Source organism: Arachis hypogaea, chromosome 14 (genome assembly GCF_003086295.3).
Source record: "Arachis hypogaea cultivar Tifrunner chromosome 14, arahy.Tifrunner.gnm2.J5K5, whole genome shotgun sequence".
Classification (NCBI taxonomy): Eukaryota; Viridiplantae; Streptophyta; class Magnoliopsida; order Fabales; family Fabaceae; genus Arachis; species Arachis hypogaea.
The window spans coordinates 119144102-119216190 of NC_092049.1; the positions used below are offsets into that span (position 1 = coordinate 119144102).

General features: G+C 37.8%; 2 protein-coding genes and 3 long non-coding RNA genes across 5 annotated transcripts; 2 read left to right on the plus strand and 3 right to left on the minus strand.

The window, feature by feature from the left end:
- The first annotated feature begins 2275 nt into the window (after positions 1–2275).
- LOC112743836 (RING-H2 finger protein ATL74) lies at positions 2276–3859 on the plus strand. The gene has a single exon (XM_025793196.3). It carries the CDS (start codon positions 2969–2971, stop codon positions 3533–3535), a length of 567 nt encoding a protein of 188 aa, XP_025648981.1. The 5' UTR covers positions 2276–2968; the 3' UTR covers positions 3536–3859.
- Positions 3860–16372: 12513 nt separating this feature from the next.
- On the minus strand, positions 16373–16790 carry LOC140178879 (uncharacterized). Its single transcript, XR_011871860.1, has 2 exons — positions 16695–16790; positions 16373–16608 (listed from the first exon to the last, which is right to left on the minus strand). It is a non-coding gene; the product is annotated as an uncharacterized lncRNA (long non-coding RNA).
- Positions 16791–18086: 1296 nt separating this feature from the next.
- On the minus strand, positions 18087–18545 carry LOC140178880 (uncharacterized). The gene is made up of 3 exons (XR_011871861.1): positions 18513–18545; positions 18323–18388; positions 18087–18238 (listed from the first exon to the last, which is right to left on the minus strand). It is a non-coding gene; the product is annotated as an uncharacterized lncRNA (long non-coding RNA).
- An 813-nt stretch (positions 18546–19358) lies between these two features.
- Positions 19359–19788, minus strand: LOC140178881 (uncharacterized). The gene is made up of 3 exons (XR_011871862.1): positions 19731–19788; positions 19584–19652; positions 19359–19508 (listed from the first exon to the last, which is right to left on the minus strand). It is a non-coding gene; the product is annotated as an uncharacterized lncRNA (long non-coding RNA).
- A 20255-nt stretch (positions 19789–40043) lies between these two features.
- LOC112743017 (uncharacterized) lies at positions 40044–40613 on the plus strand. Its single transcript, XM_025792251.1, has one exon. The coding sequence runs from the start codon at positions 40044–40046 to the stop codon at positions 40611–40613; it is 570 nt and encodes a 189-aa protein (XP_025648036.1).
- The last annotated feature ends 31476 nt before the right edge of the window (positions 40614–72089 follow it).

A 72089-nucleotide genomic window follows, 5' to 3' on the forward strand; every position in this document is an offset into this window, starting at 1 on the left:
CTTCGGCCGCCACCTTTCCACAAGAGCAGATAGCATCACGAAATGCTCTCTGATCACTTCAACTTTCGAGAGCTGGTAGAATCCGGTGGTTCGTAAGGCTTGGTCAATCGCCGGATGCCACGTCTCTGGCTGGTCAAGCTTAAGGGACAGAAGATTCCTATTAGCCTGATAAAGTTCAACCACAAGAAATTAATTTAATAAATAACAAAAAGAATAAATTAATAACATCTTTTAACAAAAATTAAAATAAATAATAATAACAAAAATCCGAATTTCTTATTATTCACATTTATATTCTTTATTAGTTTCACTATATACATCATTTTATTAATTAAAACAGAAAATAAAATAAAAATAATATTAAAACACAAAACAACATATAATTATATATTATTCACTAGCAAAATATATGTTTATAATCATATTGATTATTAATTTTAATAAATACCAATTACAATAAAATACTGATGTTAAAATAAAAAATAAAATAAAAAACAACATAAAATTCGAATTTTATGTATATTAATTTAATCATTAAAATTTACACTACATAACAACAACCACAATATTATAACAGAAAATTTTAAAAAAATATGTATCTTATTTATTAATTTAAAAATTAACAAAAATATCATATTCTAATAAATAATAAAAAGAATCATATTCATTAAATTTATTAATTATTAAAATATAAAATATCATATTTTAATAAATAATAAAAAATATATACATACTAACAACACAAGAATAGTAAAAAAACAGCATAAGATTAATTTAAAAAAAATTATTATTAATTATATTATTTATTTATATTAATATTTAATAGTATATTTAGAGTAATATTATTCAAATAAATAATAACAAACTATTAAACTAATGTTAATCAAGTAAATACTAATAAATTAATCAAAATAACAAACTTATATAATTAAGATGTCCCAAATAATTGATAATATAATTTTTAGGAGACGTATAATTACGTATCATTTTAAATGTTCTAATCTCACTCTCAACCCTAAAACTAATTTATCACTCTCAATCCAATGAATGGAACCAACTGAATATGAAATGAAATGAAATACCCTATCTAAGCTTTCCCTCTCAACTATGGAATGAAATGAACATGAAGCCCGAAGTTCCACCACTCTTTTATACACTTGCGGCACCAACCCTCACCATAAATGACGCCTGTTTTTGGAGTGGGGCTTGTCTCTTGCATGGAGACACTGGACACGCATATTGCGTGCTGCTGCATGGACGACACGTGGCGGAGCCACATTAACACGCAACTTGCGTTCTGCTTGGATGAAGACATGTGGTTTTAGTGTGTTTGGAGTCACTAATCAATGCACCTTGAGAACCTGCGAAGAATCTCTACCACAAGAATTACGCACCCTGCGTGTTGCAATTCAGCTGACACGTGGCGAATCTCTGCTAAGAATTTTTCATAAAGTTGTCTCGAAAAATTGCGCGGAATTCCTGCTAAAGCAACACAGAACCTATGTGTTGCACGACACGTGGCGAATCTCTACTGAGTTCATTTTTTAAAAAACCAACATAGTATCTGTGTATTGAACAGTATTTCTGATACCTCCACATTTCTGTAAAGTATCTCAAACATCAATATTTAACAAAAATACCACATATTTTTTTATATCTAAAATAATTTCTGTTAAAATCAAATGATCTTTAATAATTTTTTTTAAATTATTTTTTTTCCATCTTTAACGTCATTATCAGTTTATCACCATCGTAAGTAATTGTCACTTCCACTATGACACTTACCTAGCAATTATTTAGAAAACAATATTTAGGGACTAATTTAAAATAGTTAAAGACAATTTAAAAAAATTTTAAAAATGATCATTTTAATTTTCAATTCAAATGTTACTAACCAAAACTAAATTAATAACTCTAGCAAAAATATAAAAAGTCTTGAACTGCTTGCCACTTGATCCACTAATTTGGTGCCCTTAAACAAATCATAAATTATTTTGTATCTTCTCATCTGCTGAGCATAAAGCCTTGAACCCCTTAAGACCAACATATAAATTGCATTTCAAACTTATATAGGAACCAAACACATCATCAACCCCCCCCCCTCCTCCTTTGAATCTCGTGAGTGTGTGTGTGTGTTGCATTACTTTGTTAAGGTTAATTAGTTTCTTCCATTAACAAGAAAGGAACATATTATTTCTGAGAGAAACTGGGAGAATCAAACCTGAATTGTAGCAGCACAAGAACGGTCCCCAATTAGGATAACAACAACTTTTCTTTTCAATACCCTCAATTTTCGAGTTTTTTAATTTTGATATGGGGAAGGTGCTGGTGTTTCGCAGAGTTATGGGGTTTTGGGGTGTTTGACGGAACTGTGACGGCATTGATGAAGAAATCGGTGGCACCGATGGGTGGGACGGAAATCGGTGGGACCGATTACTGCACTCTTAGCTAACGTCTTCCAGCACCCACAAATCGGTGGCACCGATTTAATACCCCTTAGCCTCTCCCTCGCACAAATCGGTGGCACCGATTTCTTCCTCCTCGAATCGGTGCCTCCGATTTCTTCCCCCAAAATTTCAAAAAAGCAACGCCGTCATAACAGTGTAAATCACCCGTAATCATCATATTCCAGCATAACTCACACCCCCAAATCATATCTAAAAAAATCAGCCTCAATTTTCACCCTTCATTTTCCTTATCCTATTCTAATTCTAAATTCTCAAAAACAAAAGACAGAAACAGATGCTTTTCCTATTGTTCATTGTCTTTTTCTAATCAGAATCTCTTCTCGTCACACACTTCAGAGTAGTAGTACCCAAAAACCAAAAACTCTGAACCCAAAAAACAAAAAGAGACTCCATTGAAATTTCTTCTTATCACTTCACTAAAAGAGGAAACACCCCATTAAAATTCTCAGCAAAAAGCTTCAAACTTTAATAAGAAAGAAGACAAATTCCCACTACAAACTATGCAATTGCAACGGCGTGTTCTCGAAACAGGGTTAAGCATTTCACCATCTTCTTCATCATCTTCTTCTTCTTCGATCATCAATGAAGCGAACTTCGACACCAACATGGTGATAATCCTGGCGGCGCTAATGTGCGCACTGGTGTGCGCCTTGGGTCTGAACTCCATAGCACGGTGTGCGCTCCGGTGCGGACGGAGGCTGACGGCGGAGCAAGAGGCGGAGAGGCTGGCGACGACGGGGCTCAAGAAGAGCCACCTGAGGAGGATTCCCGTGGCGGTGTACGGCTCCGGCGAGAATATTCCGGCGACGGAGTGCCCAATATGTTTGGGTGAGTTCGAGAGAGGGGATAAAGTTAGAATGCTTCCTCAGTGTAACCACGGGTTTCACGTGAAGTGTATTGACACGTGGCTCGTTTCGCATTCGTCTTGCCCTAATTGCCGACACTCCTTGCTTGAGAAGCCTAAGGTAAATAATAGTGGTTCTGCTTCTTCAGGTGGTGGTGACGGCGGCGGTGGTGGGGGAGGCGGGGGAGGAAACATGGTGATCGTCCTCGACCGGGCAAGTTAATACTTATTACAAACATTTGACAATCAGACTCGGCTCGGATCGGCTCGGCTCAACTCGCCTCCATTCTGCATTTGTGGTTGGCTCTTTGAACGTGATGGTGTTTTTAAGGAACGCAGGCAAGTTAGTTATTGCCAGAGGAAAATGTGATATAATTTCAGAGACATGATATTAAATTCAGTAGACTTTTTATACATCTCTCTTATATCATTTGTTTTTATGATATAACTTCATACAGATTATGATAGCTTTAGATAATATGAGTAGTTTTTGTAATTTGATGAGTTAATAATTGGTTGTGAATATGAAGGAAAATTCAAAACACAATGAGGATACAAAGAGCAAAGGATAGTGTTTGCTGTTTGGTGAAGGGAGTTGGGATTACAGGGGCAAGCTAGGTTGAAGTTGAGAGAAGGGTTAGAAATTAATTTTATAATAAAAAAGAGTAAATTAAAAATTTTAAGAAGGCTAAAATAAAATTTATACATAATTTATAAAAAAAAATTTTAAATTTGGGACGGCCATTACTCTCCTTTTGTTATATGTGGCTCCACCCGACCACCCGTGGTTGAGAAAGTTAAGAATAGTTGTTAGTTATTAAATAAGTAAAAATAGTATATGCACACTAAAGTTAATTTTTTTTTAAGGTAGAAAAATATTTATTAAAATAATAAGATGGATACAATAAGTTGTTCGTCCTATCTAGACACTAAAAACTAGATTCAGAATGGTGGGTTTTCTAAAATATTCTTATGAATTATGATTAAGAAAAGAAGTTAACTAAAAAACTCAGAAGAAAGGAAGAAAATTGAAAAGAAAAAAGAAAGAAAAAGGAAAGTCACGCTACAAGTTCTCGTTCTTGTCTAAAACTCCTGTAATAATGTTATGGTTTGTTCAAAGGCATGTTGAGAAGCAATGATTTTATTCTCAAAGATCTTTATTAAATTTCTGGCTTCCCAGTTCATTCAGCACAACACTGCGAGCACCAAGTTCTTCATCTCATAAGGCATTTGGTTCGACTAATTTATTACTTGCGACCACCACTTTTAGAATGGTAGAGTTTTCAATACTTGGCCTTAATGTCTAACCGGTGAAAACTACCATGTTTGATTTACGAGATAGTACTGGATCAAGTAGTGAATGACTGATTCTCTATTTTTTTTTACATCTAGGGCAGATATTGGAGATGCTCTAGAATTTTTTATTCAATCTTCTCCTCACAGCGAGTCCATTATAACAAACTTTTCAAACGAAGACATATTTTTGGAGCGCATCATAGATTTCAAAGGGCTCCGTATCTTTCTTTTTTCTATTTGCTTCCGGTAATTATTCTATGGGTTGGTGAAAAAATTGATACGCAATTTGGTAACCCGTGTATACTAAGTATCTTCCCAATTTTTTTCTGGACCAAGTTAGTCTATCTTTTCCTTCTCCAATTTATGTTTGTAATATTCTTGTTACAAGTTGCAATATCTAAAATAAAATTTGTTGTTATTGTGTGTTCATCCCATTATCTATTGTTGTTAATAAATTGGTTAACCTGTTCTAGTTTAGCATTAGGATCTGATTTTGCGTTGTAGCAATAGGCAATAAGTTTCTAATCCAAGAGTCTTCAAAAATGCACACTGAGTTTTCCCGGCCAATTTTTCATAGCAGTCGTTTCTCCAAAATCTTCATCTTTTTAAGTAGGCTCCTCTATGCCTAAGATGGATTGTAACATATCTCAACTTTCAAGAAAGTAGAATACCTAAAATATCTTCCTTTGTAAAGCTTACTAACTAGTGAATATGATTTACTGGATATTCTCCATCCTTGTTTGGCTAGCATGGCCAAGTTGAAAGCTTTTAGATTTTTGATTCTCAGGCCTCCTTGACTCTTCTCTCTACTGATAACACCCCATTTAATCCACCATGGTTTTCTTTTCGAAACCTTTTGGTCCCACCAAAAGTTCATTATCTTCCTTTGTATTTCCTCTAATAAAGAGTCAGGTAATCTAAAACAACTCAAAGTATAGAGTGAAACAGTTATTGCTATTGTCTTGACAAGTACTTTTTTTTCACTTACCGAGAGCAATGATCTTTTGCAATTTTGCAATCTTTTTCTATTTTATCTTTGATATAGTTGACGATGCTCTTCTTAAACCGTTGTATAACCACCGGTAATCCTAAATATTTATCTTGAACTCCAATATGAAGAATATTCATTCTTTGTGCTAGATCATCTCTGACTTGCGAGGGGTGTTTTTTACTGGAAAAAAAAAAGGAGGATTTATTAAGATTTGTTTGTTGTCCACTTAGTTCATTATAGGTTTGTAGTACTTGAATCAATTTTTGGCATGCATTCTCGCTTGTTTTACAAAAGAGAATCGAGTCATCCGCAAATAACAGGTGGTTGATTGACAGGCACCTATTGTTAATCCTCAATCCTGAGATTTTTAGTTTTTGTTCTCCCTGTAGAGCAGATAGGAGAGTCTTTCTGCGCAGATGGTCACCTTGTCGCAACCCCTGCATGGTTTGAAAAAACTATGAGGTTGACCATCCATAGTAACAGAATATGATACAGTAGTTACATATTCCTTCATCTCCCCCAATCCACTGACTGCAGAAATCCAGTTTCTTTATTTCTTTCCAAACAAAGCACAATTCAACCTGTTGTATGCTTTGTTTGTATCAAGCTTCAAAGCTACTTCATAATCACCTTCACTTTTATTTTTTAGAAAATGCATCAACCTATGAGAAATTAGAGTATTATCGCTAATTAGTCGGCCTTTAACAAAAGCACTTTAATTTTCACTAATCACTCTGTTTAAAACACCCTGTATACGATGAACCAGCACTTTCGAAATAATTTTATAAACAACATTGCTCAAACTGATTGGTCTAATAGTGTTAGCATGTGGGACCTTAGGAATTAAATAGATATGAGTATGATTGAAACTCCTTAACCTTTTTCCACCACAAAAGAAGCTTGGAACCGCATGTATAACATCATTTTTTATGACAATCCAGAAAAATTGAAAGAATTTACATGTGAAACCATCATCATCGGGGCTGAGAAAGGATTGATTGAGAATGTAGCTTTCTTGATTTTCTCCTCTGTGACCTCTTTGTAAGTCTCCTATTAGCCTCCTCATTCACTTGCCTTCCCATCTCCTCTAATTCCTCTGTAGCCCTTCTTAGATTAGAAGTAGAGAAAAGATAACTGAAGTATTCTTAAGTAATGTGTGTCATGCCTTTCAAATCAGCTTTGTAGGAACCCGAGTTGTCTTGGAGTCTGTGTATCTTGTTCTTTTGGTTTCTATTCTAAAATTTTGCATAAAAAAATTTTGTATTCTGGTCCCCTCATTATAGCCATTGCACCCTAGATTTCTCTTTCCAATATCTCTCCTTTAATTCCTAGGCATTTGTTTATTCGGCTTCTAAAACTTGAATTCTCCTTTGCTCTGCCAACTTCCCTTTAGCCTTCTCTACTTCTAGCTTTTTTCTGATCACAGCGATTCTTTTTTGTGAATTGTGATTGTTACTCTGCTGCCAATCAACAAGAATATGTCTGCATTTTTTTAATTTGCAAAATAGCTTGTACATTGGCGAGCCATCCATATTTCAGCTGCCATGCTTCCTTTACAATCCTTATAACCTCTTCATTTTCGCACTACCTTTCTTGAAAACGAAACCTCCTTTTCATTCTTCTCTCTTCACTATCTGACTGAAGTAAAAGAGGGTAATGGTCTGATCCCGTATCTTCTAGATAGATGATTTGTACATTTGGATAGTCTACTCTCAACTGAGTTGAAGTTAAGCATCTATCCAGTCTTTCCCGAATAAATTTTGAATCCTATTGCTTATTGCTCCAAGTAAATTTTCTTCCCACGTATCCTAAATCCACTAAATTTTCTGCACTAATGAAGTTGTTAAATGCCTCAATAGAAGATGCTGATTTCATTCTCCCACCCTCTTTCTCATGATAAGATGTTACTGCATTAAAATCACCTATGATCATGAAATAAGGGTTGTCTCTTCTGACCATCTCCAAAACCACTTTGTACTAATCTTTCCTACGATTATCATCATCGTGATGATGAACCGTAACCACTTTCCATTACTTCTAAAGAGAGCGGTCAATCCACTAAAAATGAATTAGGAAATCTTCACTGTGTTAAATCGTGATGTCCGCTTCCTCTTTCCAAGCCAACGCTAATCCCTCTGTCATGCCTTTATGATTGACACAAAAAATTCTTAAAACTCGCCATCTTGCACTTCTCCATCACCGTCGAGACAATGTTTTTAGTATTTCACTGTTCTAATTTATATTTGTGCAATACACTAATATAGCATTCATTTAAAACATAAATCTTACTGTATCATGATTTTCCATAGGTTTCAATGCTATCGTTCTGGCACTTAGATTTATCCAATCTCTTGAGTTAAGGCCGAGTTAAGACCAAGTCAATCCAACTCTTAATATTTAGCAAGAAAAGTAAGAATACAAGACAATTCAAGAAAAATAAAGTTTTTGTGAAAATAATACTTTACTCTATAAGGTAGTGTTTGTTTTCAGAGATTGGAACTAAGACTGAAAAATTGAGACTTAGTATTGTATTTGGTGGCCAGAAACTGGAATTAAAATTTTAATCCTGAAATACAAAATTTCAGTACCTTTAGGTAGTGTTTGGTGGAGAGACAGAGACGAAAAGACTGAGACTGAGAGACAGAGACTAAGAGACAGAGATTAAAATCAATCTCAGTATTCTGTTTGGTACAAAATGAGAGACAGAAATTGAAACAAGAATAAAACTCTAATTTAATTTGCACAAAGGGTAAAATTAGAATTAATTAATTAAAATGAGGGTATTTTAGGTATAAAATGTTATTAAAGTTTCAGTCTCCATCTCTAAAAATTTTAGTCCCATGTGTCCTCACTTTTTGGAGGTATTGAAATACTGAAATTTTTGAGACAGAGACAGAAATTTTAATACGAGTCTCTGAACCAACAAACATGATACTGAGTCTCAGTCTCTTAGTCTCTGTCTCAGTACCTCAAAACAAACGCTACCTTAGTACCTCCAGAAAGTAGAAACACAAGGGACTAGAATTTCTGGGGACGGGGGACTAAAAACTTTAACATTATTTTTTAATAACTAAGGATATTTTAATAAATATTCTCATTTTATATCCATATTTAATCTTAGTCTCTGTCTCTCTTTCAAATATTATTTTTTAGTTTTAGTCTGTCTTTTAAATGCAGCTTAAATATTTGTTACAAATGATTTACACACTCAAACTAAAGTTGTCACTCTATCTATAAGCATCTATCTCCTAAATAAAAAATAAAGATTATAATAAACTATCTAGATTAAATATCTAAAACTTTTATTATAAATATCTTACTTATCATATTTTTTTAAATACTTCAAAATATTTTGTATTACTATTCTTCCTACTTTAATACGTATTTATATTATGTGAAAATGCTTTATAACATTTTAGAACCTTTGAATGCTTTCTAGAATCTTTTAGAATATTTTGTCATATTTTAGAACGTTCCAAAATTATTCAAAAAAAAATTTAAATATTCTCAATTTTATCTAATTTTTATATGATACCATTAAACGTAACATTTTAAAATTTACAATTAAATTTGACAAAAGACGATATATTATTACACAATATAAAGTACCAAAAAAAATAGTTGTAAGTTGAGATATTAGAAGAAAAAAGTTTAAAGAGCAAGATAGTAGACTTGCTTTATTCCTCGATCATGCTTTCTGTTTTTTTTTTTTTTTTTGAAATTTTAAATCTACGACTAAATCTGTAAAGGCAGTCCTTCAGATTTACAGCTTTTACTATTTTAGTTTTTTAGATATAAAATTCACTATATTGGTCCTTGAGATCCAATTTTTGATATTATATTAGTCCCTAGACCCTTTTAAATGCCGAATCAGCAAACAAAATACTGAGCATGTTCTGATTTGCCACGCTAGACACGTTGTTAAATAGTGTTGTTTCATTTTTTATGCTTAAATAAGGTAAAAACGAGAAGATGAAAAAGAGCTTATATAATGTGCAAACCATTTTGTCCCCCTTCATTCTCCAAATTAACTTTTATTTTATCTTGTTTAAGTGTCAAAATAAAACAACGGCATTTAGCCATATATCCAACATGGCAAGACAGAGTCAGTTTAGTACTTTGTTCACTGACTTGACATCGTAAAAAATTTAGGGACTAATATAGTGTTTAGAGCTAGATCTCAAGGACTAGTATATCAAATTTTGGATCTACACAATGAATTGTCCTCTAATATCTATTGATAACTAGACTTGTCAACTCTAATTACAAGGAGATTTGTAACTTCGTTTAAATCCTTATTTTATAGGTAGATAAAGCATAAATTCCGCAAAAAGATTTAGCAGAGTAAAATATATTTTTTATTTTTAATATGTATCAAAATTTTTAAAAGTATTTTTAAAATTTTAATTTACATTAGTTTTATTCATAATAGGTCAAAGAAGAATATTAGGGAATCAATATTTTTTATTAATATTAACTAACATTTAGTCAACACTTTATTTTTATATCTTTATTATTTAGGGTTTAGAATTTATAATTTAAAAATTAATAAATATTAACAAAAAATAATAAATTTTATTGATTATATTTTTTTTTTCTAAAGTTAAGAACGAGACTCGAACTCGTGACCTCTAAGTGAGTATGAAGAGACTATATCATCGCTTAACTTTAAAAAAAAATTATTGGTTATATAATATTGCATAAATAATTAATTTTATCTTTTTATATAAGTTCATATTTTTTTATTTATATTATAACTTTTTTTATAGCATCTTCTCTCAAACTTGGTTCTTTTCTAATTATTACCACCATGCCCTCTCATCTGCTGCCACAACCATTTAATGGAAAATAAATGAATTAATAGAAAATAAAAGTCATCGCCTCTTGTTTCATTTTCACTTCTGTCGCAACCTCGCACTAGGAGAACTCAGTATCACCTCCATTGACACTCATCCAGCATTTTGGAAGATAATGGTTTATCAACCTTCTCAATTTTCTTCAACAGTAACAAGGTCGTAGGAGAAGAAGAACATTCTTTTGTGGTGAAAGACCAGTTTTACACACATCATCAACGCATAAAACCCATGACGTTGAGGAAGTGTTGCAAGTAGCTTTTGCTAAAATTTTTCTAATAACACGCAGGAATAAAAAATAGTTCTCTTAACTAGTAACAGGTTTAATGTACATGTCAATCTCTCCGTTAATTGTTATCTAAAAAATTTAATTATAGAATTAAAATAAAATATTAAAAATATTAAAAGATAAATTAAAATTTCGATCAAATATTACATACCAAAATAATAGTAACAAAAAAAAACACACGTTTGAACTCATATAATGAAATGTGATTTTAATTTTATAGGCTCCTGCTTCAAATTTGTAATATGAATTCATATGTAGCTCTACCGGATCAAATAAATAATGATGCATTTGCTGAAAACACATACTTGCAAAAGAGATTACCCATAAAAGGAAATGAGAACCCTGAAAATCTATTGTTTTTGGTTATTATTTAGTTATTAATTTAATTTTTTTAATTGAGCAATTTAATAATATATTTTATTTTATATTTTTAAATATTAATAATTGATTAAAAATAATAAATTTTAATACTTTTTTAGTATTTATTTATCCATAAATATTATTACACTTATCATATGTTCAAATTATCTTGTAACATTCCAAATTTTTTAACATGTTCATTATTTAATAATTAATTAATTAAAATCATAATCATTTAAAATTCAAATTTATAATTAAAAAAATTAGAAGATAATATACTTAAAAAACTAACATATTTAATTTAAAATTTAAAAATATAAAAATATTCTTAACCAATAAGAAGTAATCTTTTAAGATATAGTCATAACTAATTTTATATTTATCGAATTTTAATAATCTTTGCTTATATGAAAAGATCGCATTGTAATCAACCAACCTAACATAATAATAGTATTTCGTAAATATCTCAAGTTACAGTTACTCGATTGACTTATTTCAAAGCTCGTTTTAAACTTAACTCAATTATCTGTAAATTTATATCTAATAGGTATTTTCAAATTTCAAACGTAGAAAATTTTATAAAGCTTTTAAAGTGACCATTCAGATTGAAAATTTCAATCTTTCGGTAATGAAAAGTAACCCCAAAGATAAAATAATCAAAGTGGTCTTTTTAGTAAGAGAAGGTGATTAATAAGCTTTTGGGATAAGAACTTTTGATAAAGAAAGAGGACTTCTATCAATTTTATATCTGGTTTGAACTCTCAATACCTTCCAAAGACAAAGTAATGTTAAAACTGAAAAGAATGCTTAAGAAAAGTTAAATTCAATTTCATGCATTGTATTAGAGTCCAAATCAACAATGGATCATTTTCAGTTCAAGTATGGAGATGCTAGGAGAAGGTCAAGAGAAACTAAGTCAAGGTTCTTGTGTTTACGTTCCGTATAATTTAATATTATAGGCATTTCAGTCATGAGCCACATGATTCATAACATAAATAAGTGAGAAGCATCTAAAAGTCATACCACTCCAACTAACAAAGACTTTTGAAAATAATAATTGAATAACATTGCATTATCATTTTTTTTATTTTAAAATTCAAAGTGGTCAGAAATAGATACGATGACACCATATAGATAAACTAATAATAAATCTTGGTTTCTCCCTCCTCTTCCTGTACCATCTTCAGGAACAACGCAGTACGAAGCAATTCGCTAATCGATTGAGCTGAAAAGACCAGTGTACTATAAGATGATTAGAAATTGAATACCAAGACATGAAAGGTTATGCACTTGCTCAAATTCATATTAAAGATGGAGAATAGGCAATTACGAAGTGAGAGAATTAAGATTCTCAATATGTCTTATTTTATCTTTATTGAGTGGCTATAATACTTGTTTTTTTATATGATTATTTGATATGAGTAAAGTTTGTCATTGTTTTTGTCTTTATAGTTTTGTACGTCTATTTTCGTATTAGTATCACTAAGTACACTTATATTTCTCAATTAATAACAATTCTAATGATCAAGACTCACTATTTTCAAATAGCTTTAAAAAATAAATACTAGTTATCCACTATTTTTTTATAAATTATTTTATATAAAGATTTTATTTCAAAAATTTTATACAATTTAAATATCAACAACCAATATAATTCAAATAATACTTAAGCCTACACTATTTATGCCTTACCCGAGCCAATTTCAGCAATGAAGGAAGACCATGGGAGAATGAAAATTGTCTTAAATGCTGAATTCACAATGGGTAGTACAAATAATGTGAAAGGAGAAAGCAGAAAAATGCTACAACTAAAACATCTTACAAAAAACGAGGAAGCAAGAGAGAGACTATTTGTTAGAATCAGAGGTAAAAGAAGTCCATAGCAGAAAGATGATGATTTGGAAGAGGAAAGCATGAGCAATTCAAAAAAAAAAAATTCTTGCTAAAAGGGAGCAGGGTGCCATCTGAAAATGGACACCCTAACAGTTATGAAGATGCTCCAGTAGAACTGCTGGGATTTCGAGAAGCTTCTAACAGTTCACAATTAATATCAAAGGGATTCAGATTTTTCATTCCCCTGAGGTGCTGTTTCTAAGTGAAACAAAGCAACATCCCTCATTTGTCGAGAGGCAATTAAAGGAATGTGATTTCTCATAATTTTACAATGTAGCGCCCAATGAAATAGCAGGAGGACTAACCTTAGCATGGAAGGAAGGACACAACATAGTGGTGCGAAATAGTGGGGAGTTTTTCATAGTATTTTCTATTAAAGATCCAAAAACTCATATCATATGGAAAGTAATCACTAATCAGGGTACACCTTAACAACATGAATAACGTTAGAATAAAATTGGTGAAAGGTCGGAATAATCCAATTTTTGTTGATGACGAGCTTGTTCCAAAGGTCGGAATGACCTTTACCACCCTTAAAGATGCTGAAAAATTTTACAGAAACTACGCCAAGGCTGCAGGTTTTTCTACAAGAGTTTGGTGCACAAATAGGAAGGGAAACGAGATTAAGAATCAACTGATTACATGTAGCAGAGAGGGAAAATGGAAATCTAAAATATCTCCGACCGAGAAGACCAATCCGACAGCCGGTTTAAACTGTCCTGCAAGAATTTATATACACACATTGAAGGATGTCGGTGCTTGGATCATTTCAAAGGTTGTGCTGGATCATTCACACCCCTGCTGTCCAAGTAAAGCAGAGATGCTCAAACAGCACAGGGAACTAAGCATGTCCATTCGTCGTACGATAGAGAATAACGAGGAGGCCGGTATCAGACCAAGCAAAACCTACCAATCATTTGTTGCGGCTGCCGGGGGTCACCGCGAGTTAAATTTTATCGAAAAGGACGTGAGAAATTACATTACGAGGGAAGTGCGGAATGTTTTCGAACAAGAAGATGCAAAGGAATTCGGAAAATATTTCTTAAGAATGAAAGAGAAGAATCCGAATTTCTTTTTTGAGCTCGAACTGGAGGAGGATCAATCGATTAAGCTGGCTTTTTGGGCCGATGCAAGAAGCAGAGCCGCCTTTGAGTATTTCGGAGACGTCATTTCATTCGACACTACCTACAATACAAACAGATAACAAACTGCCCCTGTTTATGATGCTAAATTAATGTATTTTTACGAAACCGCAGCAGAGGTGTATATTGGCTGTTTCATTGGGTGTATACGAAGCATTTGTTAGGGTGTACCTAATGATTTTGCATTCTGGACTATGGTAATTTGTTTCAGGTATAATTTGGTCTGTGGTTCTTTTGTCGGGGTGAATCACCACGGTCAGTCAACACTTCTCGGATGCTCTTTGATGAAGAACGAAGAAATTGAATCATTCAAATGGTTATTTCAATGCTGGCTTCGTTGCATGGGAGGAAATACTCCGAAAGGGTTTCTAACCGATCAGTGCGCATCAATGAAAAGGGCTTTAGAGGCCTGTATGCCAACAACAGTTCACCGTTGGTGTATTTGGCACATCATGAAGAAGATTCCAAGCAAATTAAATGGGTACAAGGGACATGCCGATATTGAACAAGAAATGAGCCAAGTTGTTTGGAACTCTCATAGCAAAGACTCATTTGATAGGAATTGGAATGATTTTCTGCTAAATTTTGGTCTTGCGGACAACAAGTGGCTTTCAGGTAATGTCTTTTTAAAATCTTCAGCAGAGGTATAAATTGCATGTTTCCTCGGGTGTATTTATAGTCTGTGTTTGGGTGTATTATGCAGATCTGTACGAAGACCGTCACATATGGGTTCCTATCTATCTGGATCACCACTTCTAGGCAGGGATGAGAAGCACATAAAGGAGCGAGAGCATGCATTCATTTTTTAACAAGTATATCACCTGGAACAGCTCGCTTATTCAGTTCGTCAAACAATACGATAATTGCCTCGGAAGCAGGGAGCAAGCAGAGAGAGAATCAGATGCTGCAGCTTTTCATACGGTCATACCGTGTGCAACCAAATCCTCCATTGAAGCTCAGTTTCAAGATGCGTACACTCATGCAAAGTTTAGGGAAGTCTAAGCGCAACTCAGAGGAAAGGCGAATTGCATCACCAGATTAAAGAATTCCGCTCTAGGCTATTCAGTATACGAAGTCGGAGAACAAGTTTCCAGCTCAATATTCAACAAGTTCGTGGTTACTTACGACTCAGTTGCAGCCGAGGTAAAATGCCAATGCTTATTATTCGAGTCGAGAGGGATACTGTGCCGTCACGCACTAAGCGTGTTAAGCTTCGAACAAGTAAGCCAAGTGTCACCTAGATATATACTGGAACGATGGAGCAAGAAGGTAAAGAGGCGACACATACACATTAAGAGCAGCCACGACGAGGCACTGATGGAGCCAAGAAGCAAGAGGTTCGACCAATTGGTTTTTTGTTCACAAAATATTTGCGAATTTGCCTCCGAATAGGATGAGCTGACTGTAATTCTGCACCGTGCGTACGATAACGTCATGGCCGAGATGGAATCATTAAAAGCCAAAAGGAAGGGGACATCTTCTTTATCCCACGAAGACGCCAACTTGGAATCCGTTAACGAGCTTCAAAGCCCGCCAAGGATTCGAACAAGAGGACGTCCAAAAAATAGGCTAGGTTCAAAGCTGGACAAACAGATTGCAAATGCCACAAAGAAGAAGAAGACGAAAGTTTTAAGCGAGGTAAAAGTAATGTTCTTTAAATTTGTGGTGATTGAGTTTATTTTTCTCGTTAATAGTTTAGCTAATGTGTGAGTGTTATATTCAGATAAACCTGTTTGATGCTGCATCAGCGGTGCATTCAAATTCCAGCCAATATCAAGGACACGTTATGAATTATCAGTTCAGGATACCAGCAGCAGGGGATAACTCTTTGGGTGTATAGTTTTATAGAATATGGGTGTAAAAGCACTGTTCTTTTGGGTGTATTTTTGTTAATTCACAATTTACATATAGACACATATATAGATACATATAGAACAAAAGCTGTAAAAATTCGCAGGTTATGGGTGTATATTTGATTTGATGTTTTTCTTCATATTTTAGTACATGTAATTCATACATTTTGAATACAGCACATACAGTTTTGGTGTATATTTTATGCAATCTTGGGTGTATTATTAGACTTGCGTTGGGTGTAACAGTTTATAATTTGCGTTTATATATACCTTGATTTTTTCCTTCATATTTTACCACCTGTAATACAGCTTTTGAATACAGCACAGACAGTTTAACAGCACAGATAGTTTAACTATGGAAAAAAATATACATGGAATAGAAGTTGTTGATAAATGGCAAATATTTACATCATTTGTTCAATTTACAAACTACCCAGCAGTTGGATTACGCAGTTTCTATATCAGCAGAATTTATCTGACAAAACGGACTCAATAATACAGAGGATGGCTTCGACAGCCTTATAGCACTACTCTCTCTAATTGCCCGATCTCTTTGTTTATTCATCTCACTGAATAGTATCCGGGAAGCATACTCCACTCTATAGTGGTCCACCTCCTCCTACAATTAAAAAGTATATTCTGTTTAAACAGCAAATATTAATTCAGTAAAGTAATACAGAGTTATATAGTTCTAAAGACAGTTACCTGTTTCCAATTATCCCATTTATACTTCCCCTTTTTAATGTTTTCCGGCTCAATTAACTTAAGCCACTTCATAACGTAGATAGCGCAATCATAGCTGAAAACGAAGAAAATAGATTACAAATCTCATTTAGGAAAGTTTAATGTTCAGAGTAACAAATTTATACCTTATTTTTTGGCCTGATATTTTAACATATGATGCTTTAATTTCCTTCTCCTTCTCGTCTTTCTGCAGAGGTTCCCCGCCGGCATATGCTCTCAATCTTGAAAATACATATCCCTTAAATACCAAAACAAATCAGTAATACACCCGAATGAATGCACAAGATACACCCAACTGAATGGACAACATACACGCAACACAACTAACGAAATAGACCTATCTATTAAAGTAAAGAAGACAGAGGCAACTTACAGTGAATTTATTAATCTGCTTTCTCTCTTCGCTTGGAACTTTTTTGTGTAGCGGGTCAAGTATATGACATTTCCGCTTCGTTGTATTTATCAGCCATAACCACCAATGCCCCGAGTGGCAAACAGGTGCAAAAATCTGAAGGATTGCCACATTTCAACAGTGCGTTATTTTATTTGGCATATAAGTAAATAAGCGTACTAACAAATTTAGCAAACGAAAACTTACATATGGATGCGAAGTTAATTTTTTTCTATATATGAAGGGAATAAAACTCGGGTAGTCTTCCACCCTGAATTCCTTATTCGTTTTCGGTGATATGAATTCCCCCTCTGGGTGATCCGAAAGTGCCATGCTCTGCAAGAATTGCGAAACAAGAAATGAAATACTGAAAATACACAACTTACACCCAATTGAACGTAAAAAATACACCCAATTCAATACAGAAAATACACCCAAAGTTCGTAGAAGTAACACTTACCACAATATCGGGGGGAGACAGTATATTTGTTCTTGAAACCTCTTTTCATTTTTCTGGTTGAGGATGAGGCAGATGGCAGACAATCTAGAAATATATGCCGAAATCAATTTTACATTAATAAACATTGCAGTTGACTTTGGTGTAAAAACATTAATGTTATTCTAATATTACCTGAGATTCTATATCACTTTTCGCCTGGAGGGATGCAAGGTGCATTCTCATCAAAATGTATTTATGTTGGGCAATGAAAGTGCACATCTCCTCATACTCATTAGTATTGCCATCTGCGTCTTCCTTCAGTCTCGTCCCCCAGATGTAGCACTTTTGTTTCATATCATCCGTAATCTGATTTATTGTCCCAGGAGTTTCAAACTTCGCAGAACTTTCTCCCCCAGTCTCCCTCTAAATTTGTGGACTTTTGTTTTTTCCCTTCGCCGCACTGCTTGCTATTTTTTGGACCAAATCGTCCAATTGTTCTACAAATTTGTAGCTTCAGGAGATTTTGCCCTTTCTGTCTCCTGCGTTGACGCCCCCTCCTGGCTTGAATCAGTCAATCCAAGGCTGAATGATGGCACCCCTGGATCTGTTTTAGGAACATAGGTTGCTGTCCGTACCATCATCAACAAGGCAGCAGCGTCTTCTGCGGCTGGATGACTGTGTCATCATGTATAAGAATAAGAATAAGAATAAGAATATACAGATGATAAGCAAAGATTGATTTTAGTCTGATGAACTTACATTTTAGTTGGAGCTGGGGGAATCGTGGGTGTGGTCTCTTGAAGTTGTTTGGGGGTTTCAGGAGTGCTGCACAGTTACAAAAAATTAATCATGGCGTAAAAAAAAACTAATCATGAACAATATACACCCAAACTGTTAGCAAATATATACCCAAACTCTAAACAAATATACACCCAATACTATTTCTTACGTTTCTCTAGTCCCTTCAATCTGTAGCATAGGGGTTGGTTCAAAATCTGTCTCAGTGGTTGTTTGGGATGCCGGCGCAAAAACCTGAATCGAGACTCTAAACAAGAAGAAAAATGAAAGGTTAACAACGCCTTTGAAAATAATAAGGTTATAAGGTTGAAATATTATTGGAAAACTCACATTGCAAGCGCTTCCGACGGTGTCTGTTCCCTCACAACCATCATATTCGAATCAGCCGGACTCAACCTAAAATACACCCAAAGAAAGTCAAAAGATACACCCGAACAATTCAAAAAGAAGATAGGCTTTGTTTTTTGAGAACTTACATACTTGCAGTTTTTGCTTTTTTTTCCTGCCTTTTTTTTTTCTTGAATGAAATAATAAAGGGCTTTTTTTTCTAAAAAAATATATACATAATTAGAAGTAGAAGGGTAATAGAAGAACAAAAGTAACAGTTATTTGAAAGAGAAATTACATGCTCTGTGACGGCTAGTTTACACTACTCTGTTCTGTGCGTCCTTGAGAGGAAGGATCATCACTTCCCAAGTTCACAGCTGGTATTCTAAAACAGATTTCATGTTATTCAGACAAAATAAGATACAGGTATAAAATACACTCAAATGAATGCACAAGATACAACCAACCAAATGGACAATATACATCCAACACAACAAACGAAATATCCCAACTTAATAAACAACATACACCCAACTTGATCAACACAATACACCGAAATACTTCCACAAAATACACCCAAATCATGATAACAAGATTTTATTAAATAAAGCTTCTTACATTTCAGAGGACACATAGCGACCTTCTGTCGATCGCAGGTCAGCTTGGTTCTCCCTGCGAAACAAGAAACAATTATTAGCATACAAAACACACCAAAATCTGAAATAGACAGCCCAGCAAGACATACCCCTCTGCAGCAGATTTATCAACGTTTTGCCTTAGCCATTCATCTAGTTCGTCACTTGATATTTCATATCTCTCACTACATTCATAAAAGAAGATGTTAACAAAAATAATTACGATGATAGACGGTAATATAGCTTACGAGGTACTGTACCCATCAAAGTATTGATCTTCTTCAGGAGGTGAATCCTCCACAACAACTTTTTTCTTTTTTGGTTGTGTTCTGGGTGGAAAAAAAAGAATACCAATCAGAAATAAAAAATTAATTTTATCACAGAATATTATTCAAAGAAGTGCTTACTTTTTTGGTGTTGTTTTTGTCTTTTTCTTTTTCTTTTCCTTCTCCACCGGTGATGATTTTTCGCTCCTATAAGTTAATAATAGACACTTCAGTTAATACACAAAATCTTAATAATGAAGCCAAAAGAAAGGAGTAATAATTTCAGGACATTACTCATCACTTGATTCAGATTCAGATTCTGAATCAGAATCGGACCTCTCTTGACTTTTCTTTCTTTTTCTGGAGTCCATTCTGGAAGGCAAACAATCATTATTTAGAACATACTAAAAAATACATACACCCAACGCAGCAAACGAAACACACCCAGCTTAGTAAACTACATACACCCAACGTGATCAACAAAATACACCCAACTCGAAAAAGAAATTACACCCCAGTATGGTACTTACTTTTTCCCCTTTTTGCTGTGGTGTTTTCTTCCTGAATCCTCTGAGTCTTCTTGAGTCTCAGACTCAGAGGTAGGAGTGTCACTGTCAGTAGTTGTTTCTTTCTCCGAAGACGATGTTGAACTCGCCTTCCTTTTTTTGTTTTTTTTATTTCTTGTTTTTTTTTTCTTTTTTTTTTTCATTTTTTCTCTTGCTCTTGTCTCCTCCATCTTCACAATCCCCTGAAACATTAGATATTTTAGCTAGCAGCATTCAGGTAAATAAAATACAAGCAACATATTATGTTTACTTACCAAAATTTCCTCTCTTTCTGCAGCCATTCTTTCCACCAACTGCTCCTTAGTCCAGTTGGCAATCCAGGGCTTTGGTGGTCTTTCAGCCCTCTTCTTGCCTTTGTTTTTTGAAAGATGAAAGTAAACTATCATCAGGGCGAAGAGGCAGCCATCAATTGCCTTCTTCTTTTTCTCCTTGTAGTCTGTGATGCCCTTGACCATGAAGGTCAAAACATGCCCCCCAGTTTCTCTCCGATATGCTGTCCATCTTAAAAATTGGGGCCAAGTGCACAGGCGATATTTTGTTTATCGTCGTTGGCAAAAGGAACGCCATCTGTATATAGAGGATGAATATCCTCTTGAACATCAGGCGTTCCTCTTCGTTGCCAACGCCGATTTCCATCATCTCATCGGTAAGACTTTTGAGGGTCTTACCCTGGAATCTTCTAAAAATTATTTTGTCATCATCAGAAAGTTTCTTATACTCAACTTTCTCAGGAAATAGATCTCCTACAAAAAGAAAAACAACAAAGTATCCAAGTCAGTTCAAATACACCCAAGCATCAACTTAAATACACCCAAGCATCAACTTAATATACACCTATAATTTTAAGCCAGTTACCTGTTGCATTGATGCCAAGCGCATCACCTATTGTTTTTGGTGTTATTTGGAAAGAACCATATCCTGTTTTCAGTCTGTTCTCCCCAAGTTTGAAGTTGTTTGCCAGCTCCCTTAACAGTTGGTGATCCACCCTCAGTGGTGGGATGTGCATCAACCCACCGAATCCGAGATCCCTCACAATCGCCTTCTTCTCCTCACTCATGTTTCTGAACTTATCACTTAGGAGATGTGTGGTACACTTAAGGTCTTTTGTTTGGTTTCTTGCTGCCATTTTCTTTGAAACGAAAAATACACCCAAAGATATCGTTAAGATACTCCCATATATATGAGTCAGATACACCCATTAATAACAGTAAGATACACGCATATATGAGTCAGATACACCCATTGATAACAGTAAGATACACCCATATGTAAGAATCAGATACACCCATTGATAACAGTGAGATACTCCTATAGATATGATTCAGATATAGTATCCATATATATCAGTCAGATATCACTCAAACATGCTTCAATATCAAGTCACATTACAAGGTCAAGCAGTATACACCCCCCAATCTACGGAATAAACCCCCAAAAATCAGTTACCAGAAGATCTAGAACAACAAGAATAACAGGATAACTTAGAACAACAACATAGAAGAACAGTGTAACAAAGAAGCAAGAATAACAGTAAACCCCAGAACAACGACGTAGAAGGAAAGTAAAACGTAGTTTGTAATATGGAAAATATACAGGAATCTTAATGAACTTACGTTGAGTATTGTTGCTTTGTTTTCTCTTCAGATTCTTGATGGAGAGTTTGCTGGTGTTTTGACCGAGGTTTTGAACAATGACTTGTGTATTTTGAACTTTGATTTTCGCTCGAAAATGGAAGGGTTTCCTTGTTTTCGAAGCGCTTTGAGAAGTGGAAGAAGTGGAAGAAGTGGAAGAGTTTGCCATACGTAACCGTTTGAGTGTTGAGCGCGTGAAGGTGACGCTCCATGTAATCTCTCTTCATGCGCGTGACTTGTATTTGGACTGGGCCAACTTGTAAACTTGTAAGTTTGTATGTGCAGCAGGCCCGTTTATTTTTCACCCTTTAATTCTTTGCTTGACATTAAAGATGTCTTGTCTAAATTTTACACAAACTATGTGCCTTTTATTTAAGAAGACACTTTCTCAAAATTTGTCTTATTTGCTAATTTTCTCTATGATAATTCAGTTATCATACTTTTAAATTTAACATCATTTCAATTTGGAAAAAACACTATCTTGGTTCAACGAACAAAATATATGATCGCCTATTACAAAGTCACAAAAGCTAAGTTTTAAATAAAAAATTTTAACTACAAGGCAAATAGTGATAACTCGCAAATCAATAATCTCATTTACCGAACAAATCCAAAAATAGAATCATTATTAGCCGTTCATCTATCTGTTTATGATCCAAATTTTAGAAAGACCACCAGTGACGTTCTCCACACAAGGTCTACAATAAAATTACGAAGAATCTTGTTCAAATTTAAAATCCGTTGCTTCAACGGCTATTTGAGCACTCAAATTAAAAAGGTTGGAAAAACAAAAGCTAGAGATGATGTGCAGTTCTATCTCTCTGCAATTCTGAATCTGAATTCTGATTGAGAATGCAAAGAGAGAGAGATCTTCAGTCATGGAGAATAATCTATGCCACCGCCAAATCCAAAGGTTTCAATTTCAAATTCAAGTTCGCAATCAACAATCTCACTAACCCTAATTTCACTCCCACTACTTGGACCCTCTCCTTTCTCCTCAAAATTCGAAAATTCACATTCAGAATCAACACAAAACAACAACAACAACCACCACACGCTATTACTCTGCGGAGAAATGCGGGAAGATTCATTAGAGCCAAAATCGAGAAAATCCTTCACAAATTTCAGGTTCGGTTCAAGAAGAAGAACAGATCAACAATTGTTTCTGCGAACAGAGAAGAATCGCGTCGTCCATATCCGAAGGTGCGTGAAGATTACTTATCATTTCTCTCTAAATCTTACTATTTGATTTGATTACTTTAAAGTTTGTGAGCAATAATCTTTTAAAAAAGAGATATATAAAATTAGAGTGTGTTAAAAATTAAAATGATCAATTAAATTTTTTTATTAAAAATATAAAATTTAGATTTTCAATGTAGTTTTATGGTCATATACTACGTATATATTTGGACTAACAAGTAAAAGGTCGCATTATTGAAACAATTTAATTTTGATGTATTATAAATAATTTTATAAACGCATCTAATTATGTAATGCGACTTAAATAAAAATAACTGCGAATGTAATTCCTAACAATACTTCATATTATCTTCAAAGATGATTCCTAACGAAAATAAAAGAAAAAAAAGGCCCCGTCTTTTATTGCTTTCCAATTTGAGTGGCCTTTCATGAGCAAATTAAGAACCTTCTAAAATTATGGATAGGATAGTTAAAATAGATTAAATTCATGGATCCAACTTATTTATCCATTTAAATAGGTAGATTTGTTTTTAAAATTAAATCTGTTTAAATTTTGGACTAAATAAATTAAACGGACTAATCCCTAAAGCTAAATAGTTAATTTGTTTATTTTTTTTATATTTTTTTTTAGAAAGAAACATTTTAAGTTGATATTTTTCTGATCTTTTGATCCAATTTAAAAATTTGATCCATCAATTAAAACAAAATATTATTTATTTAAGATTTTTTACTTAAAAATAAAATAAAATGATAAATTGTTCAAACCAAAAAATTATAATCCGTAAATAAAATAAATAGACAATTAGACATAGACCAGATTTGTTATGTTTATGTACCTACAAAATAAAGAATAGTGTGTTGAAAATATAAAGAACCGAAACAGCATTTAATTTGCGATTTTTTTTTATTTTTTGTTTTTATTTTTAAAATTTAATAAATAAAGAAATAAAATAAGAGGTGAAATAAAAAACATATTATTTTTTTATAAAATCTAAAAAATAGAAAATATTAAAAATAAAAATAACAAATAAAAATGTAAATTAAACATAATTTTTATTCGATAAAAAGCTTTTTTCTTTTGTTTTTCTTTTGTTTTTCTTAACATGTATCCTAAAGTTACAAAATTACATTTTAACACTTCTTTCATTAGAATTTCTTAAAAATGAAGCATATGCTTAATAAAAATTTACACAATATATCATACATGATTGTGCGGTATAATTACTAACACACTCAAAACCAATGCAATAAAAGATAGAAAGAAATGAAAAATCTAAAACGTAATTTAATAACATTTAAATTCAAAGTTCAAAACAAATTAAAAATTACAAACCTACATGAAATTCATAATAAACATCCAAATGCAATATGTTCAAGAGTAGGGCTTTTTTATTAAATAAATAACGAAAAAACTTTAATTCCCTAATTACGCATGGATGAAAATAATTTTAAGAGTACGCAGTCCTAATTCATGCACAACACCTACGAAATGGACAGCAGACACGAAATGACACCTCAGGTACAGCGTCTACAAATTGGTACAACTCCGGGGTGGTACACGCGAATTGGCACACCATGGGCAAGTCTATCGAGCTAGACGCGAAATGGAACCACATCGGCTGTACTCCACACGAAATGGAGCCCGGAATTCGTTACATAAGAAACACATAGTTCCAATGAGTAGATACTTCCAATGCTCCAAAAATAAGAAAACATCATTGAAACTTGTTGGTACTACATTTTCTGATATGCAAACGAGTTGGCAACCACAACTGGCATTCTATAAGTTAACTTCGTGATTTCCTTCTTTCCGATCAGATCGGTATTCATTAGGATCACATTCTTCAGCTCTTCGAACACCTTCTGCGGAAGAATCATTATCCACAGTGGATCATCACAAACAAATATAACACCTTTAGATGTGAGAGAAATTTCTCCATTCGAATATACAATAACGTACACATTTTTGGTGGCCATGGACACTACAAAATACCCACTACAGAATTTTACAAAGAAGAGAAAGACATAGAAAAAAAGAGAGAGTCGTTGGAATAGAATTTTTTCGTCACACAACAAAAATTTTCATCCATGCTTGCAAATTGCCTACCCCGCCCCTTTATATAGCGAATTCTGGACTCCATTTCGTGTGGAGTATAGCTGATGTGGTTCCATTTCGCGTCTGACCCGATAGACTTGCCCATGACGTGCCAATTCGCGTGTACCACCCTGGAGTTGCACCAATTCGCGTCCCGGAGTCACACCAATTCGCGGACGCTGTACCTGAGGTGCCATTTCGTGCCTGCTATCCCTGTATTGGAACCCTGGCCCATTTCATGGACGGCTCCTCTGAATTGGCATGCAAACCCATTTCGTGGGTGACGTGCATGAATTGGGACTGCGTACTCTTAGAATTATTTTCATCCATACGTAATTAGAGAATTAAAGTTTTTTCCTTATTTATTTTAATAAAAAAGCCCAACAGTAGTAACAAATCAATTTTCATGTTCCAAATCAACAAGGTTAGAAGCCAATCTAAAACCATTTAATTATTATAACCCACATCGTTATCTATGATTTAGAATAGAATTAAGTATAAGTATCATTTTAATCCGTATAATTTTGATCAAAAATTAAAATTATTTTTATTTTTTTATTCAAAATCATCTCTGACATTAAATTTTATTTTAAAATTTTTTAATTTTTCAGATAAAAAAACTTGTCTTCTTTTGCCTCTTCAACATTTTTCACCCTCTCTCTTCTCATCACACTCTAAGTCTCTCACCTTTATCTCTATTATCACTCCTCTCCCTCGAATTATTGACGCCTATACTGTCACCACCACCTTTGAAAAAATAAGTTTCTCCAAAAAAGAAATAAATAAATAAATAAAATAATAGAAAAAGAAAAAGATCTAAGGTTTGAACCAATTCACTCCTAATTACAAAACTGTTAGGATTTGATTGAATTAGTCCCACATTGCTTAGGATAGCAAATGGAGTGGGTGAGCTAGGTTATAAATATGAGGCTAAGTTCTCCATATTTTTTGCACCAATCGAAAACCCTTAAAACTTGTATCTGACTTTTCTTTTCCTCTATACTCTTTGATTAGAGTGTTGTGAGGTGTAGTTAAATATTTGTTTTGAGAGTGTGGGTGTACTGGGGTGCCGGTGTTAGAGAGAAAGAAGTCTATGTGTTGTAATAATTTTCACATAGTGATATTCTCTAGTTGTCATTTGACAACGGCCGTGGTTTTTTCTCCAGTAATTGGAGTTAGCTTCGGTTCGGTGGGATTTATTCTTAGTATGCTCTGTGGTTGCAGCCTAGTCTGACCTTCCATATCAGAAAAGAATTTTGTCCTGTGGCTTGAGGTTGATCTTTGGTTGCTGTTGTTGTTGCTGGAAGGCAGTGTGACACTGTGAGAGTGCAGTTTGGAAAGGTTCTGGCTAAGGAAAGACTTGGTATTTAAGTGTGTCCATTGTGACCCACCTCTCTTTCCTGGGGACCCTTCCTAGTGCACGGTCTACAGTTGAGTTATACTATTCCAGTATACGGTTGCAACAATGTCAGGATATTCAAGTGCTGTGAAGCTTGAAATAGAAAAATTTGATGGAAGAATCAATTTTGGCTTGTGGCAAAGACAAGTCAAGGATGTGTTGATACAATCAGGTTTGCACAAGGCGTTGAAGGAGAAGATCTCTGGTATGAAGGATGAAGAATGAGAGGAACTAGATTTGAGAGTTGCAAGTGCTATCCGCCTGTGTTTGGCTAAGAATGTTCTTGTAAATGTGCAAGGAATGAAAACAGCCAAGGAACTTTGGGATAAACTCGAAGGGTTGTATCAGGCAAAGGGCATATCAAATCGGTTGTTATTGAAGGAGCAGTTCCATAATCTACGCGTGGATCACAGTGTGAAAATCTCCGACCATCTTAGTGCTATCAATGGTATTATCTCTGAATTAAAGGCAATTGGAGTGAAAATTAATGATGAAGATAAGGCACCGAGGCTCATATTATCTCTTCCTTCTTCCTATAAGTATATCAAACCTGTTTTAATGTATGGGAAGAAAACTCTGAATTTTGAAGAAGTTGCCAGTAAGCTCATTGCTGAAGAAAGAAGAATGAAAAATGAGGGTAGCACTTCATCAGATTTGGCATTTGTAGCTAGAAGTGACAATTATGGAAAAGGAAATCGTGGAAGGAATGTAACATACTGGAAATGTGGAAAGCCTGGGCATGTAAAGAGAAATTGTCCAGGTAATGCGGTTTCAGAAAAAGGTTCTCAATCTGATACTTGCAATATTGCTCTCTCTATGAGAGAAGATGATGTTCTCTAGAAGATAAGAAGTATCCTTATGGTATTGCTGCACTGCCATGGATAAGGATAAGTTGTGGCAATCGGGTCCACAATTGCACACGGGCATTGGTTGGCGTTGAGATGCAAGGTGTGTGGCGGAGTTATGTCGATGGCTGAAGAACTTCCAGGAAAAGCCAATTTGGAAGTTGCACCATAAATTTTCAGCAAGGTTTCGATCTGAATTTTGAAGAAGTTGCCAGTAAGCTCATTGCTGAAGAAAGAAGAATGAAAAATGAGGGTAGCACTTCATCAGATTTGGCATTTGTAGCTAGAAGTGACAATTATGGAAAAGGAAATCGTGGAAAGCCTGGGCATGTAAAGAGAAATTGTCCAGGTAATGCGGTTTCAGAAAAAGGTTCTCAATCTGATACTTGCAATATTGCTCTCTCTATGAGAGAAGATGATGTTCTCTAGAAGATAAGAAGTATCCTCATGGTATTGCTGCACTGCCATGGATAAGGATAAGTTGTGGCAATCGGGTCCACAATTGCACACGGGCATTGGTTGGCGTTGAGATGCAAGGTGTGTGGCGGAGTTATGTCGATGGCTGAAGAACTTCCAGGAAAAGCCAATTTGGAAGTTGCACCATAAATTTTCAGCAAGGTTTCGATCTGTACCAAGGCGAAATACTTGGAGTGGTCTAATTCCAAGTGAGTATACTTTCATAGTGGAGTATGACAGTTCTCTGAACTATGATTGTCGGTATAGACAATGGCAGCAAAGAATTGTCGGTGTTGACTATGGAAGCTGAAGATGTGTGACTATTTCAATCAAGGTGGAGATTGTTAGGATTTGGTTGAATTAGTCCCACATTGCTTAGGATAGCAAATGGAGTGGGTGACCTAGGCTATAAATATGAGGCTAAGTTCTCCATATTTTTTGCACCAGTCGGAAACACTTAAAGATTGTATCTGACTTTTCTTTTTCTCTGTACTCTTTGATTAGAGAGTATTGTGAGGTGTAGTTAAATATTTGCTTTGAGAGTGTGGGTGTATTGGGGTGCTGGTGTTAGAGAGAAAGAAGTCTATGTGTTGTAACAATTTTCACATAGTGATATTTTCTGGTTGTCATTTGACAACGGCCGTGGTTTTTTCTCCAATAATTGGAGTTTCCACGTTAAATTCTTGTGTTGTGATTGTGTCTATTTTATTTCTCTGTGAAAGGTATTTTCTCAAAGGGGAATGGTGTATTATTCCCAACAAAAACCAAGGGAGAGGAGTGTGTGATTGTTTTTTTGGGGGGTGGGGTGGGGGGGGGGGGGTTCGCCATTTTCACTGTGTCAATTCGGTTTTGCACAACCTCCACCCCCCATCTGCAGTGACATGATTGGAGGCTGTTACATCATTATTGGATCGGATTGTGGTAGAATGAGCTTTTCATGAATGTCTTTCAACACCTCAAATTACTGTCAGATTTAGTTTTTTATTGTGTTAAGTACGATTTTGATCCCTAAAGTAGGATTGAAAATATTTTTCATTTCTAATCTTTTTTTGTTTACAAAATTATCCTTAAAGTTTAACTTAATTTTAAAATTGTCATCCTGATGAAAATACACTTCTTCCTTTTTTCCCAAAATCAACCAGAAACAGAACAAAAGCTGAAGCTGAACCAAAACCCACCACCATCATCATCATTAGAAGAACAATGGATAATGAAATTATAAGAAGAAATATAAGAACAACAACAACAATGGATAATGAAATCATAAGAAGAAACATCAGAAAATCAACATCATCGTCATCATCATCAAAACTTAGAACCCACCACCACTACCCTCCATCCACTACCACTCCATCACCATTTGCATCACCCCACCGAGAACTCAGAAAATCATCATCATCATCATCGTCATCATTATCAAAACCCAGAACTGAGGAAAACAAAAAAATCAACATCATTATCGTCAAAACTCAAAACCATTAACAAAACTCAAAACTAAAAATTCTTCCTTACAATAATTAGAAATCCCTAAATTTCTCTTCAATTACAAAAACAAAAAATCTAAAAATATAATTATCAAAACAAATGACGAGACAAGGTGTAACGACGAGGAGGTGGTGCAGCGAGACAAGGGCGAGGAGGAGAAGAAGAAACGGCTCGCGGCGCGCAACGTCCATCCTAGCGGTGAGATCCAGTGGTGAGGACCGAACGACGAGGAGCAGGAACGGCGGCGGCGAGGAACAGCGGCGATGACCCTTCCCTTTCCATTCCTTCTCTTCTTTCCTGAACCAAAACCCCAAACCCCCCTTTAATTAAGGATATTTTCGGAATAAAACTTAAAAATTTAGTAAAAAGAACAATTTTAAAACTAAGTTAAATTTTAGAAACCATTTTATAAAAAAAAAAAAGTTAAAAGTGAAAAAAATTTTCCGCCCTTATTTAGGACTAAAATCATACTTAACCTATTTTTTATTAAAGAAAAAAATTTACTAAATCTATTAAACATTGAAAGAAAAAATATATAATTTTATAAATATTTTAATAAACTTATAATTTTTAACTTCATAAACACTGAAATTTTTATAATTTTAAATTTTTAATAAATATAATTATTAACTAAATTTTTTAAAATAACATAATTAAATAAGCATTTAAAGTATCTAATTAAATATTGTCTAAATTTTTAATCAAACAAACATCACATACAAAAATTTAGTAATAATTCAAAATAAAATAAACAAACATTTCAAATAAAAGCACAAAAATTAATATTCTAAATTCAGTCTTTAATATCTTGTATGTCAATAATATCATTTAAACCAACTCATGAAAAATACTATTTTTCTTTTGCAATATCTTTTTCGTCTAGATTTTTTTTACAAAATAAAATAAACCATTGTATCAAAAAAATAATAAAAGATAATGAACAAATTTCAACAAATTAATATCTTGTAAATATTATTATGTCATAATTAGCAAATTCATATATTCTTTTTTAAGTGTAAATCATAGTTTTAACATTTGTTGGCAATAAACTACTTCTATATTTGTTCAAAATATGAGAATCAATGCTAAGAGAGATTACGAAACAATGTTGCTTCATTCAAATATACATTGAAGCGTGTAATCCATCTTAAACATTAAGATTTAAAATATGAATAGAGCAAGAGTATAAAAAAATTCACCATCACATAACAACGAATCATGTACATTTAATGTCTTTTTCAAATGATTAACATGAATGTTATTCGACTATAAATTATCCAAAGTAATGGATAAAATTTTTTTGTCAATTTTTCATTCATTCAAAAGCATAAAAAATTTTAGAAGACAACTCAAATACGGGGGAGGAGGAGGCATGTGGCAAAAATTCAGAGTTTTATTCTATAAATTCTAGTTCTCATCAATGAAGCATACAATCAAGCATATGAACCCCTCATTGTTTATAGATATCCAAAGATAAGATGTTAAGCAAATCCTACTTGAAATGGAAACTAGATTTTTTTTTAAAAGCTTCGTCAGTTTACTTTTATGAAATTTTATGTGTGTCTTGATCGTATTTCTAATCTCCTGTTATTAACCATATTATATACCATAAGCAGTTTAATATTTCTAACAACTTTTGAATTCATATTAAGTGAGCTCATATTATTTGTATATCTGCTATAGTCTGACTCTTCATGCTTAATTTGACACAACTATAATATGTTGTTTTATAGATGTGTCATATAGCTTACTTTTGGCTTTAAACATTTTCTTGCATCTTTTACACTCGGCAAGTTTTATTCCATCTTTATCTAGATTGGGTTTTTTGAAAAAGTTCCAGACATAAGATGTTACTGATCTGACGTTTTTGAACTATGTGTATTAACCACGACTTAAGACTTAAATTCAGAAAGTAACTCCACCAATGTTGTTCATGGTTTTTGACTATTGTTCTTAATATAAGTGCAATATGGCACATCTTTTATAAAAAGACATGTTCATAGTTGTATTCAAATTAAACATGAGGATATCAGATGACGATAGCGAATATGCAAAATAAAATAGACTTACTTAATATTGATTCAAAAGTTTTTAGGGATATATTTGTCACTTATGTAGTTGATGGGGACAACCCATTTAATATGTTGATAATAGGAGATTTTGAAATTAGGTGAAATATACAAGTCCAAATTTACACCTTTCTAGTAGGCATACGATTAAGACAAACATATTGAAACTTCAGAAGAGAGAACAAGTGATGTTAAAAAACATTCTAGCTTCCATTTCAACAATGAAAAATTTATATGCTTAATTGCATACTTCAATGATGAGAAATATAAATTAAAATGGGCTAAGTAAGATTGATTTAAAAGCTGTTAGGGATATGTTTATTACTTATGTAGTTGATGGAGACAAGCCATTTAATATGGTTGATAATAGGAAATTTTGAAATTATGTGAAATATACAAGTCCAAATTTACAATTTTCTAGTAGGCATACGGTTAAGACAAACATATTGAAACTTCAGAAGAGAGAACAGGTGAAGTTAACAAAAATTCTGGCTTCTATTTCAAATAAGATTTGCTTAACATATGATCTTTGAATATCTATTGACAATCAAGAGTTTATATACTTGACTACATATTTTATTGATGAGAAACATAAATTACAGAACAAAAATCTCATTTTTTGCCACATGCCTTTTTCTCACTAGATTTGAGTTGTCTTCTAAAATTTTAAGTTTTTTAATGGAGTGAAAATTCAACAAAAAGATTTTTTTTTTCATTATTTTGGATAATGTATTTTGAAAAGTATTTTGAATGTGTATGATTTCGTTATGTGGTGGTGAATTCTTTATGTTAGTTGCTTTGCTTATGTTTTGAATTTTATTGGTCAAGATGGATAAAAAATAGCAGGCAATGTTTAGCATAAGATTAGCAAAAGTGTTAAGTATGTGAAAAAAATCTAAAGTAGGATGGTAAAATTTTTAGAATATTTTTCAGACATGTATACAAATGCATTGAGTTATATAAAGTGAAAAAAAGGTTAAATTTAGGGATGATTGTCCTCAGATGAGTGAAAAAGAGTTTAAAAGATATATGTAATTTCTTATTCTCATTTTATGAAACTACTGAGTTGTTCAATTTGAAATTACTTATCCAATTTCTACCGAATTTGTTACAAGTTTGACAAATTCAACTTGTTTTGATGAATAGTCTGAGTAATGATATGAGATATTATAACGAAATTGAGAGAACAAATGATACTTAAGTTTGAGATTATAACGAGGATGACAGAATAAATGATGCTCAAGTTTAACAAATATAATGATGACAAAAGTGTTGTTCTTGCATTTGAAGTAATTATCGATTCCAAATTTCTACTCAATGCTCATTGTTACGGTGAAATCGATTCTATTAGTGCTAAAAGACAAGGTAAAATTTGTGAAAAGTAAATTATATAAACTCTTTAATTTTTATGATGGTAATTCATTTCTCTACTATTATGGAAACTGCTTCTTCTCAAACATCAAGTTTGATTTCTCAAGTGATATCTCTGCAAGCTAAGCATTGCTCTTTGATTAAAGCATTATTCTTGTGTCATTCGATTCATGTTATATTGTTTGTATTACAAAAGATTTGATGTCACATAATCAAAGAAGCTAATGTTAATAGTGAAAAGAACTAACTTAATGTGTATTTGAGTGAAGCAATATTATTTTGCATGGGAAAAAGACAGCAATCACGTTTTCCAACACTATCACTCTTGGCACAAAACTTATTGCGTATTTCTATTACCACTGTGACTTCAAAATTTGCCTTTTGCGTATTTCTATATAGGAATGTTTATTGCCAGAGAATGTAAAAATTGTGATTTGTACTCAAAATTGGTTAAGTGAATTTACTGATTATAGTAGAATGACATTTACAGGATACTAATTGGTAAGAATTTATTCATTATCATTTATTATCTTTTTGATACATTTGTTTATTTTATTTTGTTGAGAGAGATATTGCAAAAGAAAATAATTATTCTTTAGTAATTAATTCAAATTATATTATTGACCTACGTGATGACGAAGATTATAATTAAATTTAAAATGTTATTTTTATATTTCTATTTGACATGCTACTTTAAATTATAACTTCATTTCTGCATGTAATATTTATTTAATTTGAGACTTTAATAAAGTTTAATTATCTGCTTTGAATAATATTTTTTTTTATTATAATGTTTTAAGAAGTTTGGTTGATGATTATATTTATTAAAAGTTTAGAATTATAAGATTAGTGTTTGTCAACTTAAAAAATTATAAATTTATTAAAATATTTATAAAATTATGATTTTTTTTCAGTGATTAATGGAGTTAGTAAAACTGGCGGGTGGGCACGCCGTTAGGCGAGGCGGGGGTATAGGCCTGCCTGCCGCTGCCACCCTAGCGTGGATTTTCAATTTTTTGTAAGAACAAATATATAAGTCTATGTACTCTCCTGTCCAAAGAAAATTTGAGTCATAGTAGAATAAATAAGAAGTATGTGTATATCTTTTGGTGGCTATAGAGACTAACCAAACTAATCCTACCTAAGGAATCACACTTGCTTTTCATTTTTTCTCACTCATGAGTAGAAAGGGAGCTTATACAATCTCAGGCCATATATAAGTAAAATTTCATCTAGCGGAAACATAATCTTATTCAATGCATCCTGAAAAACTAAGATACCAGTAGAACAACAAACATGAAAGAACTTTCCATCACATAAAAACTATTTATGCATGTTCTAAATAATTTTAAAATATTTTTGGTATGTCTCAACTCATTTAAAAGCTAAAATTTTTTTAAAAACAAGTCAATCAGTGTAGCGAGGAGGAAGATGGCAGAAACTTTTACAAAATAATCTTGGACAGTGACAGAAGCTAAGTTAAAAAATTATTACAAGTCAAACAAATCTTATCAAGAATAACAACTAGAGTAATTTTTTTAGTTTTCCATAATACTCTCCAATTCCTTAGATAAAGGACTAATTCATTCGATGACAATGATAATGATAGTAAAGTGACTAAATTTAATCATTAAAGTTTCAATTATCTCAATTTATTCCCTAAACTTTTTAAATTTTAATCACGTTAGTCCCTGTGGTAGTTTCCGTCACAGAGTTAATTGAAAAGTTTAGGAACTAAATTGAAGCAATTGAAACTTTAAGAACTAAATTGTGACTCAAGTGAATCTTCAGGGACCAAACTAAGTATTTTTTTACTAGTGCTTTGTGTATTGTGTATATTGATGTCATGTTTGACTTTTGATATTACTATGTTCTTTGATTGAACCAATTAAAACTGTAGGACCTAACTCATATTGGATTTGGAGTTGTCGGGTTTTTAGAGTCTCTAGCTCAATCTATCTCCAGTCGAAAAGGTTTAAAGGTAATCAAGATGGTTTCTTTTCTTCTATTCAACAAATTGAGGTTAGCAATAAAGTTTATGAATTTAGCCTTTTTTTCTTTGGTCGTTGTGGTGGCAGTAATAGCTTGCTTATCCTTTATTTTTCACACGAAATAAGATAGCAATCTCTAGTTTTAAGTTTCTAAGCAGAATTTGAGAGCTAATACTCAATTTAGTATCTAAATTTGTACGTGAATTTCAATTTAATTTTTAAATTTTACAAATGTGATTTATATCTGTTAATAAAGTGCTAATATAGACAATTGGATGTTACATTAGACTTCTTACAACGTGGTTTTGATTTTGGTGTTTAAATAACCTAAAAATTTATGAATTTACCAATAAAGTTTATGAATTTAGCCTTTTTTCCTTTGGTCGTTGTGGTGGCAATAATAGCTTGCTTGTCCTTTATTTTCCACACGAAATAAGATAGCAATCTCTAGTTTTAAGTTTCTAAAGAGAATTTGAGAGCTAATACTCAATTTAGTATCTGAATTTGCACGTGAGTTTCAATTTAGTTTTTAAATTTTGTAAATGTAATTTATATCTGTTAATAAAGTGCTAATATGGACAACCGAATGTTACATTAGACTTCTTACAATGTCGTTTTGATTTTGGTATTTAAATAACCTAAAAACAATATCATAATATGAGTGGCATTTAGGCTTAAGAAGTCCTGAATGTTTATGATATCGCTTTTGGAACTATTTACTATTTAGACTTAAAAAATCCTAAATGGCATCCGATTATTTATGTCAATATTTTGTTGATGTCTACATGTTAAAAATTATTCCAAAAATTAATATAAGTCATGTTTGCGAAATTTAAAAATTAAATAGACTCAATTGAAATTTTAAAAATTAAATTACGACTTACGTATAAATTCGGAAACTAAATTAATTTAATGTTATTATGAGTAAGTGAATGTGTGCATGTGGTTTTTTTTACTTTTTTAAATTAAGAAATATGAGTTTAATGTTATGTCAATGATCATTATTGAGGGATTGAGAGGAAACTAGGCACCGGATTCAATAATTCCAGAACGTTTGTACCATTAAATAGTCTCATAATAAAACATGTTTTTAAAGTTTTTTTTAACAACTGCTATATAGTCCTTTAACTAATTTTAATTACAAATTAACCCTATATATTTTTTTAATTATAAAAACTGTTTTTAATTTTATAAATTACTATTTTATCAATCATCTATTATGTTTATTAACAATAAAAAACAAAAACAATAACGAATTATATCTTATATTGATCGTAATAAACCTCTTGGCTATTTCAATGAATTAAAAGTTTATATTTGATCCGTGACGTTCCTGATCAACAATAAAATCGTATTTCCTTGAAAACAATCGATTGGAATTTCAAAACAATCGATTGAATTATAACTCAATCGATTGAAAATTGCAAGGCACCACGGTTTTCACATAAATCAATCGATTGGGTATCGATTGAACGATGAATAAAAAGTGGATTTTTGTAATTCAATCGATTGTTTATACTCTCCAATCGATTGAATGCTTGAAAACAACCTGAGGTCTCACCAAAACAATCGATTAGTTTGGTTACTCAATCGATTGAATTCACCAAAACAATATGGATTTGCCAAATTCAATCGATTGGTTGTTTATGTGAATTCCAATTCAATCGATTGGAAAGCGTTGTAAATGATTTTTTTTTTCTGAATTTAATCGATTGTTAATATATTCCAATCGATTGAAATTTGAAATGCCTATCTATTAAACAAGAAAATCATGCGTATTCACACCTAGTCTCTCCCCATTTTCTAAAACGTGAGAAGCTTTCTGGATTTTAGAGAGAAGAAAGAGGAACCGAACTGGTGTTCTTATGTGGTCGAAGCAGGATGTAATTAAGGTTATATATTAAATAATATTTTATTTTGTTATTTAGGTACTTCTTAAGTTCTCCTAAAGTTATATATTAAATAATATCGTCTTTTTATTCCTCCATTTGTCTTGAATTACCATAAAATAACAAAAATTAAAAATCTTAAACCCTTAAACTCAGTTTTCTCATACTCAAATCTCAGTGGAATTTTTACCTTGAGCTTATGGTTGTTACGTGAAGCCAAGAAGGGTGCAAATTCCGGCTCAATGAGCGCGTCTTCTTCTTTCTTTCATTTCTCCCTTTACTTACCCATTTGACTGCACCATAACAACAATGATTTTTTTAACAATTCAACTTGAGAAGCTTTCTGAATTTTAGAGAGAGGAGAGAGGAACTGAACTGGTGTTCTTACGTTTCAAAACGAGGAGAGACTGAGTGTGAATACGCATGGTTTTATTGTTTAATAGATAGGCATTTCAAATTTCAATCGATTGAATTCAGAAAAAAAATCATTTACAACGCTTTCCAATCGATTGAATTGGAATTCACATACACAACCAATCGATTGAATTTGGCAAATCCATATTGTTTTGGTGAATTCAATCGATTGAGTAACAAAACCAATCGATTGTTTTGGTGAGATATCAGGTTGTTTTCAAGCATTCAATCGATTGGAGAGTATAAACAATCGATTGAATTACAAAAATCTACTTTTTATTCATCGTTCAATCGATTGGGTCATATAACCAATCGATTGATTTATGCAAAAACTATGCTGCCTTGCAATTTTCAATCGATTGTTTTGTGATGAACTGTAGTCCAATCGATTGAGTTATAACTCAATCGATTGTTTTGAAATTCCAATCGATTGGTTTTAAAGGAAACACGATTTTATTGTTGATCACGAACGTCACGGATCAAATATAAACTTTTAATCCATTGAAATGGCCAAGAGGTTTATTACGATCAATGGAAAATCTAATTCGTTATTGTTTTTTATTTTTATTGTTAATAAACATAATAGATGATTGATAAAATAATAATTTATAAAATAAAAAACTGTTTTTATAATTAAATAAAATATATAGGGTTAATTTATAATTAAAATTAGTTAAAAGACTATGTAGCCGTTGTTAAAAAGACTTTAAAAACATGTTTTGTTATAGAACCATTTAATGGTCCAAACGTTCTGGGACCATCGAATCCGATGCTAGGAAACTACACTTTGGCCACATTAAACTTGTTATTTTATGATCTTAGAACCCGTTTGGATATGACTATTTTGCCCGAGAAAAAGAATTTTGGATATTTATATAGTTGTAAGAAAAAAATCAGTTTTCAAATATCCAGAGAGTAAGTTGTAGAATCACTATATTTAGAATTTGAAACAAGCACATCCTTAGCTTTTTGAATAAATTTGCCAACTAGAGAGTTTGATCAATAAAAAAATAGAATTTCGATGTAAAATGGTTGTAATTGCTTCTAAAATACGTATTAAAAAAGAATATGATAAATATTATTCAATTTTCAATTCAATATATTATATAATGTTATTATTATTAGATTAGGTACTTTTATATTTATCAAGTTGGCTAAAATATCAAACTCCGCCCTCACAAAATCTTATTACCAAAAGTCAATTATTTTCAAACTATTTATTTATGAAAAATATAGGAACCAAGTGTTTAATTAGTTTAAAATTGAATAATTCAATAATTTTAAATTATTTTTTAAATTTAAAATTTGATTAATTGACATTAATGATATTTTTGAATAAAAATTTACCCTAATTTATTTTTACTTTCACTAACCATTTACTACACAAAACCACAAATCCTAATCCCTCTTCCTAATGTTCCACGCTGTCACGGTTTCATCGTGCCTTCATAGCGCCGCCGCTGCACTGTCCTCGCACATCATCGCCGGTCGTCTTTGCATCCTTCTTCGCCACCTCATCTGTCATTCGCGCAAGAAAGACAGCCACCATCGTGCTTCTGCTTCACCCTTCTCACATCCCATCGTGAATTGTCCGTGTATCACTCGCACCAACTCCCCTCGCCTGACGCATCCTCGCCGCTCGCGACTCCCCATTGCTCGCCACTTGCACCCCACGGTTCTTCATCCATCGCGATGCAGCCAGGCCCTCATTCGCGACGCACGATCAACTACTCCAATCCATGTCGACTCCTCCACTTGCGATGCGCAGCCTCCATAGCTTCATCCTCGCAACGCGCCACCGCGAGTCCCCCACCGTCCACGCAATGCCGTCCAAGACGTCGTCATCGGCCATCCTGTGGCTCTTCTTCTCCTCCTCCTATTTAGTTTTGAATGATTTTTTAACTAGTTTTTTATTTTTTTTCTTAAATTTCGGATGATTCTTTCTATTAGTTTTGGATGATTCTTTTTCCTATGTGTTCCGGCCTAATGCCCGGGTCCGAGCGGCTGGCCGACCTGATGGGTTGACAAAACCCGAATCGGTGGACGATCCAAGCATCCCTCCACGAGGTACCTGGCAATTGGGGAAGGAAACTTCCTGGAAGGTGGGACTGTCCATGAGGCGCCCACCCCAGCACGGACTATATAAGGGGAGGGCACTACCCCTCCCCAGAGGTATGACACTTATCCCTTACTTTTTCTGCCACCTTGTACGGATTCTGACTTAAGCGTTGGAATCCCTTTTGCAGGTGGCTCCCCCCCCCACACACGTCACACCGACCTGTCGATAAGATCCTTGAGCCCTCCTCCTCTCTTCGCCACACCATTCCATGAGATCCAGTCACCCGCGAATGATCCGGATCCAGATCTCCCATAAATCCAGAGTACCCAGCACCTCCGACCTGTTCAGGAACCGAGCAACCGAACATTGGCGCCGTCTGTGGGGAACGTTGGATCGGCGTGAATGGATTTTCTATTGGGGCCCGCTGAGGGAGAAGAGGATGCCGTGCACGGAGAATAGGGAGCTCACCACATGAGCAGGGTGGCCTCCCTTGCTTCCTCTCACGAGCGCTCGAGATCCCCCTCTCGTAAGGACGAGAGGCGTCCTTTCGGAGGGACAGGGGGTGACAGCGCGAGAATCATGCAGGAACTGCGCCACAGAGTACAAAATCTGGAGAGGGAACTCGTGGCCAGGGACCGCTATCACCCCAGCCCGTGTCCGTCCCACACCCGATCTCCCCAACAAAGAACGACCCCTAGGGGAAGAAGCCCCCGGAGACACCACGTCAAGCAAGGAGCAGGTACCCGGTCCCCATCGCCCCAAGCGGAGTCAGAGGGCCAGAGCGGAAGCAGGGAAGGATCGCAGAGGTGGCAAGACCCCGTGATCTACGCCTGACATCGTTCAACCCGCTCCGATTCAGCAAGCCAAGGCAGTAGCAGAGAGAGGCCGAGAAGATGACGAGACCCCATAATCATAGGGGCGACCCCTTTCCACCATTCCATCCTCAAGGTCCAGCTACCAAAACACTTCGACAAGTCAAAGGACATGAGGTATGATGGAACCCAAGACCCTCAGGAACACATAGTGGCCTTTGAGGCCAGGATGAACCTGGAAGGTGTGGGCGATGCGGTGAGATGTCGTGCTTTTCCTGTGACTTTGGCCGGACTGGCAATTCGGTGGTTCAACGTGCTACCGCAGCAGTTCGTGGCTACCTTTTCAGATATAACACGTGGTTTTCTATCACAGTTCACCACACGCTTAGCCAAAGCTAAACACCCGATCAACCTCCTAGGCATGACTCAAAGAAACGGGGAACTGACAAGGAAGTATCTCGACAGGTTCAACGATGAGTGCCTAGAGATTGATGGTCTGACCAACTCGGTGGCCAGCCTATGTCTGACGAACGGGCTGTCAAATGAAGACTTCAGGAAAAACCTCACCACCAAGCCCGTATGGACCATGGAAGAAAACCAGAATGTGTCAAGAGAGTATATCAACGACAGGGAGGTAAGCCAGGTTATGGTAGCCAACAAACTAGCCAGCCCACCTTCCTCCCCATCAACCCGGGCACGACGAGAGGCCAAAGGAACATCCCAAAGATGGGGGTTCAGTTAAGCCTTTCAAGCCGTATCCCCGGATCGGAAAGTTCACAAACTACACACTCCTGACCGCCCCGATCGCGGAAGTCTACCAGCATATCGCCGATAAGGGCATCTTGTCAAAACCTCGACAGCTCAAGGATAGAACAGGCGGGAACAAAAGCCTGTACTATGACTACCATAAAGGCTTCGGCCATAAAATTGGGGATTGCTTCGATTTGAAGGACGCTTTGGAGCAAGACATTCGCGAAGGCAAGCTAGTGGAGTTCCCACAGTTTATAAGGGAACCGAGGAGGAGAGAACGCGACCGTTCCGAAGAGAATAAAGGCCGAGCCATGAAGCCGAGGCAAGACGCCCACGAAGACGGTGACTGGGGCCTCACGATCGTCAATGTTGTAGTAAGAAGGGACACCCCCCATGTCTAAGTCTGCAGCAAGAAAGGACGCGAAAGTCTTGGCCGTGTCGTCAAGCAGCCGGAGGAAGAACTCATACAAGGAAGGCCCAACGATATCGTTCGGGCCAGAAGACTGGTGGTTCGACGAAATCCCTGAAAACCCTCCCATGGTAATCACGGCAAGAGTTGGAATGGGTCTGGTCAAGTGGATCCTCGTTGATACCGGGGCCGACTCCAATATCATGTTCCGAAACGTTTTTGACGCCCTGGGCCTCCAAGAAACCGGCTTGAAAACTCATCAGCACGGAGTAGTCGGCGTAGGGGATAACTTCATTAAACCTGACGGGCGTAGTCTCCCTCCCGGTTTCAATCAGAGGAGGTCAGTGGAAGAGGACGCTAATGGCGGAGTTTGTAGTCCTAAGGGACTCCACGACTTACAACCTTATCCTAGGGAGGAAAACAATCAATGAGTTTTGTGCGGTAATTTAATGCATTAAGCTGCTGATCATGAAGTTTGTCACCGACGATGGATCGGTGGGATCCCTTAGGAGAAACGGCGGTTGTGTGCGACAATTCCAACATTTTCCTAAGGAAGAAGTCGAAGGAGGGGTCTGGGATCTTCCTAACCGATCTGGACGCTAGGATTGATGACAAACTGAGACTAGAGCCTGAAGGAGACCTGGAAAAGTTTAGGGTCGGGGACTGGAGGACAAGTTCACTTTCGTGAACAGGAACCTCCCCCACAATTTGAAAGAGCCCCTGGTAGAGATGATTCGAGCAAACGGCGACTTGTTCGCCTGGACACCTGTCGACATGCCGAGGGTCGACCCTCAGTTCATGTCACATCGCCTAGCCGTAAAAGCAGATGCGAAGCCCGTAGCCCAACGGCCGAGGAAGATGTCCTAGGAGAGAACCAACGAGGTGGCCAAGCAAACGGCCGGCTTGCTACAAGCAAGGTTCATCTGGGAACTAGACTACTCGACTTGGCTATCGAACATAGTTCTAGTCAAGAAGGCCAAACGGGAAGTAGAGGATGTGTATAGACTACTCGGACCTCAACAAGGCATTCCCTAAAGACTCCTTCCCCCTCCCCAACATTGATGCTTTAGTGGGCGCGGCCGCGGGATATCGTTTTCTGAGTTTCATAGACGCGTACTCTGGTTATAACCAGATACCGATGCACCAGCTGGACGAGGAGAAAACGGCGTTTATAACGCCATGTGGCACTTACTACTACAGGGTAATGCCGTTCGGATTGAAGAATGCAGGAGCGACTTACCAAAGGTTGATGAGCAAGGTTTTCAGCGACCTGATCAGGAAGTCGGTAGAGGTGTACGTAGATGACATCTTAGTAAAAACTGGCCAATCGGGAGACTTAGTCAACGACCTAAAGACTGTGTTCGCGTCTCTCCGGAAGCACAACATAAGGCTTAACCCCCTCAAGTGCGCCTTTGCCATGGAAGGCAGGAACTTCCTAGGTCAGAGGGGGGTTGAAGCCAACTCTAAAAAATGTGAAGCTATTTTGCAAATGACAAGGCCCGGGTGCATCAAGGATGTACAGAGGTTGGCCGGGAGGCTCACAGCCCTATCTCGTTTTCTCAGAGCATCGGCGGCCAAAGCTCTTCCATTTTTCAACCTCATGAAAAAAGAAATCGCTTTCGAATGGACACCAGCGTGCAAAGATGCCTTTAACCACTTCAAGAGCATACTCTTGGAGCCACCAGTCCTTGGCAAGCCCAAGACCGGCGAGATGCTATTCCTGTATTTGGTAGTAACAGACAAAGCGTTGGCCGCCGTCCTTGTTCGAGAAGAAAGAAAGATCCAGCAGCCAGTCTACTTCATAAGCAAGGCGCAGAGTTAAGGTATAGCAAATTGGAAAAGTTAGCCTATGCACTGCTGATCTTGACCTGAAGATTGAGGCAGCATTTCCAGGGTCATCGAGTAGCTGTCACGACAGATCATGCGATCCATCAAGTTCTGCAAAAACCTGACCTGGCTGGACGAATGATGACGTGGGTAGTCGAGTTGTCTCAATATGACCTGCAATATGAGACCAGACATGCAATTAAGGCCTAGGCTATGGCCAACTTTCTGGTGGAAGTAACTGGAGACCTTCACGAGGCCCTGGGTATACGGTGGAAACTCCATGTAGACGGAGCTTCCAACCAAACGTTTGGGAGAGCAGGGATAATCCTCGAAAGCCCGACAAGAATGGTATACGAGCAGTCCATCAAGTTCGAGTTTCTGGTCTCTAACAACCAGGCGAAATATGAGGCCCTCATTGGTGGGTTGCTCTTGTCAAAAGAAGTTGGGGCGACCATAGTGGAGGTGAATAGCGGCTCTCAAGTCGTTACCTCCCAAATCAATGGAACTTATCAAGCCAAGGACCCCCTGCTACAAAAATACCTGGAAAAGGTCAGGGGTTTGAGCAAAGATTTCGATGAGGTCGTGGTGCAGCATGTTCCAAGGTAAAGGAACACACGAGCCGACCTTCTATCGAAACTGGCCAGCACAAAGCCAGGAACAGGAAACCGGTCTTTGATCCAAGGATTGGTGAAAGAGCTGACAGTCGCCCTGTGCGTTACCCGAGCAGACGTCGTTCCCTCATGGATCGACCCAATTACCGACTTTTTGGAAAACGGCAAGCTCCCCGACGACTACAAGACTGCAAAGGCATTAAGGAGGGAGGCGGCCAAGTACGTAATAGTACAGGGCCAACTATTCAAGAAAGGACTAAACCAACCCCTGTTGAAATGCCTACGCACCGACCAGACGGACTATGTCTTAAGGGAAGTCCATGAGGGGTGTTGCGGCCACCATATCGGTGGAAAGGCCTTGGCCCGTAAGCTCGTTAGACTCCCAAGAGTTCATCAAGAGATGCAAGAAGTGTAAAGAGAACGCTAATTTCCATAAGACCCCAGTAGCCGAGTTAAGTTTGCTAATGGCCTCCCTACAAGATTTTGTGTCACTCTCGGGAAGGGTGGCGCCTAACTTGGCTCCATCAAGTTAGGCGCCACATCAAGCATTGAAACTGCATGTAATTCGGGAGGGTTGAAGTTAGGTGCCAAGCATCCGAAGTTAGGTGCCAACCCAAGGAGTAGAATTCCATTCTATTCGGGACACCTCAAGTTAGGCACTATTGGAGTCCAAGTTAGGCGCCAAGTATGAAGGAATTCCAAGTGGATTCAGTCACCTTGAAGTTAGGCGCACCAAATAGCGAAGTTAGGCGCCACGGTTGAGTGCCCAAGGGAAGTTAGGCGCAAGAAATCCAAAGTTAGGCGCCGTGAGGGAGTGCAACACACAAAGTTAGGCGCAAGGAACATCAAGTTAGGCGCCATGAAGAGTGTGAACATGAAGTTAGGCGTCGTGTCACCCAAGTTAGGCGCCTAACCAATTACCCCCCTCCCAATTACCATATCCCCTGTCCTTGCACCAAATCCCACCCAAATCAATTCCAAGATTCCCTTTCTTTTTCACAGCCTTAACCCTGTAACCCTTACCCGTGAACCTTGCCCCCCTCCTCACCCTTCCCCAAGCTTAGCCTGTGATCCCTCCCCCTCTTCCCTATCTCTCCCGTGACACCCTCCCCTTCCCAACACTCCGTGACACCATTCAATCTTCGAGACAAGCCCATGACCCTTCCTCCAAACCAACCCCAACCTCTCCCTCTATACAAACCCTCCCCCACCCCTCTTTACCCCATATACCTCTTCGAAGAACAACAAACCTCTACCCCCACTCCCCTCTCTATCCACACAACAAAACCCAAAACACAAATCTCCGAAACCCCTTCCCTTCTCAACTAACAACAACCATATCCCTTCCTTTACACCCAACCCCAAACCATACCACATAAACCCATTCTGTCAATCCCCTCTTCTTTTCTCCATCTTTTTCTGTTTTCTTTTAGTTCGAAAAAAAAAGAAAAGAATTTTTTAGCATTAAGTTTTATTTTCTTCTTTTCTTTTTCACTTTTTTATTTCACCGCCTCTTTCTTCCCCCTTTGTATTTCTCTAATTTGCTCGGGGACGAGCAAAGGTTTTATGTTTGGTGTTGTCGCTTTGCTTGTTTGTTTTCTCTGTTTTCTGTAATGGCACCCAAAACTAGTACACCTTCAAAGAAAAGGAAAGGTAAAGAGCCAGCCACCAGTTCTCATGGTACACACAGGTTCTGATGCAAGCTCCATGAAGAACATTTTTATGATCATACTTACAAGAGGGCTGTGACTCCGAAAGTGAGATTTGCACTGAAACCGGATGAATATTCAGAAATTCAATTTGAAATTGAGAGAAGAGGGTAGAATTTTATATGCAACCCGCACACGGAGGTTGGACAATTAATGGTCCAAGAGTTTTATGGAAACCTCTGGGTCACGTACAAGGACATTGAGGGAGTCAATGAGAAGAATTATCAAAGTTATGTGAGAGGCAAGGTCATTGATTTCAGCCCAAGAAGCGTCCGACATGCCTTCCATCTACTACGTCCACCTCAGCTAACTGCCTGTTATAGTGAGAGGATGCATAGAGACCCAAAACTGGATCTAGTTATTGAAGAATTATGCATTTCGGATTCTCAGTGGAGGATAGGTGCAGAGGGAAAGGCGAACCACTTAAAGAGCACTGACCTCATTCCTTTAGCTAGGGGATGGTTGGACTTCATCCGAAGATCTATCATGCCTACTAGCAACCGGTCCGAATGCACTGTGGACCGGACTGTCATGATTTATAGTATCATGAAGGGAGAAGTGGTGGATGTAGAGGAAATTATTCCAGAACAGATATACAATATTTCCTCTAATCCTCTTAAGAATGCTAGACTTGGATTCCCACATCTGATTTACCGCTTGTGTGAAGCAGCAGGGGTAAAGGTGGAGAATGATTTTTCTATTCCTGTTGAGAGACCAATCACCAAGAAGACCATGGAGACTCACAGGGAACAACACAGGGTCCACAGAGAAAAGCAAATTGAGGAGGAAGCTCAATAGGACCAGCCACCACCGCCTCAAGGACACTACTTCCCACCTCAGGAATACTGGCAGCAGCTCACCTCCTCTATTGAGCAGATGAGGATCACGCAAGACAGCCACTGCCAATAGTACACTACATCTATTGAGGAGATGAGGGTGACACAGAATAACCGTTGGGAGTATCTCACAACCACCCTTGATCAGATGAGAGCTGCTCAGGACTCTCAGCGCCAGGAGATTTCTCAGTTGAGACAGGATTATAGCTGCCTGAGAGGACCATACAGATCACAGCCAGAGGAGAGAGATCCCCACCATGGAGATTGAGGTGGCTTAGTTCCTTTCACTTCCTATATTATTTTGCCATTACTATGTTATGTTCCTGTTTTCTGCTGTTTTGTCTTGGTTATTGCATGATTCTTTGTTATTTCAATTCCTTGGTTCTAGTTTAATTTGCTATTTTTATTCTATTGTTTGCTTTTAATTCCGAAAAGTGTCTCATGTATTGCTCACTGAGCTTGAATCCAAAAGAAAAAGAAGAAAAAGATGTATTGCATGAGAAATAGAGTTTATAACAAAGGGTAGTCATATTTACTTAAATGCGGTGGTATTCTTTGTGATTCTGAATACATGACATGAACCGTGCATATTTGAATTTGAATCAAAGGATGTTGATGTATAAAGAATAGGAATTTTGAGAACTATTATGAATTTTCTAAAGTAAGTGAAAGCTTAATCCTTGAAGCAAAAGAAACAACAAAAGAAAAATAAAACCCTAGTCATTGATGCTCAGAGCCTTGGACCTTGCTTTTATTTTTCTTTTGCTGTTTCTTTTGGTTCAAGGATTAAGCTTTCACTTACTTCAGAAAATTCATAATAGTTCTTTAAATTCCTGTTCCTTATACATCAACATCCTTTGATTCAAATTCAAATATGCACGATTCATGTCATGTATTCAGAATCACAAAGAATACCACCGCATTTAAGTAAATATGACTACCCTTTGTTATAAACTCTATTTCTCATGCAATACATCTTTTTCTTCTTTTTCTTTTGGATTCAAGCTCAGTGAGCAATACATGAGACACTTTTTAGAATTAAAAGCAAACAACAGAATGAAAATAGCAAATTAAACTAGAACCTAGGAATTGAGATAACAAAGGATCATGCAATAACTAAGACAAAACAGCAGAAAATAGGAACATAACATAGTAATGAAAAATAATATAAGAAGTGAAAGGAACTAAGTCACCTCAATCTCCATGGTGGGGATCTCTCTCCTCTGGCTGTGATCCGTATGGTCCTCTCAGGCGGCTATAATCCTGTCTCAGCTGAGAAATCTCCTGGCGCTGAGAGTCCTGAGTAGCTCTCATCTGATCAAGGGTGGTTGTGAGATACTCCCAACGGCTGTTCTGTGTCACCCTCATCTCCTCAATAGATGCAGTGTACTGCTGCCAGTGGCTGTCCTGCGTGATCCTCATATGCTCAATGGAGGAGGTGAGCTGCTGCCAGTATTCCTGAGGTGGGAAGTAATGTCCCTGAGGCAGTGATGGCTGGTGTTGTTAAGCTTCCTCCTCAATTCGCTCTTCTCTATTGACCATGTGCTGTTCCCTGTGAATCTCCATGGTCTTCTTGGTGATTGGTCTCTCAACAGGAATAGGGAAATTATTCTCCACCTTTATCCCCGCTGCTTCACACAGGCGGTAAATCAGATGTGGGAATCCAAGCCTAGCCTTCTTAAGAGGATTAAAGGCAATGTTTTATATCTATTCTGGAATAATTTTCTCTACATCCACCACTTCTTCCTTCATGATACTGTAAATCATGACAGTCTGGTCCACAGTGCATTCGGACCGGTTGCTAGTAGGCATAATAGATCTTCGGATGAAGTCCATCCATCCCAAAGCTAAAGGAATGAGGTCAGTGCTCTTTAAGTAGTTCAGCTTTCCCTCTGCACCTATCCTCCACTGAGAATCCGGAATACATAATTCTTCAATAACTAGATCTAGTTCCGGGTCTCTATGCTTCCTCTCACTATAATAGGCAGTTAGCTGAGGTGGACACAGCAGATGGAGGTCCTGTCAGACGCTTCTTGGGCTGAAATCAATGACCTTGCCTCTCACATAACTCTGATAATTCTTCTCATTGACTCCCTCAATGTCCTTGTACGTGACCCAGAGGTTTCCATAAAACCCTTGGACCATCAATTGTCCAACCTCCGTGTGCGGGTTGCATATAAAATTCCACCCTCTTTTCTCAATTTCAAATTAAATTTCTGGATATTCATTCGATTTCAGTGCAAATCTCACTTTCGGAGTCACAGCCCTCTTATAAGTATGATCGTAAAAATGTTCTTCATGGAGCTTGGATCGGAACCTGTGTGTATCATGAGAATTGGTGGCTGGCTCTTTACCTTTCCTTTTCTTTGAAGGTGTACTAGTTTTGGGTGCCATTACAGAAAACGGAGAAAACAAACAAGCAAAGTGACAACACAAAACTTAAAACCTGTGCTCGTCCTCGAGCAAATTAGAGAAATACAAAGGGGGAAGAAAGAGGCAGTGAAATAAAAAAGTGAAAAAGAAAAGAAGAAAATAAAACTTAATGCTAAAAAATTCTTTTCTTTTCTTTTTTCGAACTAAAAGAAAACAGAAAAAGATGGAGAAAAAGAAGAGGGGATTGACAGAATGGGGTTGTGTGGTATGGTTTAGGGTTGGGTTTAAATGGAGGGATATGGTTGTTGTTAGTTGAGAAGGGAAGGGGTTACGGAGATTTGTGTTTTGGGTTTTGTTGTGTGGATAGAGAGTAGAGTGGGGGTAGAGGTTGGTTGTTCTTCGAAGAGGTGTGTGGGGTGAAGAGGGGGTGGGGGAGGGTTTATATAGGGGGGGTTGGGGTTGGTTTGGCGGAAGGGTCACGGGCTTGTCTCAAAGAATGAATGGTGTCACGGAGTGTTGGGAAGGGGAGGGTGTCACGGGAGGGATAGGGAAGAGGGGGAGGGATCACGACTAAGCTTCTTGGGGAAGGGTGAGGAGTGGGGCAAGGTTCACGGGTAAGGGTTAGAGGGTTAAGGCTGTGAAAAAGAAAGGGAATCTTGGAATTGATTTGGGTGGGATTTGGTGCAAGGACAGGGGATACGGTTAGGAATTATTGGGGGAGGGGGGTAATTGGTTAGGCGCCTAACTTGGGTGACACGGCGCCTAACTTCATTGAGGTAGAAGGCCTGGCGCCTAACTAGGTTGTCACGGCGCCTAACATGATGTTCACACTCTTCATGGCGCCTAACTTGATGTTCCTTGCACCTAACTTCGTGTGTTGCACCCCCTCACGGCGCCTAACTTTAGATTTCTTGCGCCTAATTTCAACCCTCCCGAATTGGGTGCAGTTTTAATGCTTGATGTGGCGCCTAAGTTAGGCGCCACCTTTCCCAAGAGTGACACAAATCTTGTACGCAGCATTGGCGCCTAACTTTGAGATTTTGAATCAATATACTCCAGGATGTCCGAAACTCTATCTTTAGGTACCTCTTTCTGTTCTAATTACTCTGGATGATCTACACACACAAAAAAAAAAAAAAAGAAAAAACAGTAGAAACTCAAATAAAATCAAACAAATAACAACATCAAAGCAATAGAAATCAAACTAAAGGATACGAAAACATCGGGTTGCCTCCCGACAAGCGCTTCTTTAACGTCACTAGCTTGACGGTTAGTTCTGCTAGTTCAGCAGATGAGCGGACCTTTGGCGATCAATCTCGCCTCCAAGATAGTGCTTTAACCTCTGGCCATTAACTGTAAACTTTCTGTCAGAATTCTCTTCTTGAATTTCTACATGACCATATGGTGATGCTCTGGTTACCACAAACGGTCCTGACCACCGGAATTTTAGCTTCCCGTGAAAGAGTTTGAGCCTTGAATTAAACAGAAGCACTCTCTGACCCTGGCTCAAAGACTCCGATGGCAATCTTCTTGTCATGCCATATCTTAGTTCTCTCCTTATAGAGCTTGGCATTCTTTTAAGCCGAATATCTGAATTCATCAAGCTCATTCAACTGAAGCATTTTCTTTATTCCTGCAGCTTGAGTATCAAAGTTCAGAAACTTGATTGCCTAGTAAGCTCTATGCTCCAGCTCAACTGGCAAGTGACAAACTTTATCATAGACCAAATGATAAGGGGACATGCTAATAGGAGTCTTGTATGCTGTCCGGTATGCCCAGAGAGCATCATCAAGCTTCCTAGACCAGTCCTTCCTTGAGATGCTGATGGTCTTCTCTAGAATCCTCTTAAGTTCTCTGTTAGAAACCTCAACCTGTCCACTTGTCTGAGGGTGATACAGGGTTACCACTTTATGATGGACTCCATACCTCTGCAGAAGTGAATCTAGCTATCTATTACAGAAGTGACTTCCACCATTACTAATGAGTGTCCTTGGGACACCAAACCGGCTGAAAATATATCTCTGAAGAAAGCTCATCACCACTTTGGCATCATTGATCGGCAGAGCCACATCTTCCACCCACTTGGACACATAATCAACTGCCACCAAGATATAGTTGTTGGAATATGAGGGTGGAAAAGGTCCCATGAAGTCAATACCCCACACATCAAACAACTCAATCTCAAGAATCCCCTGATGTGGCATCTCATGGTTGGCAGGGAGATTCTTAGCTCTTTCACATCTGTCACAGTTCTTTACAAATGCTCTTGAATCCCAAAAGAGAGTCGGCCAGTAAAAACTGCTCTGAAGGACTTTTGTAGCTGTCCTTTCAACACCAAAGTGGCCTCCATAATCAGAGCCATGACAGTGCCAAAGAATCTGCTGTGTTTCCTCATCCAAAACACATCTCTGGATTATACCATCTGAGCATCTTCCAAGAAGGTATGGTTCCTCCCAAAAGTAGTACTTTGCATCAGTCAGTAGCTTCTTTACTTATTGTTTACTGTACTCTTTTGGAATGAAATTCATGGCTTTGTGATTTGCAATGTCCGCAAACCATGGAGCCTGCTGAATGAGGAATAGTTGCTCATCCAAAAATGTCTCAGTCACAGCTGTGGGTGGTTGCATGCCCTCTTCAGGTTCAATCCTGGAAAGGGGGTCAGCTACTTGATTTTCTGACCCTTTCCTGTCTTTGATCTCAAAATCAAACTCCTGAAGGAGTAGCACCCATCTGATTAATCTTGGTTTAGAATCCTGTTTGGTTAGAAGGTACTTCAAAGTAGCATGATCAGTATAAACAATAACCTTAGAACCAATTAAATAGGACCTAAACTTATCAGTAGCATACACAATGGCTAATAATTCTTTTTCTGTAGTTGTGTAATTCTTTTGAGCATCATTTAACACATGACTAGCATAGTAAATGACATGCATAAGCTTGCTGTGCCTCTATCCTAAAATAGCTCCTATAGCATAATCACTAGCATCACACATTAATTCAAATGGCAAATCCCAGTCAGGGGGAGCTATGATGGGAGCAGATGTAAGGTTTGCTTTTAGAGTTTCAAAAGCATGCAGACATTCAGTATCAAATACAAAAGGAACATCAGCAATTAGTAGGTTGCTCAATGGTTTAGTAATCTTAGAAAAATCCTTTATAAATCTTCTGTAAAATCCTGCATGACCCAAGAAACTCCGGACTGCCTTAACATTAGTTGGTGGTGGTAATTTTTCAATTACCTTCACCTTGGCTCTATCAACCTCAATCCCTTTGCTTGAAATCCGGTATCTAAGAACAATACCTTCTGTAACCATAAGATGACATTTTTTCCCAATTTAAAACAAGGTTTGATTCTTGCACCGTTTCAAGACCATAGATAAATGCTTAATGCAGGATTCAAAAGAATTACCAAAAACAGAAAAATCATCCATAAATACCTTAATAAACTTTTCAACCATATCAGAAAAAATTAAAAGCATACACCTCTGAAAAGTTGCTGGGGCATTACAGAGTCCAAATGGAATTCTCCTGTAAGCAAATACTCCGAAAGGACATGTGAATGCCGTCTTCTCTTGATATTGAGGGTCCACTGCAATTTGGTTATATCCAAAATATCCATCTAGAAAATAATAAAAAGCATGACAGCTAACCCCTCAAGCATCTGATCAGCAGGGGGAAGTGATCCTTCCTTGTAGTAGTGTTGAGGGGATTGACCTTTTGGGACCTTTCCTAATGGGCCCTGGACATGTTAAATACCTGATCGTGGCCATTAATTACTATACGAGGTGGGTCGAAGAGGAGCCGCTGGCCAGCATTTCATCAGAAAATTGCCGTAAGTTCATGTGGACGTAGGTAATTTCCAGATTCAGAATCCTAGAGTCTGTGATATCGGACAATGGGGCGCAGTTTGCAGATAAGAAGTTTGGGGAGTTTCTTATGGGCCTAGGGATAAAATAGAGGTTCTCGTCAGTGGAGCACCCACAGACCAATGGCCAAGTTGAAGCCGCAAATAAAGTCATCCTCCAAGGCCTCAAGAAACGGCTCGACCAGAAGAAGGGAACGTGGGCAGACAAACTCGCGTTGGTCCTATGGTCCTATAGAACAACACCCCAATCCTCCACCGGGAAAACTTCTTTCCGACTTACCTACGGGATTGACGCAGTGATTCCTATAAAGGTGGGAAAGCCGAGTCCACGGTTACTCCTGGGTGGAGTCGAAGAAATCGTAGAAAAGGACCTGGTCGACGAGACCAGGGAAATGGTCCACTTGTCTGAGACGGCACTGAAGCAGAGAATAGCCCTACATTAGAACGCCAAAGTGCTAAGAAGGAGTTTTGAGCCAAATGACCTAGTCCTATGTTGCAACGACGTAGGCCTCCCGACCAGGGGGAAGGGAAATTGGTGACTAATTGGGAAGGCCCATACAGAAAAGGAAGTGGTCAGCAACGGGGCTTACAAGCTGGAATGGCTGGATGGGAAAGAGGTACCCCAAACATGGAACGTGGCGAATTTGACAAGGTTCTGCTCTTAGAATCCAGGACGAACCCGACAACCAGCCGTTGCCCCGATTTAGTAACACCCGTTTTATTTCGTGATTTTGTTAATTTTTGCCATCGATTAGCATGTTTCGATTACACTTTTAAGTAAAAACCACTTCTTGCTTATTTCCATTTTACCGATGTTCTACCTTTAACTAACCAATTCAGTAAGATTATGGCATCACGGGACTGATCACCCCGGGAGCCAACGAAATTGTGAACACTACACTAAGAAGCTATGAAAATAAAGGCCACAATCTGAATATCTAAGGAGCCACAAGTCGGCTTGGCAAATATCAAACGTCGAGTAAAACGGTAAACAGTTTACACAAGTTACCAAAAATTTCAAAACAACACTTTACAAGGCCAGCACGGCCCAAAAAAGTACAATTACTTACACATTACTTTCTTTGGATGTCAATAATCTGACCATCCCAGATAGTCTTAAAAGCTCCAATGGCGGAGGTGTCGAACTCAGGAGAAAGCAGCTTGACCTGGGCCTTGATCGCTTCCTCGGTCCCGAAAGTCACCTCGCGAGCATTCCTCGCAGTCTCCTTGTTCTTCTTCTTCAAACCAGCAACCTACCCCCTTTAGCCCGCGACACTAAGAGTTCCTGGTGGCTATGGATCTGGAAAATAAAGATTTCAGTTCTTCAAAAAAAAATAGTTAAAATCCAGTATTCATTGGGTGAGTGGTAGTCTATTGTTAATCGGGATATTCCTACGGAACCAAAGGAGGGCAATGATATCAGTTAGTTTCAAAAATGTCTTTTTTTCGCAGCCTCTCCTGTCGTTTTGCACACAGTCCATCTTCTTCCCACACAAAATCTAGTGTTCTTTCTGAGAAAGTTACTCGCCCTGAGGAACTCTCTCCTAATATTCCCCAGGATGAACTCTACGTTCCTGAAGAAACCAAACGTGACGACAGATCTGATTATATTATCAAAGCTGTCGAAAATAATATCCCTCTTGGACCAGAATCCGGTGAGGAATTCCACCTTTTAAACAAACAATCTAACCAAGAACATGTCCGCAAATATGAATATCTTCATATAGGATGTGTTCAGGTTGCAGTTAAGCCACTCATTAGAGAAGGTTTAAATGCCTCCATTCTTATGTGTCTAAGAGACGTTAGGCATAATAAGTTCTGTTCCGAGGGTTACCTGAAACTGTAGGTCGATCTCGGGCGAGATCTTTTGTACTGGTTGGAGCCGACGTGTCCGGCAGGTAGATAGTGGCCGGAGCTGGTGCGTCCGACTTGTTGGACTGAGAGGGCTGCTGATCCTTTGTCACTGAAGGGTGGGGGTACCTGCAAGGGACTCCGATGCTTAAGTTAGTAAGGGTATTAAACAGGTTTTTAGTAGAATCAGAGTATGAGTTATACCTGGGTGCTCCAGTGTATTTATAATGGTGAGATGTGACCTTCTGTGGATAAGATAAGTTAGTTATCTTATCTTATCTTATCTTTTGTTGAGGTCAGCTTATCTTCCATGGAACCGTCCTTGTCTCTATCGGCTTGGGCTGCCTTTTTGGATCTGGGTCGTATTCCTTGAGTTGGGCCCTTCTTTGGGCTTTCTTGTCGCTTTGGCCGAGTTCTTTGTAAAGAAGTCGGTCCGCTTGACCCTAAGAGGTCGGTTGCTATGTTTACTGAACATCCCGGCTCGGATAGCTCGACCCAGGGTATGAACAGTGCCCCTGCTTGAGCTCGGTCTTCTTCTTTGAGGTCGAGTCCTTGACTTCGGTCCTTCTCTAGTGAAGCCGAACTCAAGCATTTTGTCGACTCCTTTTGTAGCAGCTTTTGAATGTAGAACGTTTTTCCTCTAAAAGCGCGCGCTTTTATATCGGCGCTTTGGGAACGTGCGAGGGTTTAATGCCTTCATTAATTTTAGCATTAATTGCCCCGTTTCCCTTTGGCTCTTTATTTTGATTTTGAAAACCCAGAAACGGTTTCTCTCCTTCGCCCTTTTCGTAACTTCTTTCTCTGCTCTCTTCGCTCTCTGTCTTTTGTTTGCACTTCTGCTTTCTTGTGTCGCGGCGCTTGTTTGGCGATTTTCTGGGCAGCTTTCATTTATGCACCTCCATTTTTCTCCTTGAAGCTTCTTTCGTCTCCAGGTTAGTCCCATTTCGTGCTTTCTCTTTGTTTTTGTCTTTGTGATGAGGTTTTGTTTTTTGATCCTCGTTTAGAGAAAGTTTGGATCTTTCCGTTTTCATTGTGCCCTATTGTTGTTGAAATGTGCGTTTCGGGAGTTTCTTTATCTTCTGCATGATCCTTTTTGCTTTGCTTGATGCTTTTAGGGCTTTGCATGTTCTTTGTTGTTTCTGTTCTGATACCGCTGTCTACATCTGTTCCTTGCTTTATTTGAAGGTTGCTTTTGTCTGTTCTTGAAAAAGGTTGTATCTTTAATGGTTTCTGCTTGGCGTGCTTTGATGTTTGGGGGTGGTTTTTGCTGGTTTAGACTGTAAGGCCATGTTTTTTATGACTTTTTGCGTTTTTGCTTTGATGGAAAATGCTTGCTGTTTGAAGTCTTCTTTTCTGGTTTTGAGAGATGCTGGGGTGCGAGAAGTAGATTTTTCCTAGAAACCTTGCTTTATTGTTGCCTCCAAAGGATGCCCCAGGACTTTGGTTTGAGTCTTGGGGTTTTCCTTTTCTTGTTTGTTCGCCTGTATCGTATTGAGTTATTTTCTCCCTTGTCCGAGATGTTTTTAGTAACCCCATCTTCTTTTCTTACTTGTAGGATTAGTTGGCCTCATGTCTTCTCGCAATAACATTGTAGAGATGTCTTCCAGAGTTCCCGAGGGGATGTCCGATTGGCTGGACTCCCTTGTCTTGTTGTGTGTTTCTGTTGTGGATGCTGAATTTTGTACTGAGCTGAGGAAGCGCCATAGGATTTGTGGTAACAGTGCCCGGGAGGGGGATTATGAACTTGTTGCTCCTGATTCTGATGAGAGAGTTTGTTTTCCGACTTCCATCGAGGGGGAGCGTCCCTTCTTCTATGCTTATGAATACTTCTTCAGTCAATTGAACGTTACTTTTCCCTTTACTGCTTTTGAGACCGACCTGTTATGGTCGTGTAATATTGCCCCATCCCAGCTTCACCCAAATTTCTAGGGTTTTATCAAAATTTTTTAGCTACTTTGTCAAGAATTAGGTGTAATACCTTCTCAGACTCTTTTCCTTTATTTGTTTGTTTCCGCCAAGCCTGGCGGTTCTTCAAAAAAGAAAGCTTCATGGGTTTCTTTCCGGTCCGCTCAGGGCCATAAAGTTTTTGCTATGTATGATGAGTCCTTTAAGGACTTCAAGAATTACTTCTTTAGAATTCGCGCTGTCGAGGGGGCCCGCCCCTTTTTCCTTGATGAAAATGATGAGCCTTCCTTTCCTTTGGAGTGGCAGAAGGATGTGAGAGTGTCTCACTATACCTGGGAGATGCTTGATGATGTTGAGCGTGCCTTTGTTGTTGTGTTTGAGGATTTATGGGGAGCCCCACCCCATATTGATACAAAAAAGTTTTTGAATGACCCGTCCTTGGTTCGGACTGTTTTGGGTACTTGTCTGGCTTGTTTCTACACTTGTTTCTTAATTTTTTTGCTTCCTCTTCTTGTGATTGTAACTCTTTTCTGTGGCTGATTTTGTGTTTGCAGATATGTCAAAGAACAACGACTCCATGAAAGCCTTTAAAAAGGCGAAGAAGGCAACTGCTGCTATGAACATCTCGGCCAAGGCGGCCGGAGAGGGATCTTCTCAGGTTCCAGTAAAGCCTCCTGTGCCGAGTTCTCCGGGGTCGAGGAAAGTGATTCCCACTCCTCGGGTGCGTCTGGTCGAGCCCCCACAATCTTCTGCTGCAGCTTCTAGTGCCCCTCCTAGTAAGAAGCAAAAAATAATTGAGCCTTTCAACCTTGATGCTTCTGACTTTGATGCAGTCGAGTTTGTAGATCAACAAATCGGTCCTTATGGTGTCCTCCCTATGGATGACGTGTCACTTCTTCATCATTTTGATTATATAACTCGGAGTAGTATCAAGATGGCACACATGGGAGCGGCCTTATATCGAACTGCTCAAAGTCTTCCTCTCCATGCCACTAAAGCTTTTATGGAGGAGGCCAAACGGGAGTTTGATCGGATGAAAGGCTTGAAGAAGGAGCTGGAAGTGAAGGTGGCCAAGTTGGAAAAAGATCTGGATAATGAGAAAGCGAGTTCCCTCTCTCTGGCTGCCTCTGTAAGGCTGGCTGAGGACACAGCACTGAGGCATAAGGATAGCTATGTCACATCTTATCGGGAGGGAATGCGTCTGAAGGAGGAGTTGGAGAATGCCCGAGATGATTACTCCGAGCTCTAGGGTCATCTTGTTAGCAGTGTAACTGCTGCCTATGAGAACCTGAAGGAGCAGGTTCGGATTATTGCTCCTGAGGCCGACCTTACTCTCTTCAGCCTGGACAATGTTGTGAGGGATGGTAAGATTGTCCCTGATGACCAGGATGATGATGATGTTGAACCTCCCCCAGTGCCTTCTGTCAAAGTGTCGACCTCCTCGGTTCCTCCCGTTATGTTTGATCCGGATTGCCATATTCTGAACCGGGATGATGGAACTGTAGATGCTGTGCCTATTCAGGCTCGCCCTCCTTCTCCCCGTACGGATGCTGCCGGGAAGGCTCCCGATCTTTGCTGATCTTCTTTTTAAGTATTTGTGTAAATAGCCCGGTTTGTGGGCTTTTAAACTCTTTATTGTTTTGTTTTACTGCTGACACTTTTTAGTTGCCTGCCTGGCAACTTTTATTTTGAAAAACAAAAGTAGCTTTCTGAGGTAGATATTGGTGGCCTCTTGAAGCTTTATTATACTATGCTTTTATTGCGCTTTAACATGGTATCTCTTCTGGTTTCTGAGAGTGTTAGACTCTTGCTGCTTGACCTCTTTGGATTGCTTTGTACTTTATTGTTTGTAGCTTGGATCCTTTGAGGCTGTGGCGGTGTGGGTCCGACTTGTTTCTCGGTTTTCTCGCTCTTGCTTGCATTTTTAGCGCTTCATAACCGATTTCTTTGCGTTGGTCCCCTTCTAAGTTATTTTTGTAATCCTCTTTCTTGGACCTTTGTCAGGTTTCTTTCAGGGATTACTTTTATAACTTGTTTTGTAGGAGACCGACTTCGTCAGGTCGATCTCTTCTAAGTTATTTTTGTAATCCTCTTTCTTGGACCTTTGTCAGGTCTCTTTCAGGGATTACTTTTATAACTTTTTTTGTAGGAGACCGACTTCGTTAGGTCGATCTCTTCTAAGTTATTTTTGTAATCCTCTTTCTTGGACCTTTGTCAGGTCTCTTTCAGGAATTACTTTTATAACTTGTTTTGTAGGAGACCGACTTCGTTAGGTCGATCTCTTCTAAGTTATTTTTGTAATCCTCTTTCTTGGATCTTTGTCAGGTCTCTTTCAGGGATTACTTTTATAACTTGTTTTGTAGGAGACCGACTTCGTTAGGTCGATCTCTTCTAAGTTATTTTTGTAATCCTCTTTCTTGGACCTTTGTCAGGTCTCTTTCAGGGATTACTTTTATAACTTGTTTTGTAGGAGACCGACTTCGTTAGGTCGATCTCTTCTAAGTTATAGCAATTCCTCTTTTATAGGGTTGGCCAAACCTCTTTCCAGGGATTTGCTGATAACTTGGGTTGACTTGGTCCGACTTTTTAGTGTCGGCCAGTCTTTTTAAGTTATTATGTAGCAATCCATAAGACCTCGTCAGGTTCTTTTTTTGGGATCACTTTTGATAACTTCTTGCATTATTCTGTGTTCATCTTTGCCGATTTGTAGATGGTAGTTTCTGTCCCGGTTTGATCATCCTTTAGGTGAATCGCGTTTTCACCTTTGTTGGACGATCATTCCTATCGAGATCGTACAGTGAATCTGTTTTTCACTTTTTGTCGATCTGTTGCTTTATAATCGGACGATGAATGCTTCAGATTAATGCGTCTTGGGAATTTGTAGAATATCTGAAATGTATTTTATTCAAAAGAAACTGCAAATATATACATGCGGGAGTTTTTTGTACCCTTAAGTCGGATTGAATCTCAGCCTTGATGCCTCATTAAAAAACCTTTTCAGAAAAAAGAGTGCATCTTGTGATGAGATCTTTTACCTTTTCTAGCTATAGTACCTTCTTAGGTTACAGGCATGCCATGATCTGGGGAGTTCTCGTCCCTCGAGTTCGGACAGTCTGTAGTAGCCCTTCCCCAGTACTTCTATGATTCGGTAGGGTCCTTTCCAGTTGGCTGCCAACTTTCCTTCTCCGGGTCAAGTTGTTCCAATATCATTTCGGATTAAGATGAGATCATTCTCAGCGAAACCTCTTGGCACTACCTTTTGATTATACCTGGAAGCCATTCGCCACTTTAGTGCTTCTTCTCTGATCCGAGCTCTTTCTTGGATTTTCGGAAGTAGGTCGAGCTCTTCTCTTTGAAGTTGAGAGTTGGTTTGTTCATTGTAGTGGACTACTCGGGGGGACCCTTCCTCGACTTCTATTGGAATCATTGCCTCCACTCCGTATGCTAATCGAAAAAGTGATTCGTTCGTAGTGGAATGAGGGGTCGTTCGATACGCCCATAGGACTTGTGGAAGTTCCTCGGCCCAAGCTCCCTTTGCTTCTTGTAGTCTCCGTTTCAGCCCAGCCAATATGACTTTGTTGGCCACTTCGGCTTGTCCATTGGCTTGGGCATGTTCGACGGAGGCGAATTGGTGTTTTATATTCAAGTCGGCTACTAGTTTTCTGAAGCCTGCATCTGTGAATTGGGTGCCATTGTCTGTGGTGATGGAGTATGGGACCCCGAACCTTGTGACAATGTTCCTATATAGGAATTTCCGGCTTCTTTGAGCAGTGGCGTTGGCTAGGGGTTCTGTCTCGATCTATTTTGTGAAATAGTCTACCCCCACTATGAGGAATTTGACTTGTCCCGATCCCTGGGGAAAGGGTCCGAGAAGATTGAGTCCCCACTTTGCAAATGGCCAGGGTGAGGTCACGATGATGAGCTTTTCCAGCGGGATGATGTGAAAGTTGGCATGCTTCTGACATGGTGGACATGTCTTCACAAATTCTGTAGCTTTCTTTCGTAGAGTTGGCCAATAGAATCCCGCCCGGAGTACCTTTTTGGTGAGAGCTTACGCTCCGAGATGATTGCCACAAATGCCGCTGTGTACTTCCTCCAAGACTTCTTTTGTATTGGAGGTCGGTACGCATTTTAACAATGGTATTGAGATCCCTCTTTTGTACAGGGTGTTGTTTATGATAGTGTAGTACTGTGCCTCCCTTTTTAACCTATTTGCCTCTTTTTCATCTGTAGGGAACGCTTTTGTTTTGAGGTAGTTAATTATGGGGGTCATCCATCCTTGATCACAACCTGTTATGGCTAGGACTTTTTCTTCTTCCGATATTGACAGGTTCTGTAGTATTTCCTGGATGAGGCTTCTATTATTGCCCCCTGGTTTGGTGCTGGCTAGTTTTGAGAGTGCGTCAGCTCGGGCGTTTTGCTCGCGGGGTATGTGGCAGATCCTATATTTCCTGAGTTGTCCGAGCTGTTCCTTGGTTTTATCCAAATATTTTTTCATGGTAGGATCTTTGGCTTGGTAGCTCCCTGTTATTTGTGAGGTAACGACTTGTGAATCGCTGTAGATGTTGAGTTTCTGAGCTCCAACCTCCCTAGCCAGCTTCAAACCAGCTAATAACGCTTCATATTCCGCCTGGTTGTTTGAGGCCGGGAATCTGAATTTGAGGGAGAGCTCAAGTTGGGTTCTTTGGTTGCTTTCGATTATCACACCTGCACCACTTTCGGTTTATTCGAGGAACCGTCCACGTATATATTCCACTCTATGGGGATCTCCAGGGTGTCTGTGAATTCTGCAATGAAATCGGCTAGGTATTATGATTTAATGGCTGTCTGTGCCTCGTATTAAAGGTCGAACTCGGACAACTCGATTGCCCATTGTAGGATTCTTCCTGCTAGATCTATTTTCTGCAATATCTCCTTTATGGGCTGGTTGGTCCGAACCTTAATGGTACGAGCTTGGAAGTACGGGCGAAGTCGTTGGGATGTTAGTATGAGAGCGTAGGCAAACTTCTCTATTTTCTGGTAGTTCAGCTCTGACCCCTGCAGTGCTTTACTAATGAAGTAGACGGGTTGTTGCCCACCCTCGTCTTCTATAATTAGTGCTGAGGCTATTGCCCGATTTCCTACTGCGAGGTACAATATGAGTGGTTCTCCTTCTCGTGGTCGAGATAGGATAGGTGGCCGTCCCAAGAATTCTTTGAAGTCTTGGAAGGCTTGCTCACATTCCGTTGTCCACTTGAAGTTCTTTCCCTTCCTTAAAGTAGCGTAGAAAGGGAGGGATCTTATCGCTGACCTTGCTAGGAATCTGGACAAGGCCGCCAATCTCCCGTTGAGTTGTTGTACCTCTTTGACATAGGTTGGGCTCTTCATGTTGAGTATGGCCTGGCATTTATCTGGATTTGCCTCGATTCCTCTTTGTGTGAGCATAAAGTCCAAGAACTTACCTGCTTCCACTGCGAAGGTGCATTTAGCCGGGTTAAGTCGCATGCCATGCTTCCGTATGGTGTCGAACACTTGAACCAAGTCGGTCAGTAATGTCTCTTCACTTTGTGTCTTTATCAACATATCATCCACGTAGAACTCCATGATTTTTTCGATGTGGTCTGAAAAGACCTTATTCATTATCCTTTGATAAGTAGCTCCCGCATTCTTAAGGCCGAAAGGCATTACGATGTAGCAATAGTTTGCTTTGGGTGTTAGAAACGAGGTTTTTTCTTGATCCGGTGGATGCATTGGGATCTGGTTGTACCCCGAGTATGCGTCCATAAACGAGAGATACTTATATCCAGATGAGGCATCCACTAGAGCGTCGATGCTTGGGAGTGGATAAGGATCTTTTGGGCAGGCTTTGTTGAGGTCGGTGTAGTCGGTGCACATTCGCCACTTCCCATTTGACTTTCTCACCAAGACGACGTTTGCTAGCCATAGTGGGTACTTAACTTCTCTTATGAATCCTGTCTCTAGCAGTGCTTGCACCTATTCTTCCACAGCCTGAGACCGTTCTGGCCCAAGTTTTCTTCGTCTTTGTTGTACCGGCCGAGATCTCAGATAGACTGCCAACTTGTGGCTCATCAGTTCGGGATCTATGCCTGGCATGTCGGCGGCTTTTCATGCGAAGAGATCGACATTATCTCGTAGGAACTGTATGAGTGATTCCTTTGCGTCTCCTTTCAGGATTGTGCCAATATTAGTTGTTTTATCCGAGGTGTCTCTGATCTGAACTTTCTCTACTTCACCTTCGGGCTGTGGATGAAGTTCTTCTCGCCTCTGAACTCCACCAAGTTCGATTGTGTGGAACTCTTCTCCTTCGCCTCTGAGGTTTAGACTTTCATTATAACAGCGACGCGTCATCTTTTGATCTGCTTTTATTGTAGCTATCCCTTCTGCAGTTGGGAATTTCATACATAGATGTGGAGTTGAAGCTATTGCGCCGAGTTGGTTTAACGTTGTCCGACCTATTAAGGCATTGTAGGCTGAGCTTACGTCGACCACGATGTAGTCTATGTTGAGTGTTCTGGATTGGTTCCCCTTTCCGAAGGTTGTATGTAATGATACGTATCCCAGTGGTTGTACTGGGGTATCCCCAAGTCCGAACAGGCTGTTCGGGTATGCTCTTAGCTCTTTTCCTTTTAAGCCGAGCTTGTCGAAGGCAGTTTTGAATAAGATGTCGGCGGAGCTTCCTTGGTCAATTAATGTACAGTGGAGATTGGCGTTTGCCATTATGATGGTGATGACCATGGGGTCGTCGTGTCCTGAGGTGATTCCGGATGCGTCTTCTTTGGTAAACGTAATTACTGGGATGTCTGGTGCCTCCTTCTTTCCTTCGACATGGTATACTTCTTTGAGGTGTCGTTTGCGGGATGATTTGGATATTCCTCCTCCCGCAAATCCGCCGTGTATCATGTGGACGTGTCTTTCCGGTGTGCGAGGTGATCGCTCAGATCGTCCGACATCTTCATCCCTTCTTCTTTTTCTTGGCTCTTCATCCCGGTTGGCCAAAAACTGATCTAGTTTTCCTTCTCTTACTAATTTTTCTATGACATTTTTTAAGTCGAAGCATTCGTTGGTGGAATGTCCTCTGACTCGATGATACTCACAGTATTCGTTCCGATTTCCTCCTCCTCTTTTGCCTTTGAGTGGCCGAGCTGGGGGTATTTTTTTCGTATGGCAGACTTCTTTGTAAACATCTACCAAGGATACCCTAAGAGGGGTGTAGTTATGATATTTTTTGATTTTCTCCCCGGAGCGATCTTCCTTTTTCTTGGATTCTTTATCTTTATCTCGGTAGGCGGGACCGGACCTCGAGGCTTCCCCAAGTCGAGAATTCTCCTCCACGTTGATGTACTTTTGCGCCCGTTCTTGTACTTCGTCCAGGGATGTAGGGTACTTCTTTGATATAGATTGGCTAAAAGGTCCTTCTCGTAGGCCATTTATGAGGCCCATAATGGTAGCTTCTGTTGGTAGACTTTGTATGTCCATGCATATTTTGTTGAATCTTTCTATGTAGTTACGAAGACTCTCCCGATCTCCTTATTTGATTCCTAGTAGTCTGGGAGCGTGTTTAGCTTTATCTTTTTGTATGGAAAATCTGGCCAGGAACTTTTTGGCCAAGTCGTTGAAGCTCGAGATGGACTTTGGAGGTAGGCTGTCGAACCATCTAATGGCTGTCTTGGTAAGAGTTGTTGGAAAGGCTTTGCAGCGAACTGCATTCAAGGCATCAGTGAGGTACATTCTACTTCTGAAATTGCTGAGGTGATGGTTGGGGTCTGAAGTGCCGTCGTACAGAGTCATATCCAAAAGTTTGAAGTCTTTTGGAATTTTAGTCTTCATGATTTCTCTGGTGAATGGATCTTGATCCTTGCGAGAGCTATCCTCTGGAGTGGATCGAGTAGCTTTGGTTTTGAGATCGGCTTCGAGTTTTAGAAGCTTATCTTCTAATTCCCGGCATCGCCTTATCTCCCGATGTAGATCCTCTTCTTTTTCGTGCTGATGTTGGGCTTCTTTCTCGAGTTACTTTAATCGATCTTGAAGTGCCTCTATTACTCCCGAATTTGATGGATTTTTTTCCCCGTTGGACTCCGGAGAATCTTTTAGCGTAGCATCCGCGTTCTTGTGCGGCGTTCTATCTTCCAAACCTGAATCGTGGTCGTTGTCATGGTCGTCCGCCATGGTGATGGGATGACTTCCAGGTTCCCCGGCAATGGCGCCAATGTTCCGAGGGTTACCTGAAATTGTAGGTTGATCTCGGGTGAGATCTTCTGTACTGGTCGGAGCCGACGTGTCCGGCAGGTAGATAGCGGCCGGAGCTGTTGCGTCCGACTTGTTAGACTGAGAGGGCTGCTGATCCTTTGTCACCGAAGGGTGGGGGGTACCTGCAAGGGACTCCGATGCTTAAGTTAGCAAGGGTATTAAACAGGTTTTTAGTAGAATCAGAGTATGAGTTATACCTGGGTGCTCCAGTGTATTCATAATGGTGAGATGTGACCTTCTGTGGATAAGATAAGTTAGTTATCTTATCTTATCTTATCTTTTGTTGAGGACAGCTTATCTTCCATGGAACCGCCCTTATCTCTATCGGCTTGGGCTGCCTTTTTGGATCTGGGTCGTATTCCTTGAGTTGGGCCCTTCTTTGGGCTTTCTTGTCGCTTTGGCCAAGTTCTTTGTAAAGAAGTCGGTCTGCTTGACCCTAAGAGGTCGGTCGCTTTGTTTATTGAATATCCCGGCTCGGATAGCTCGACCCAGGGTATGAACAAGTTCCACGATTCCCTTATAGGAACTGTTGAAACAAGTTTAGGATATGGTCCGGTCTATTTCAATTGCTTTCCCAACAAAATTGTGAGTTTGTTAAATCGAAACATCTTAGACTCACTCTTTCTCGGCATCCGACTTCATGGCCATGACATGAAGGAAGGATCCATTCCTGCAGCCTTAATCTATAGGATTCAGTACAAGGTCATGAACACCTGTAACTCCAGAGTCCTTTTGAAAACAACCGACCGTGAGACAATTCTTTTTGTTACAGACATGACCAAAGCAAACGTCACTATACCCCGCCTCATTAAATGGGATGAAATTGATCTCCCTGAATCTTGGGCTATAGAGCGTGCCGTACCTACTCTCCCCAGACAAGCCCCCCAATTACAAGAAATTAAACAAGATGAGACTGAAAAAGTAGAAATCTTCTTTGATAGAAGAAACTCTTTTTTGTCGAGGTCCAACGCAGCATCTACTTACAGATCTGACTTCGCCTCCGCAAGAAGGCCTTTTTCCATAAGATCCCATTCCTCTCTTTCTAATCCATAAATTAGGATGGCCAACCCAGAAATCAACCTTACAGGGCAAACAAACTCTAGTATTACTAGACCTGTTTACCAAAAAGAAGAGGATATAGATGAACAGTCTATTTAATCTCCAACATATTCCTCCTAAAATGATGATGTCAATGTTAACTAAATACTTTGTTATAGACAGGGAAGCCTTGCGAAAGAATGTCAAATCTGAAGAGTGAAAACTTCAGAAGAGATGGTACTTGCAAACCTTTAAGGCTCATCAAATTTCATATTTTCGGGAGCAATATTATCACTTCCTCAACCAAGCCAAGATGCATATTCCTTTCTTTGAATGGTTCCATGCTTATAACATAAAAAATAATATAGACTACCCTTTTAAAGCAGATAGTAGTACATCTCATTCTTCGAACGTTATTTCCACCTGGAAAATCCAGGAGGGGGAATTAGTTAAGTTAGAATTTCCCCCAACAAGAAAGTTCATTTTTACAAATAACTTGGATACTAAACAAACTCCAGTCATGGCCTCACCCTTCAAAACCAAAAATTTAGATGAACCCATTGGGTCTAAAGATATCAAGAATATCATGGAACAAGCCAACTATACCAACAAATATCTTCAAACTTTAGGCCAAAAGCTCAGCTCCCCAAATAACAGTACCCATGATTCTCCAAAAGCTCTAGAAAAACCCCTGTTTAAACTTTTTAAGATCAACCCAAAGACTAGACAAAACCTCAAATCTTCCATTTTCAAACAAGATTCAGGTACCTCTGAACTTGTACATAAAATAGATAATCTTCTCAGCCAAATGACCATCCCTGACACTCCGTAAACCACCGAATCATCCACAAGAATTACTAGGCAAAAATGTCCATTAATGTTCTCCATGAAGAGTCGCAAGACTCAGACAATGGATCAGATTCACCTAGAATCAACCCTATCATGACCACCTCCATTACAAAATGGAAAGGTCTTACTAAACCTCATTAACACTATCATCTCCAAAATACTACTCCTAACCTAGCTTTGGAAGACAGAGAGCTAGGCTTCAACAGTTCCAATGCGAACAACGTCTATGAATAGAACATAGATAGAAAAATAGAGTATAACATCATGCACATGTTACAACATATGACAATGGTTTGTATAGCCTATTAAACTGCCCATGAAAGCTCTGAAGAAGCAATAGCAAATGTTATTGTATCAGGATTTTCAGGACAACTTAAAGGATGGTAGGATAATTATCTCACGAATGACAAAAAAAGATTCCATCCTGTCTGCAGTTAAAACCAATGATAATGGCGAACCTATTCTTAATGAGAATAGGAAAACCATCCATGATGCTGTTAGCACATTGATCTTTACTATAGCAAACCATTTCATAGGCGACCCATCTTTGTGGAAAGATAAGTCTGGTGAACTTCTGTCCAATCCCAAATGCAAATCCGTGTCTGATTTCAAGTGGTATAAAGATACCTTCTTAACCAGAGTCTTCACTAGAGAAGATAGCCAACAGTCATTCTGGAAAGAAAAGTTCTTAGCCGAACTCCCAAAATCTCTGGGAGATAAAGTTAGGGACAAAATCAGAAGCTTAACTCCGGATGAAATTATTCCGTACAATTCTTTAAGTTATGGCCAATTAATTTCTTATGTCCAAAAAGTGGCCTTAAAAATTTGTCAAGATGACAAAATTCAAAGGCAATTAGCCCGCAAAAAGGCCCAAAATAAAAAAGATCTAGGTTCTTTCTATGAACAGTTTAGCCTACCCTCCTGTAGTAAAAATAAAACAAAACAGTCTTACCAAAAAAACCGATGGCCTGATCAAAACCCACGTCAATGGAAACCTAGGAAGCATTACAAGCCTCCTCCTAGACAAAGGAAAGACAAAGATAAAGAACCTCACAAAAACTAAATTATCTGCTTTAATTGCAAAAAACTGGGTCATATTAGTAAGTACTGTAGGCTCAAAAAGAGGATCAACAACCTCAACCTTGACCCTCAGATTGAGGAGCAGATTAATAATCTCCTCCTTGAAAGCTCCGAAGAAGAATTAGAGCATGAATTTTCGAAGGACTTAAACAACATCTAGCATGATGATGATATATCCTCATCATTTGATGAATATTTTGAGCTCAATATCACTATACAAGAACAAGATCTTCTTTTCGATGCCATAAACACTATCTCTGACCCTGAACAGAGAAAATACTTCCTTCAGAAGCTCAAACAAACCTTAGAAACCAAAAATAAATCCAAAACCAAAATCCTGGTTATAAAAAACAAGTACGATATCAAAATTATTTTCAAAAAACTCAAAAAATAAGTTTCTAAACCTGTTACTATTCAGGACCTCCAAAATGAGATTAATATTCTCAAGAAAGAAATTCATCTCATCAAACAACAACAACAACACCAGAATTGCTTGTCTCATATTTTGGACGAAGATTCTGATAACACTGAGGAAGAACCTCAGAATGATCAAAATCTTCAAAACCAAATTTTTAAAAATGAAGAGGATGACCAAATTGTCCAACTCTCAAAGGATGATCAAAAAGATGAGATAGCAGAAATTTTCTGGTTAGTCAGTCAACTAACCGTCATGAAATTCTATATCAATATTCGAATTGTCATCCAGGACTTTGTTTTGGAAACTGTAGCCTTGTTCGATACAGGTCCAGATAAAAATTGTATTCTGGAGGGTTTAATCCCAACAAAATATTTTGAAAAAACTGCAGAGCGCCTTAGTACAGCTAACGGTGAACATTTACAAATTAGGTACAGGCTTTCTGAGGCTGTCATAAAAAATGGTCTTTTATGGATAAAAACACCTTTCTTTCTTGTGCAAGATTTAAGAAATCAGGTCATTTTGGGGACACCCTTTATTAGAGCTCTTTTTCCTTTAATGATGTCATATGACGGTATCACTACCTATATAGGAGGAACGCCAACAACCTTCCAATTTGTTTCAACTCCTGCCCATAAGACCCTCAACCTGCTCCAATTCAAAACTAACTAAATTAACTTCTTGAAAGAAGAAGTCTCCTTCAAAACCCTTGAAACCCAGTTACCAAAGCCTCAAATCCAACAAAAGATTAAGTCCCTTCTTCAACAAATGCAAGAAACAATATGTTTAGATTTGTCTCACACATTCTGGAATAGAAAACAACATATTGTAGATCTTCTTTATGAAAAGGATCTTAAAGAAAGCCAAATCCCAACAAAGGCCAGACCCATACAAATGAATGAACAACTTCTCCAATATTGTTAAAAGAAAATTACAGACCTTTTGCACAAAAAGCTTATTAGGCCCAATAAAAGCCCATAGTCTTGTTTAACTTTCTATGTCAACAAACAAGCTGAATTGGAAAGAGGCACCCCTAAGTTGGTTATTAATTATAAGCATCTAAACCAAGTTCTCCGGTGGATTAGATATCCTATCCCAAACAAAAAAAATTTGTTAAATAGACTAAACTCATCAAGCATTTTTTCAAAATTTGATATGAAATCTGGGTATTGGCAAATCCAGATTAGCGAGGCTGATGGATACAAAACGACATTCACAGTACCTTTCAATCAGTATGAATGGAATGTGATGCCTTTTGGCCTAAAAAATGCTCCATCAAAATTCCAAAAAATCATGAATGACATCTTTAATCCCTTTTCCGGCTTTGCCATCGTCTATATAGACGACATGCTAATTTTTTCCTAATCATTGCATGATCATTTTAAACACGTGAAGACTTTCATGCACACCATCAGTCATAATGGTCTAGCAGTCTCTAAATAAAAAATTAGTTTATTCTAAACTAAAATCCGTTTCCTTGGTCACATGATCTATCAGGGAACAATTACACCCATTGACAGGGCTATCCAATTTGCGCATAAATTCCCTGATCACATTTTAGAAAGGAATCAACTCCAACGGTTCCTTGGCTGCATAAATTATGTAGCAGATTTATTCCAAATCTAAGCACTCTTATCAAACCTCTCCATGAGCGTTTGGGAAAAAAACTCCCTCCTTGGATAGATATTGATGAGCGGATAATTTATACGCTTTTTGGCATTATTTTTAGTATATTTTTAGTATGATCTAGTTACTTTTAGGGATGTTTTTAATAGATTTTGTGTTAAATTCACATTTCTGGACTTTACTATGAGTTTGTGTGTTTTTCTGTGATTTCAGGTATTTTCTGGCTGAAATTGAGGGACTTGAGCAGAAATCAGATTCAGAGGTTGAAAAAGGACTGCTGATGCTGTTGGATTCTGACCTCCCTGCACTCAAAGTGGATTTTCTGGAGCTACAGAACTCGAAATGGCGCACTTCCAATTGCGTTGGAAAGTAGACATCCAGGGCTTTCCAGCAATATAAATAGTCCATACTTTGGCCAAGAATTGACGACGTAAACTGGCGTTCAACGCCAGCTTTCTATCCAAATCTGGCGTCCAGCGCCAGAAAAGGATCCAAAACCAGAGTTGAACGCCCAAACTGGCACAAAAACTGGCGTTCAACTCCACAAATGGCCTCTGCACGTGCTACACTTAAGCTCAGCCCAAACACACACCAAGTGGGCCCCGGAAGTGGATTTATGCATCAATTACTTACTCATGTAAACCCTAGTAGCTAGTTTATTATAAATAGGACCTCTTACTATTGTATTTGACATCTTTGGATTACATTATGATCCTTTGATCACGTTTCAGAGGGGCTGGCCATCTCGGCCATGCCTGGACTCTCACTTATGTATTTTTAACGGTAGAGTTTCTACACTCCATAGATTAAGGTGTGGAGCTCTGCTGTTCCTCAAAGATTAATGCAAAGTACTACTGTTTTCTATTCAATTCTTCTTATTTCGCTTCTAAGATATCCATTCGCATCCAAGAACGTGATGAAGGTGATGATTATGTGTGACGCTCATCATCCTTCTCCCCTATGAACGCGTGCCTGACAAACACTTCTGTTCTACATGAATTAAGCTAGAATGAATATCTCTTAGATCTCCTAACCAGAATCTTCGTGGCGTAAGCTAGAATGATGGCGGCATTCAAGAGAATCCGGAAGGTCTAAACCTTGTCTGTGGTATTCTGAGTATGATTCAATGATTGAATGACTGTGACGAGCTTCAAACTCGCGATTGTTGGGCGTTAGTGACAGACGCAAAAGGAGGGTGAATCCTATTCCAGCATGATCGAGAACCGACAGATGGATAGCCGTGCCGTGACAGGGTGCGTGAGCATATTATTCACTGAGAGGAAGGGATGTAGCCACTGACAACGGTGATGCCCTTGCATAAAGCCAGCCATGGAAAGGAGTAAGACCAACTGGATGAAGATAGCAGGAAAGCAGAGGTTCAGAGGAACGAAAAGCATCTCCATTCGCTTATCTGAAATTCCTACCAATGATTTACATAAGTATCCCTATCCCTATTTTATTATATTAAATTCGAAAACTCCATGATTATTTTATATCTGCCTGACTGAGATTTACAAGGTAACCATAGCTTGCTTCATACCAACAATCTTCGTGGGATTCGACCCTTACTCACGTAAGGTATTACTTGGACGACCCAGTGCACTTGCTGGTTAGTTGTATCGAAATTGTGACAATTATGAATTAAGATCAGAGCACCAAGCTTTGGAGCCATTACCAGGATTTGTTCGAGCCTGGAGATCACAATTTCGTGCACCAAGTTTTTGGCGCCGTTGCCGGGGATTGTTCGAGTATGGACAACTGACGGTTCATCTTGTTGCTCAGATTAGGTAATTTTCTTTTTATTTTATTTTCAAAAATCTTTCAAAAATATTTTCAAAAATCTCTCATCTGTTTTCGAAAAAAAAAATTTAAAAATGTTTTCAAAAATATATTTTTCTTCAAAATTTTTGAGAATGAATTCTAGTGTCTCATATAACATGTTTTAGCTTGGCTGGCTATTAAGCCATGTCTAATTCCCAGGATTTTGATTGAGGACTATGAATTCATTGCTTCCTTTTTCCCAAATATTTTCGAAAAAAATTAAAAGAAAATACAAAAAAATTAGAAAATCATAAAAATCAAAAATATTTTTCTGTTTCTTGTTTGAGTCATGTGTCATGTTATAAGTTTGGTGTCAATTGCATATGCATCTTGCATTTTTTCGAAAATTCATGCATTCATAGTGTTCTTCATGATCTTCAAGTTGTTCTTGGTAAGTCTTCTTGTTTGATCTTGATGATTTTTTGTTTTGTGTCTTTTCATGTTTATCATATGCATTCTTGAATTCTTAGTGCGTAAGCATTAAAGAATTCTAAGTTTGGTGTCTTGCATGTTTTCTTTGCATTAAAAATTTTTCAAAATTATGTCTATGATATTCATCTTGACATTCATAGTGTTCTTGGTGTTCATCTTGACACTCATATCATTCATGCATACATTCATTGTTTTGATCTAAAAATTTCATGCATTGCATCTTTTTTGTGTTTTTCTCTCTCATCTTAAAAATTCAAAAATAAAAAAAATATATTTTCCATTTTTCTCTCATCAAATTCGAAAATTTGAGTTGACTTTTTCAAAAAATTTTAAAAATCAAGTTGTTGCCAATGAGTCAAATCAAATTTTCAATTTGAAAATCTTATCTTTTTCAAAATCTTTTTCAAAAATCAAATCTTTTTCAAAATTCTTAGTTATTTTCGAAAATTCCAAAAATATTTTTCAAAAATCTTTTTCTTATTTTTATACTAAATTTTCGAAAATAATAATAGCAATTAATGTTTTGATTCAAAAATTTCAAGTTTGTTACTTACTTGTTAAGAAAGATTCAAAC

Excerpts from the sequence above, each read along its gene's own strand:
- LOC112743836 (XM_025793196.3), top strand. The coding sequence starts at position 2,969 with ATGCAATTGCAACGGCGTGTTCTCGAAACAGGGTTAAGCATTTCACCA.
- LOC112743017 (XM_025792251.1), top strand. The coding sequence starts at position 40,044 with ATGAGGTATGATGGAACCCAAGACCCTCAGGAACACATAGTGGCCTTT.